General features: G+C 36.3%; 1 protein-coding gene across 1 annotated transcript; it reads left to right on the forward strand.

Annotated features, from left to right (window-relative positions):
• Positions 16,203-53,730, forward strand: LOC109825892. Its single transcript, XM_020392808.1, has 5 exons — positions 16,203-16,306; positions 20,386-20,524; positions 34,219-34,312; positions 53,169-53,249; positions 53,339-53,730. Exons 1-5 carry the CDS (start codon positions 16,273-16,275, stop codon positions 53,474-53,476), a joined length of 486 nt encoding a protein of 161 aa, XP_020248397.1. The 5' UTR covers positions 16,203-16,272; the 3' UTR covers positions 53,477-53,730.

Consider the following 68,202-nt stretch of genomic DNA (forward strand, 5'->3'; position numbering starts at 1 on the left):
CCTTGCGGAGCGTTTTACGCAACCCCTAAACCTTGCCTTAGACACCAACTAATCTGAGAAAACTTAAACTGATTCATTTAAGGATTTCTTGTTCCTTATTAAGCTCGAATCCTTAGGGGCCAACATCTAATGAGTTTTATTTGGCTTGGGTGGTGTAGTGAGGAATTCGTGATTTTTGGGCTAAGGAAAGGGTGATGAAATCCCTCACCTTATCTTGATTATGGGGTTTTACCCTTAAAAATATTTTTAAGTGTGTGTCAAAACAAGATGCTCAAATCACTTGGTGAATTCTTACACTATATGAAATGCAACCCTATGAATTAAAAGCAACTAAAAAGGATGGGAAAAAAAATCTTTTTTTTTAATTAGGGTTAACAATCAAACAAATGAGAAGGAGGGATTTGTTTGAATTTATTATCTTGTTAGTAAATGTCAAAGTGGAGGATAAATTTTATTATGGTCAACAAAAAATAAAATCTCTTTTTTTTAAGTCCTAATTGTCTCTAATTGTGAAGAAGTAGCTAAATGGTGGAATTAAAAACTAGAAAAAGGACTTACCTGAAAGCAAATCTTTAAATCCTAGCTCTCCAATCCGCGATCTTCAAGCTCCAAGCGTTTCCTTCACAAAAAACACACAAGTTAAAGAACCAAAATAATTAAAACCTACTTAAGCACCTTCCCCGACAACGGCGCCAAAAACTTGATGCGGCATAAATATGTACCAAAAAGGTTGCAAGTGCACAACCGTGTCAAGTTATAGTATTTAAGATATCGATCCCACGAGGAAGGTGTTTTGTAGGAGAAAATATGAAATTGGTTCTTATTTTGTGTGCGTGACAAAAAGGAGTGATGAGTAAATGTTATTGTGGAGAGATAATGAGAGTGAAAGTGATAGTGTGTGAAACGGCGCAAAATTTAAGTGAGAGTGGATGTGACAAAGAATGAGTGTGATTAAGAAGGCAAGAAGAAAAAAAATGAATAAAATCAAGAAACAAATGAAAAATCAAGAATAAAGAACAAAATTCTAGAATAAAAGAAAATGGAAGAAATTAAATATGGTGGATTCAATTATAGATATGGATAATCTAAAATTGAACCCACTTCTTAGAAAATGATGATTCCCTAGAGGGTTCTAGCCTAAAGGCGAATCAAACAAAAAAAAACAAAAAAAAAAACTAAACCCAAGAGGGTTCTAGCCTCAATGTGAATAGTATAAGAAATTAAAATCTAACTACAAAATAAATTACAAAATCTAAACTATAAAATAAAATTGCAAGAATTAAATGCAAGAAAATAAATCTATTCTATAAGCATGAAATAAATCTAAGGCAAGAGGGTTCTAGCCTCTTGGCTATTTAACAAGAAAATAAAATCTAAACTACAAGCATAGAAATAAAGCTACACTAATAAGCAATAAAAGAGAAAAAGAAAAGAAATGCAAACCTTCAAATAATTCTCCATCTTCATCTTCATCTTCATCATCCAATAAAGAGAAGAAGAGAAAAATTTAAAGTGGTGAAAAAATTATTATTATTAATTGCAACTAAAGTTACAATTTTTGGAAGGCCTTCTTAATTAAGAGTAGCCCTCCTCTCCAAAAGGAGTTTACAAAATTTTCACACCTCTAACCCCTCACTCTCTACCCCTATTTATAGTAAACATCAGTGAATGAGAGCCATTGGATTGAAATCTTATCCAAAACAACAAATTTCAGCCTTAGATTCGTAACAGACTGCCCAGCGTATCGATGCAGGCATCGATACAGGCATCGATGCAGGCATCGATGTCGGTATCGATGCGGGCATCGATGCGGGCATCGATGCCGCCATCGATGCCTGCCCTTCTCCTTTTGCTGTCCGCAGCTTCTTGTTGTTGTTTGCTTTTGGGCTTTGGACATTGGGCTTTTCTTGGACTCTTGGGCTTGGGCTTTGATTTATTTCTTCATTAAATACTTGAAAGAATTCATTGGGCTTCATGGCTTCATTTCTTCATTAAATTATGGGCTTTTTGTTGAGAGATGAAGGTTTTGAGATTTATTCTTCATTAACCTGCAATTAAAGATAAAAACAATTATTAGTAGTATATTTATTCATATAAAATAGATAATGAGGGTATAAAATTGTAATAAAATGTGATTATCAGTGACGGAGTTCTTGCATAGTCGCCGTCGCGTATTTTTACTAGTATGGACTCCACAGTGGTCTTATGTTTCCATTTAGTCATTTGAGTTTTTACTCATATTGTTAAGGCAGTATTCCTTAGTACGATTTCTAGTCGATTCATGTTGAGACATATCATGTTATTTTAGACTCCATATGTATATCAGATGTATTCCAGTTTAATTTATTTGGGACATGATTTCATTTATGAGATATATCTTTCCGTATCATGGCTATAGTATTTATTTCCCTTATTTGCCTGTTTTGTACCTTCATTTATATTGGTTTCCACTAGAGGATATTACTGTGATTGGTGAAACATGTTGTTGCACAGTGGAGGTGCATGACAGGTTTGACATCTCTGGTCATACATACTGTGGACTATTCATAAATACCGTACTGTTCATACGTACGACACTATTCATAAGTACTACTACTATTTATGCATACTAGGGGTACTATTCATACGTACTGTTATTGTTCATACATACGACACTATTCATAAGTACTGACACTATTCATATGTATGGGTACTATTTATACATACTGTTACTATTCATGCATACGGTACTATTCATATGTACTGTTACTATTCATGAGTACGGATACTAGTCGTAAAGTACTGTTGCTATTAGTAAGTACTGATACTATTCACAATTAGTTAATACAGCAGATAGTCGGGGTTGGTAATCCTGATCATTTACTGGACAGTTTGGCCTAGTTTTATTTTCTGGAGTTTGTTTGCGTCGTTTTGTGACGCGATCGCGGAGTTTGAGCCGATCGATGTTATACTTACAGTCATGAATATGACAAAATACGCATTTGAGTATCCCACGGGGATTATGACGAATCTAGATCTATTTACTTGTGAGTTAGTACACCGCAAATGAGACTGCGATGATACCTATTTGTCGATCCGCACGGTGATGCGATGATACATATTTGTCGATCCGCACTATGATGCGATGATACATATTTGTCGATCCGCACGGTGATGCGATGATACCTATTTGTCGATCCGCACTATAATGCGATGATACTTTTTTATTGATCCGTACTATGATGCGATGATACCTATTTGTCGATCCGCGCGATGATGCGATGAGTTGGAAGAAGTTCAGAATGATAATATTATAAACTATTTACATGAGTATTTGGCGGATGCCAAAAGTGTTTCTACTCATTGTTGAGATACTTTGCTATATGAGTACACGAGATACATATGCTGATGTCTATTATGATGCTTTACTTTCCAGTTATATTTTGATTGCTTAGTTCAGGGTTAATATTTAGTTATTTACTATTTGAGACATACGGTATATACATGAGGGTTTCCTTGTTTGGATTATTTCGCTCGACGTACTATGTCTCAAGTTGTAAGTTTCTAAATATTAATTCCATTAGATATAGGGAAAATGACCTAGGTAGACTATGCTTGATAGATAGAGCCTCCACTTCATCATCTAGCAGCCCTTCCCCTGGGGCGGATGGAGGTGATCTTGCTGTAGCGTTCTGACGCTCTTGTTGTTGTTCTTTTTCCTTTATTTTATTTCTCATTCCAGGCAGCTCAGAGCATCGGAGAGTCACAGGGTGACGGAGTTCTTGCATAGTCGTCATCGCGTATTTTTACTAGTATGGACTCCACAGTGATCTTATGTTTCCATTTAGTCATTTGAGTTTGTACTCATATTGTTAAGGCAATATGCCTTAGTACGATTCTAATCGATTCATGTTAAGACATATCATGTTATTTTAGACTCCAGATGTATATCGGTTGTATTCCAGTTTAGTTTATTTGGGACATGATTTCATTTATGAGATATATCTTTCCGTATCATGTCTATAGTATTTATTTCCCTTATTTGTCTGTTTTGTACCTTCATTTATATTAGTTTTCACTAGAGGATATTACTGTGATTGGTGAAACATGTTGTTACACAGTGGAGGTGCATGACAGGTTTGACATCTCTGGGTTCACCTTGGGCTGCAGCCAAGTGTGAAAACAGGGGCGTCACAATTATACTGAGAAAAAGTTTTATTTTGGAAGAGAGAATATTAAAATGAATAATTAAAGAATTATTTAAAAGAGTTATTTTAGAATAAGGGATTATTATGAATTGTTATAATAATAAATAACTAAAAAGGAGTTATTTTGAAAAGGGGTTTATATTGAATTAGTATATGAGAAAATAATTTAAAGGAAATTATTTTGAAAAAAGGTTATTTTCTGAATTACATAGATGTTGTTCATAATTTTATGACTCTTAATTTTGATTATTTGTGATATGCCATGACATTAGTGCTCATGATCAGTTGTATTTATTTCTTGTTGTGATTGAGAACCATTAGTAGTTCCATGACTTTAGTGGCCTTGCGTGTCATGTACAAGACCTAGAGACATGTGTATGTTGACTTTTAGTAGTTCCATGACTTTAGTGGCCTTGCGTGTCATGTACAAGACCTAGAGACATGTGTATGTTGACTTAGAAAAATAAGAAGAGTTGGGGTGGGTTGCGTGTCATGTACAAGACCTAGAGACATGTGTATGTTGACTTAGAAAAATAAGAAGAGTTGGGGTGGGAAAGTCTTGATTCATGTGATTGGATGTGGCTATTGATGTATCTTCCAAGCTCGCACCAGTGAATTCGAGTAGTCACTGGGGTTGGTTTGTTGGGCTAAAGTGAATTCGTATAGTCACTTTGCTCAGTGAATTTGTGTAGTCACCCGAGTTTTGCTTGAGTTCGGACCAGGCCAAAATCGGATTGTGTGTAGTCCTCTAACAGATTCGTGTAGTGGTATTAGATGTACGTAGAGGATTTGTGAACAATCAGTTATCCGATAATATGAACATTGACTCTATGTGAGATATGGACCAATAACTTGTTATAGGATGGTTAGTTACATGACCTCGTTACTTAGATGATTATGGATTCTTATGAGATACAGACCAATTATATTCTTTTCATACATAGATCGGGATTAATATTTAATTATCTACAATTTGAGACATATAGTATATACATGAGGGTTTCCTTGTTTGGATTATTTTGCTCGACGTACTACGTCTCGTATTATAGATTTTTAAGTATTAATTCATTCTAGTTGTATGACCTTATTATTTGGATGAACCAGTGATCTATTATAGGATGGCTAGTTGCATGACTTTGTTACTTGGTTGATTTTTGGATTCTTTTGATTATTATATACTATTAGTGGATTTCATCTAGTTTTTAGTATTCCAGCTACATGTTTCTATTTATTGTTACTGTTCTTGCATTGGTCATTCGACTGTTTCTTTTCTCCCTTGTGGGATCTTGCCATGTATCATGCACGCTGACGTACCCCTGTTCTCTCGGGTTGTACGTCATATTTAGAGGACGGACATATCCAGCTTGGAAATATGCCAGAGCCAGAGTATCCTCAGTAGGAGTGCTTTGCAGACACAGCTGAAGAAGCCAAACCTTAGTTATCTCTTAGTCAGTTGATGGATTTAGTTTATTTTTACAGTACTCCCTTTCTATTTCTGTTGGATTATGTATTTTCATATTTCTTTAGTTGAATTGTTTTTAATAAGGGCGTGTTTGACCCGGATTTTTGTGACTTGAATGATATTTATTTGTAATATGGATCATTTCTGTTCTGATTTATTTATTATATTCTTGCTAATTTTGATCGGGGACTTGTGACTTCGTAATTTATTTTTGCTTAGCGTATTAGATTGAGTAGAAAGGGTTTAGTATTTATTTCTCTTCAATCTAATACGTCGTGGGCTTGTTCGCATCCCGGATCCCTAGTATTTGGGGAAGCGGTGCGTGACAACTTTTTTGGTGGCCCATGCAGGTCGCGGTTCCGCATTCCTACCAGTGAAAATATAATAGAAAATTTAGACGCATATCATATTTTATCCGTAAGACTATACTTAGCCCTTATCTTAGTATCTTGACAAATTATGTCTTAGCCCCTACCTTATTACTTTTAATTCGTAACTTCCCACTGTTTCTTATCTTGTCACTTCCTGACTACACTCTCTTTCTATAACTTCTCTTTCCTCGTACCGGTTATTAACTTATGTGTTATTATTTTTACAACTATGTTTTCTTTGATTTGACTTATATATCATTTGATTGTATTGATTTTTGCATTATTTATTATATTATGTTATGTATCACACACGGTGTTATATTCTATGTTTTTCATTAAAAATATATTAGTAACATAGTCTAAGGAAAATCATTACTTATATATTTTCAATGGTTCAAATCATGTCATTAAGTGTTTCGCATTGCTCCAGACTTCACATATACATCACATAGCATATCTGATATTCAGATTATTTTCTTGTATTTAAATATATTTTCACATATCTAAATTGTGTATATGTGCATTTTTTTGGCATACCATCTATTATTTACTTATGTTTTAGATTATTATATATTGTTCATATTTTTAGTGGTATACATTAATAAGTTTATGATTTTAATATTCTACATATGCATTACATTCTTACTCTTTATTTATTCAACTCACAATATTTTCAGTATACATATGCATTACATTCTTACTCTTTATTTATTCAACTCACAATATTTTCAGTACATAGTTTTCTTATTAGTCAGTTTTGTCTTGTTTAGGTTATTATTTATTCAACTCACAATATTTTCAGTACATAGTTTTCTTATTAGTCAGTTTTGTCTTGTTTAGGTTATTTTAGTATGTTCACATTGGTTTCGTTATTTCTAAGAGCAATGTATTTCTATTGATATTCAGGCATTTATTCATATTGTTAGGTTTGGAGTTGAGTTACTAATTATATAGTTATTTTGTTACATTAGTTATTATTCTTTTATAACTAATATAAAAGATATTTCTAAATAACATTTATGGGTATGCATGATATTTACTCATGGGTTGTTTATAGTGCATTTGCATAATCGTTGTTTGTTTACTTCATTTTCGACATGTATATTGCCCCAAATGACAAAATAATACATGGGCAATATACATTGTATACGCATGTTGTTTTTCAGTGTTTATTTTATGGTATTTTTAGATTTTTATGTCCTTTTATTGTGTCATTGTTTGTTGTTCATTCTCTATTCATTATTTTTGTTTACTTGTTGTGTTTTACTTTTCATTCTTTTTATACTTACTAATCTCTTTTCATTATAGTGTATTCACGTAGATTATTATGTTTACGATGTATACTTTTTATTGATTTATAGTCATTCATCATGTCTAGTATCAACTGTATCTAATCGTGTTCTGTTTCATGTATTATCAGTGTTTATGTTCACATGTTCATCAATCATTCATGGTATGTTTATCTACAACATATCAGTGTTTTTATTATACGAATTTATGCTCTTTTTATATTTTCATTTATTTATATATCTATTTTATCTTTCATAGTTTATATTTTATGTATTATACATCTTTATTTAAGTATATTTATGCTGACTGTATTTATGTGATTTTGACTATTATGTTATATATTGCCATATTTGAATTAATTTTATACAGTAATAATTACTATTGTTATATCTTGTTTATATTTATTATTTCACCTTATGAATATAACTAATATTTCTGATTTATTATATTATTTGTCGAATACATATATAATTATGTCCTTATTATGTTTTATATAATATGACTATTTTGAATTGCTTGTTTACTCTTACGTCTATTTTTATCATATAATATTTTGTGACTATTTTCATCATAATTTATCTTGTTAGCATGATTAGTACTATGACTATTCAGACTTTTATATGCTTATTATTTTATATATGTTTTCATTTTAACGCTTATTATACATGATGATTATATTTGCTATAAACATCATATGTTTCTGAATCTGTTTACCTATTTTGCTTTGATACCTTTTGTTTTTATGCTTTGATTCTATTTGTGTTTCTTTAAATCTGTCTATGATTTTTTGCATTATTTACTTTGTGTTATATAACTGTTTGTATGCTAACAATTATTGTGTATCGTTTCATTCTACTATTGATTATTACTATGATTTACCTCTGTTTGTTTGTTTATATGTATTGATATGTTTCTATCCATGTTTATTCCTTTACTTAATGCTATTTTCAATTGTGATTATGTATGTTCTGTATACCTTATTATAATCCTTATTGTCCTTCTGCCTGATTTGTTAAGCGTTCTTGTCTTATATCTTATACTTTTCTAGTAATATTGCGTGCTTTATTTGTTTATAAATCTTTGAATATTGATATTTATTTATTTGTATATCTGTATTTTATACTTTCGCTGTTTATTATCATTATGTTCTATCCTTATTATTTGCTATTTTTGATTATTATATTTATGCTTCTTTATGTGTGTTTATGTTTTTGATTGCTTTAAACATATGTTGCCATAATACTATATTTCAACCTTTTTAACATAATTACAAATTTTTATTTTTTGAAATTTGTGTCTTATATGTCTTATTTGGTTGAATGTGATTTGCTGATTACATTCATATGTTTGTTTGTAATTATACTTTTGTATATCTTGAATGTCTATTCTACTAACTGATTGTATGATATTCTATTATGATTTAATTTTTACTATTTTCATGTCTTTTTATGTTGTCTATTATGTTTGTCTGAAATATATGTATGTTTGATTCTTTGCTATTTTGTTTTGCTTACATACTCTTCAAATGTTTCTTTTGCTTTTGCTTATATATAATTCATCTGTTATTTGTATTGTGTTTTTATGTTTTGTGTTGTATCATGTTTATCATTTGCTTATGTATGAGTGATTTATATATTGTTGAGATCTTTTTATCTTTTATCTTCTTTATGTTCTTCTTTTAATTATTTATATTGTTGAGTTGATATATTTTATCATATGTTCTAATGATTGATAATTGTTTGAATTACGTATTTATATTTTATATTATATTTTTGTATGTTATATGTTTGTTATATTTTGCTAATTCTGTGTTATAGATTATATTTTAACACTGTGATGTGTTTTTTATGATACTATATCAATAATATCATGTTGATATTATATTTTTCTATAATTGTTCGCTATTGACTTCTTTGTAATTAAACTATGTTGACCGATACTTATATTTTTGCATATGCCTAGATGTTGTGTTATTTTATAATATGATGCGTATCAACTATTTTATTTACAATATACATACTTCTTTATGCCTGTGCAATCTCTTTCAAATATATGTTCACTCTCTTTATGTTTTACTTACCTCATTCTTATTATTTATACTCATTACCTGTCTCAATGATATCTTTTGAAAATGATTGATCAAGTATATTTTCTGATTCTGTGTATTTGTATTCATACATGCCCTTTCAATTATCTGTACTTCCATTAATTTTGATTGCATATTAAACTTTTTGATTAATTATGTGATGTTTTATTATACTGCGTGTGATTTGCATATTGTGTGATTTGTTTGTGTTAAGATTATATTTTGTTTATATGTTATGATTAACACTTATGTATATTTATTAACCTTTTGATGAATTAGTTTAATGATTAGTGTTGGTTTCATTTTGTTGTGGTTAATTTAGTGTGTAGAGTATGCTTTGTAGTATTGTATTTGGCTACCTTTGTTATTTGTATGCTGAATCTTAGCCGTCACATCTTATATCTTACCTTGTATAGTTCTTGTATTACTTTCCCTTGCTTATGGATATGCAGTTTATTTTGAATTTTCTTTATATGAGTTGAATTAAGTCTTTCATTTTATATTTTGTCCTTGTTTTCTTTGTACATCACCCTTATTTTAATTACAAGGACAGAATTTATTTTAAGGGGGTAGAATGTAATAACCATGAATTTTCGATACTAGTTAAAATAATTTTTTTTGGTATTTTAAAATATTAAATTATTATTTTTAAAAGAGTATTTGTATTTTCTTGATTTTCTAAAATTTTTCTACGATTTAAAAATCCAATTTTATATATATTTAATAATTTTGATAATTATAAATTAACTTGTTATAGTGAAAACTTTTAAATTAATATTTGTTTTATTATTGTTATTGTTATTATAAGTATTGCATTAATTATAATAATTTTCCCTAATTATTTCTTATCTAATTCTTAATTATTTAACCCTAACCCTAAACCTATATATACCCTCCCTCTCCCTCTCTCTCTCTCTCTCTCTCTCTCTCGTCTCTGCTCTTTCTCTCGTTGTTCCGATCCTCGTCTCTCTCTACCCTCCTCTCGTAGTCACACCAACCCTATCTCCTCTCGTTCTTACCTCTCCACTCCGCCCACAGCTCCCACTCCCGAGCAGCCGCCACACCAGCTCTCTTTCCCCGGCGAACCCTTCCTCCGGGCTCTGCCGCGCGTCGCCAGGCTTCGGCCACTTAAGCCCTTGCCTCTCGCTTTCCAGCCACATCCGCAGCCCACAATGCTGGCTAGCCTCGTCAGCTTCCTCCACGCGCGAAGTCCCGGCTCCTCTTCGTTGGCGCTCGGCTCTACGAACCCCTGAGCGCTGCGTCGCTGAGCTCTCTCCCTCAGGTTCACCGTCGCGCTTCACTCGACAACCCTACTTCAGCCCCCACCGACCTCGCCTCGCCCCCGCGCTGCCTTCTGCTTATATCTCTCTATCGTTCTCTCTCTCCTCCGTCCACAATTGCCACTGCCGCCGCTGTCGCCTTTCGCCAACCAGCGCCCGCTCCTCTGGTTCCGGCAGACGCCGGCCGCTCCGGCCTTCTTTCTTTTTACCCGTCATTACTACCTTGCAGCTCCCCCACCAACACTTCTTCCCCGACCACTAGATCGGACGAACTGCATCATTGGCTACCAAATAGCTGGTACGCTGCACACGCGGTTCGCACCACTTCAGGCAGCGTAGGCTCGCACGTCAATGTCAATCCGTTCGATGAAAACCCCGAGGCAAGATCCCATCTCTTCACTCGTCATTTCATATTTATATCTTTCATTAAATTAGTTGCATAGATTAAACTATGATTAGTTATTATCTGCGTGGATTGGTTGATGATAGATGAGAATAACTAATATGGTAAGGATAAAAATTATTTTCAGAGAAAAAAATTATTTGAATTAATAGATTATTATATTTAAAGATTATTTTTAGAATTATTATAATGAGAAAAGAATTTATTTTGGAAGAGAGAATATTAAAATGAATAGTTAAAGAATTATTTAAAAGAGTTATTTTGGAATAAGGGATTATTTTGAATTGTTATAATAATAAATAACTAAAAAGGAGTTATTTTGAAAAAGGGTTTATGTTGAATTAGTCTATGAGAAAATAATTTAGAGGAAATTATTTTGGAAAAAGGTTATTTTATGAATTACATAGATGCTGTTCATAATTTTATGACTCTTAATTTTGATTATTTGTGATATGCCATGACATTAGTTCTCACGATCAGTTGCATTTATTCCTTGTTGTGATTGAGAACCGTTAGTAGTTCCATGACTTTAGTGGCCTTGCGTGTCATGTACAAGACCTAGAGACATGTGTATGTTGACTTTTAGTAGTTCCATGACTTTAGTGGCCTTGCGTGTCATGTACAAGACCTAGAGACATGTGTATGTTGACTTAGAAAAATAAGAAGAGTTGGGGTGGGTTGCGTGTCATGTACAAGACCTAGAGACATGTGTATGTTGACTTAGAAAAATAAGAAGAGTTGGGGTGGAAAAGTTTTGATTCATGTGATCGGATGTGGCTGTTGATGTATCTTCCAAGCTCGCACCAGTGAATTCGAGTAGTCACTGGGGTTGGTTTGTTGGGCTAAAGTGAATTCGTATAGTCACTTTGGTTAGTGAATTTGTGTAGTCACCCGAGTTTTGCTTGAGTTCGGACCAGGCCAAAATCAGATTGTGTGTAGTCCTCTGATAGATTCGTGTAGTGGTATTAGATGCACGTAGAGGATTTGTGAACAATCAGTTATCCGATAATATGAACGTTGACTCTATGTGAGATATGGACCAATAACCTGTTATAGGATGGTTAGTTACATGACCTCGTTACTTATATGATTATGGATTCTTATGAGATACGGACCAGTTATATTCTTTTCATATATAGATCGGGATTAATATTTAATTATCTACAACTTAAGACATATGGTATATACATGAGGATTTCCTTATTTGCATTATTTCGCCCGACGTACTATGTCTCGTATTGTAGATTTTTAAGTACTAATTTCATCTAGTTGTATGATCTTGTTATTTGGATGAACCAGTGATCTATTATAGGATGACTAGTTGCATGACTTTGTTACTTGGTTGATTTTTGGATTCTTTTGATTATTATATACTATTGGTGGATTTCATCTAGTTTTTAGTATTCCAGTTGCATGCTTCTATTTATTATTATTGTTCTTGCATTGGTCATTCGACCGTTTCTTTTCTCCCTTATGGGATCTTGTTGTGTGCCATGCACGCTGACGTACCCCTGTTCTCTCAGGTTGTACGTAAGATTTAGAGAACGGATAGGTCCAGCTTAGAAATACGCCAGAGCCAGAGTATCCTCAGCAGGAGTGTTTTGCAGACAGAGCTAAAGAAGCCAAAGCTTAGTTATCTCTTAGTCAGTTGATGGATTTAGTTTATTTTTACAGTACTTCCTTTCTATTTCTGTTGGATTATGTATTTTCATATTTCTTTAGGTGGATTGTTTTGTAATAAGGGCGTGTTTTTACAGTAATTCATATTTTGGTTGGTGGCATTATCTTTCTGAATACTTTAGACTACTAACCATTGCATGTCTACGTTTGCAGAGATGCTAACTTCTGTGATTTCTTTTGTGACAGTTTGACATGCCTCATAACAGATTTAAATGAGGCTTATTTTTGCTGTTGATGATGGTATGTAATATAAGTATTAGAAATGGTGGATGCTCTAGATGTGGCATACTTAAATGTTGAACTCATGTGCATATGAGCCAATTGATATCTGTTGGACTCATTTGAATGATATTTATGTTGCTGTATATTATTAGATTTACATGATAATTATATTAATGTTGCTCTATATCACAGTTTGGTTGATACTCAATGGTATTTATATATGTGGCTTATTTCTTGCATGCTTGTGCTTTTTACAACCAATTTATGTTGTAAGTGAGGGCTCTTACAAGAGACAGTTGTATTGTGCTCATTTTTGGTAAGATTGATGAACCTATACTTAAGATAGCAACCTACATTCTTTGGTATGTATTGGTTGGGCTATCTTAATAGAGAATGCTCCTTATTTGAGCATGTATATGTTGTTATTCTAATGATCAATACACATGATAAGTTCATGATTTTCTATTTGAGTTTATTTTTTAATTAGGCTATGATGATGATATTATTCTAAAAAAGCGCTCTAAGATATGCAATCAATGTTTCTTGTTGCACATATATAGGCGAGACAATATTTTGCAGCCTACATTGCTACTAGAGATACTCTGGTGTGGCATACCTTGATGAAATGAAATCAAAGCCCATCTTTATTGATTTCTTACACTTTCTTTTTAAAATCTACTTCAAAAATTTGTGTATTCTTTGATATATGAATTCTATGATGGTTTCCATGATGATAAGTTTACAAACTTGATTTTCATGATATTTTTTATTTTAATTGCTTCAGGTGATATAACTTATAGCTTTCTAAACCTCTTTTTTTAATCTCTTCAAATCTAATGAGCCCATCTTTTTCTCTAATTTTTCATCATTCAAAATCAGTTAACTTACTATGTGATCACAAATTTGTAGAGTTCTAATTCAATTGAAAGTTCTTCATTTGATTTTCAAAATGCAAACTACAAGTGTTGCTATTATGACCACAAAAAAAAAAACGCAAGAAAAATTACAACAAGTTTCATCGTTTCTATTTAGTGATGTGCAAGCTTCAGTTCTTTCTTCAATTGCTTTGATTTGACCAACTTATTTTTGTGAGCGTCTTCATTACCCATGTTGTATCCTGTTTTTGCATTTTGTTCATCTTGAGCCAAGCGGAAATATTTGTATTTTCTATTTGGGAATGTCGCACAACCCTAGAAATATTTTCCCTTACTCTTTCCATTCTTGTAGAGCTTCAATGGAATGAGAGTGTTGCAAGAACATCTAACTGCATATGGTTGAGACCCTTCAGATTTCTATCATCTTTGAACCACTTGAAATTATTAACAATTTCTATATTTTTTGTTGGATCAAGCTAGCATGTTAGCTTCTTATATTGATTCATGACTGCTCTATTGGGAAGGCACTCAGTATATTCATACACATGTTTTATGTTCATTTGCTTATCTCCTTGGCTGATCCATGTTGTACTCCTGGCATTTGAACGTTGGAGCTCTAAAAATGACCGTTGCTTAGTTTTGAAAAGTTATGAGATTGTATGAGGAGTTTTTTGGATGGCAATCTTACCTAGGTGGCTACAAGGTCAGTAAACCCATGTAAGCTACATTTGCTTTCTTCCTCTTCTTCTTTATTTTTTATTTTTTATTTTTTGCATTTAAACTGAGGATTGACATGGAAATCATATCCAACACATTTTATTTGGGTGAAACAAACAAAATAAAGTTTTTCCTCGAAACTCATGGAAAAACATAGAAATGAATTTTTACGAGGAAATTTTCTAAATAAGCCCAATTTAAATTTTATTCTAAAAAAACGACCCTATTCAAACTTTATTACAGAAATCAACCCACTTTCTCGCCACGTCAGCATTATGACCAGAAAGTGGGTCGATTTTTTTTAAACGCGATCCTAATTAGTCGGGGTTAGCAACCCCGACTATTTTGAAGCTCGCGGACAATTTGGCAACCTAATTAGTCAGGGTTCGAAACCCCGACTAATTTAGCACATTTTTAATTTATTGGGGTTAGGAACCCCGACCATTTCGAAATGCCTAATTCGAAATGGTCAGGGTTCCCAACCCCGACCATTTCAAACTCCTTCATCATTCCCGGCGGCAGCCCCTCTAGCAACATACTCTTCCACTCCTCCAAACTAACTAACAAATCCCAACAAAATCATCAAAAAAGGAAAAAAAAAATCCAAAATGTTCACAACATCTAGAGAGGAGCGAATGAATCAGAGAGAGCGAATGAATCAGAGGAGCGAATGAATCAGAGAACGTGAACAAAGGCCGACCATTGGGCCCTACATCGAGAGAGGGATCGTAGGTCGACAGAAGAGGGTCACGTGCAAGCTCGAACTTGTCGTCTATGTCGTCAGCGAAGGGTTTGTCGAAGGCGGAGGAGGAGAGGGGGTCATCGGCGACGGATGTCTTCTCTTTACCCTTTTTGTTGTTGGTGTTGGTGGTGGCAGTGGATTTCTTGCCTTTGGATTTGGCTGTTTTCAAGGCGAAGTGGCGGTTGAGGAGGAGGGGTGAGGAGAGAAGTGGATGGTCGGCGACAACGTGGGCGGTTTTGGGTTTGGGGGTTTTGGTAGGGCTTAGCTAGAGAGAGAAATGGTCGGGGTTGGGAACCCCGACCAAGGTGTTAAATTAGTCAGGGTTTCAAACCCCAACTAATTAGGTTGCCAAATTGTCCGCGAGCTTCAAAATAGTCGGGGTTACCAACCCCAACTAATTAGGTTAAAAAAAATCGATCCACTTTCTGGCTACGATGCTGACGTGGCGAGAAAGTGTGTCGATTTTTGTAATAAAATTTAAATATGGTCGATTTTGGGAATAAAATTTAAATTGGGTTTATTTAGAAAATTTCTTCGAATTTTTACTACTAGATTTATTTTCTTAAAGAGTTGGGATTTGAAACAAACAGGCCCTCATAAGATTTGGCAACTTGACACAACTAATTACTATTTAGCCATTCATTCATTATTCAATTCCTTTGTACTCACGGAAAACCGGACGGCAGAGGCGGTGAAACCCACCAAGTTAAATCGGCATAGTGAGTTAGTTACCCAAGTTAAATCGGCATAAGATTCACCGCAACAAACCAAAGAGCCATCTTACTCCCTAGTTACCCCTGATAGCCGACCTTATTTTCCATCTGTCGTGCCACGAGTTCCAGAGTTAAGCTCAATCCCGAGGGCAAATATGGAACGGGAAGATATATGAGGCCGACGCCGAGCGTCTTAAAATAAAATCGCATTTTTTTTCGCTTCCTTCGGGGTTCATCGATCGTCATGGCCGCCTCTTCTGCTACTCTTTTCGCATCCTGTGAGCTTCTCTCTCAAATTTTTCTTTTTTTGTTCGTCTTAATTTTAGATTAAAGCTGATGCGAAATCAAAGCTCGGGATTCTTCGGTTTAGCGATCGGATTAACCCTAAAATGAACAACTTATCGTTTCGATTCAGTTCCTCAGTCTTTTATTCTGTTTCTTTAAGGATTTCTTCCTCGTTCCATTGGGTTAATTCGTGAATTATCGAAAGTGAAATTTTTTATTATTTCGTTTTTTTAAAATTTAACTGCTTAACTAGTCTAACTCATTGGGATCTGCTGAATTTGTTAGATTAACTTTGAACGCTGGTAACAGTTCAAAAAATGAGAGATTTTTGATTGGGAAAAGAAAACATGACTGCAAAGACTTCCATTTTGATTGCTACTAGGCATTTGGCTTCGTAGCTTGTTTAAGTTACTGACCTAGACGGTAATGATTTTTGAGAATTTTTTCTAGTGTTCGGGGAAATAGTTTGGATACTGTAGTCTAACTATTTGCGAGTTGAAAAATCTAGCTATTTCTCCTTTATCTTGGAATCGTGTGGAGCATTTCATTTTAAGTAGTGTGTTTGGGAGTTTACTAGGGAAAGGGAAGGGAAGGTAAGATTGGGAAGGGGAAGGTAGAGAAGGGGAGGGATAATATAATATCTTGTTTGAGAGTCTAATGAAGGGAATGGAGGGAAATTGTTTTATCATGTTTGGGAATTTTAACTAAGGGAAGCAAAGGGAAAAAATGTATTATAATTAAATCTCAATTGTTGATTCATAGTGATAAACGATCAAACCTTTTATAACTATTTCCCCTCTCATTCCCTCCTCTACAAATAAAATGACCATATTTTTATGTGAATTTTCCCTTCCTTCCTTGTATTACCCCTCTAAAAAAAATCCCAAACAAAGTGAACTTCTAAATTATCTTCCCCTACCCTCGCCTACCCTTCATCCAAACACACTATTAAATTAAATTTGTACTTCTATCTCTTTTCCATGTATCCTTAATTAGTTTTCTTCTCTTTTATATTTTCTACTTTTCAATAGATCTATGCCAAACCATTTTAGTCCTGAAATCTAACATTCTAAGGCTCACAAGTTTTGCTAAAGATTCTTACTGAATAATTTGACAGCAATTATTTGTGCTTATCTAAGGGATTTGAACTAAATAATGGTGAAGTTAAAAGAAGCACCGGTAAGGTTACATAGCGTTGCAAATGGCAAAATGGTTCTATGCAATTGGTAACATTATTAAATTGATATCATCAATGCAGGATATTTCTTACTGAGAAACAAAGTTGGATATATGAAAAATAATTAGTTGAAATCAAATATTTCATTTTTCAAGTTACTAAAATTATACACCAAACTTGAAAACAATCACGTCAAGGGCAAAGCTGATTCAATTTCTTACTAAATTTTGTTATGGAAAATTGGAAATCCAGTCATTTTGAACCATTGAGATTCGACAAGTTAGTTGTAAGGGAGCTTTTTATCAAACTCCCTAGTCCAAACAATAGTTATTATGGTGTGCCATATTTACAAAGTAGCATAAAAAGCACTTCCATGAAACATTCGTCAAAGGAGGTTTATAGAAAGGTGACGTTGATTTGGCATGGCTAAGCTCATTAGAATTTTCGTTCCTACTTGGCTGCCTTATCTTGGTGTTTGCTAGTTACTGATATGGTATCGATCTTGTGAAAATGGACATGCACACACATTTTTATATTTTTCATTTACCATAAGAAGAATGTGTATTTTACTAGATTTTGTAGAGACTGCAAGCATTGCAACAACAACAATTCTTGAGCATGTTTTGCTATTTTGCAAGAATAAGGTAAATTTGTGATGAACAAAAGATTAGGGTGGAGGTTGATTGAATAAGTATCAAATAGTTTGGTATTGTCTAATTGCTTGTTCAAATTCGATTTGCAAGATCTGTACACAAATCAATTACATTCTAGTATTTGTATATTAAATGAATCAAATATCAGCATTCACATATTCGATTTGCTTCCTTATCAAATATTAGTCTAAAGTTTAATCAATTACAATTTATTAAGTACACGTGATATGTTTTTATCTCTTTTACATTTTCTTACGATAGACTCTATTCTTAACTTGAGAGACTTACTTCGATTTTTAAGATCATAAATTGAAAAACAAGGTTAATAGTTACACCATAATTATAAATGATTAATTTTAAATTCTGAATTTTAAAAATCAAAAATTTCATCAGATTTAACTATTTCTTTAACCAAATAAGAATATCTTCTTAATCAAATAATTTATATTCATAAATTATAGTATATTAAATCAAATAGTTATATTAGTATTTGACAAATATTCATGATCAAATTCAAATTCAAAGAAGATTGAAGAATAATATTTGGATTTTAAGACTTTAAGCGAATATATATACGAACACCTTAAAATTTGATTCGATCCATTTCCGGCCTTACAAATATTAGAGACACAACCATGCGGAACAGGAGTGTCTTCATGCTTGGAGTAGTGATAGGAAGAAGAAGACAGCAATGACGATGATTGGCAACTAAGGGGACTATCTCATCGAGGATGTTGGCGGCCGCAGATTGCACGTGAACAATAAAAAGGGTTATTGTTCATGTGGATGAACAATAACAGGTTATTGTTCGCTATTGGACAATAATAGCTTATTTTTTGATAGGTAGTGAACTTGAAGTTAACCAAAGTGAACTCCAATCTGGTTTTGAGCTATGATTTCTACCTCGGGCTCAAGTTCTAACTTTAAGTTTTGCTCGGGATCTACCTCTTGCTCTATTTCTAGTTCGGGCTTCAGTTTAGGCTGTATGACTTGATTTTCTTCTGCGTTTGGCTCAAGTTCCGTCTCACATGACATTTCTTAATGGGAGTTTTCTTCGTAGCCAAACTATTTAAAATTTTATTTATCTCATCAAGTTTAAACAAGATTTTCTTGAGTGGTGATTGGAAGAAGACAACAATGAGGATTTATGGCACCATAGGCGAACAAGTCAATGAGAGTGTTGGCGGTCGCATATGGCACATGAAGAATTAAAAAGGTCACTCTTGTGTGGATGAACAGTAACGGGTTATCGATCACACCCTAGTTAAATCACATACCTAATGGCTTCACCTGTAGCAACTTACATGCTTTAAGGGGAGGTTTTCTCAAAACTCAAATTTTCTTTCTTGTGTGGATGAACAGTAACAGGTTATCGATCACACCCTAGTTAAATCACATACCTAATGGCTTCACCTATAGCAACTTACATGCTTTAAGGGGAGGTTTTCTCGAAACTCAAATTTTCATTAATCAATGTCTGTTCTCAGAAAGTAATAATTACACTTATTTGTAAAGAAACTTAATTTCAAAAGATAGAAACAATTCCTCCTTAGCTAAAATCTTAAAAAAACTTCATAATGAAAAATCAAACCTAAAATATCAACTACATTATCCTAACTAGAAAAAAGCTAAAACAAAGTATCCTAACTAGTTATGCGAATTGAATCAAATCATATCTTAGAGGTTGTCATATTGCATCACATGGAAAGGTAAGATTCTTAGATTTCATAAATAATTTAAAAAAAGAAAATACTTGGATAGCAGAAATGATAGGTAGGTTTTATTATATGTTGTTGTTACCATTAACTCTATTTATGGAGAATATCACAAAATTCAGAATCAACTGAAAAATTCTAGAAACTTGTAGAAAACTACACATGAAATTATAACATGAACTTTTATTTTTGTTTTACAAAACTACCATGAATTTTCAAATAAAGTCACTAAACTATCATGAAACTTGTTTTATTATCGTAGATAATTGCTACCATGGATTTTCAAGTATTATCTTGAAACTACCATATAACTTTTGGATAGTGGTATTTTCTGATGATTTGGAAGTTTGTGGTATTTTTTCTAGTAAAAATATTTTATGGTTGTATACATAACCTCTATTGTTCACGGTAGTTTTCTGAAATTTGCCCTAAAATTATATCTTTGTGCATCCAATCATATTCATAGTGTTCTCACACATTGTCTCATTTGATGTGGATGACATTTATATTATTTCCTCTCTTGTTAGGTGGAACTCAACTTCAGATTTCTAGCCTCCAATATGAGAAACTCAAAGCGTTTGGTGGTAATCCGTGTCGATTGGGAGTGCATCAAAATTCAAAGAAGTTGAATCGCTGTCAAAAATTGTCTGTCACTGCTAAGTACAGGTATTCTAATGTTATTTATGACTTAAAACAGATATTGTTATTCAGGATAACTAGATATTTTTTTAGAATAGTCAACAACTAGTTAAATAATGTGTGTAATATTAGTAGAGTCTGCCCTGTGTGAAATTGGAAAAGAGAGTGGCTCTTAATATTATGTGTTGGAAAAATGCCTGAAGTCTGAATAAAAAAGCTTTTATTATCAACTTGGCTAAATGGTACAAAATGGAAAAGATGAACCTAGAATTGACGGTAGTCTGAAACTTTACCAAAAAATATTGGATGAACAGCTAGTGAACAGTAACCTCGGGAGAGCAGTACTCCTCCCGTTTTTATTGAATAAAAAACAAAAGAAATGTAAAAGATCGATATAATTGGGCTAGATTTTAGTTAAGCCAATTTCACACACAGATGCTTAACACAATGGCTTCATGCCTTAGAAAAATCACGCACTTCAATCTATCTTTTATTTATTTTGATTTTCATGGTCTCTACAGTGAAAATAATAACCCATTTATAGGTTAGAATCTCATCTCTAATCTAATTTTAAATACAAATATACTTCTAACCAATGTTGAAAATTGCCATAACGTAGAATGTAAAACTCTACCTCATGTTAATAGAAAAAACGATAAAAACGTAATGTATAACTTAGGTTATCTGGTTTATTAATTATTTAAATACATTATAAATACAAACAATTAACAATGACTTTAATAAATAGAATTATCCAGTATTTTCAAACACAAAATCACAATTATTGTTACGCCCCCTTCAAGTCATATCGAGGCGGGACCCAGGAGATACCCAGGAGATACATAAAAATTGGGCATGACTTGATCATAATAAGGAGAGTCAACCTACTCAATTTTTATATAGACTCCTATATATATACAATAATACCGAAGAGTGGAAATAAAGCAGCAGAAATACATATACAACACTAAAAATCACATGGTTGATAACAGAGTTCACAGAATACTAGAGTAGCAAAAAAAGCTAAAGGGAACGATAATACATCACTAGTCTGATAACACCTCCAATACATATTAGTACATGTCCACAACTCAAAAGTACTATAGAAGTAAATACAATTTAACTCCTATGATTTCTAACCGGGGCTAATCTTCTATGTCGGGGTCTGTGATCCCCTTGCCCCTTCGACTGTACGACCTGCGAATAGTTGCAGAAACAATAGGGGTGAGCCTAAGGCTCAATAGACAACCATAAGAATCTCGGGTACAATCATAAGGCGATAAAAGAAAGGAATATACATAGACATTTGGAACTGAACAAATAGATCTTAGCAATAAGCTGCCAATACTCATATCCTGATCATTGATCGAAATGAAATAATAGATGTTAGTATGATAGATCAAGCTCTAATATTTAGGATTCCGAACTTTCTCAATCATGGGATATATCAATAAACACCACATGCTTTTGTTTATACACCCAACGATGAGCGTCCTCACACAGGGCATGTCCCCACTGGGACTCGCTTTAATTCACCGTTCACCTGTGAAACTTCACACAGGGCATAATCAATGAATGTAGAGTATGACTAGATTATCAAATGAAAGAATACTATCACTAGATTATCAAATGAAAGAATACTATCATTCTTAATAATGAAGTCTTCAAAGCAAGTCGAATTAGCACAATATAATCATTCATGGAATCTCAATGATATAATACTGAAATGAATAAACAATACTATAGCAATAGTTAAAGCCTACGTTTGGATACTATGGTGTTTTATTTGTTTCCATGGTGTTTTTGCCAAAAACAAAACACCATGCGTTTGGAAACCATGGTGTTTTTTGAACTAAATCATCCTCAAACCAAAAACACAACACTTATTTCAAAGCACCTTTTAGGTGTTTTAAGTTTGGTGTTTTGGTTTTTAGTTTGAGAATGTGTTAATATAATATCTACCATAACATATTAAATGTAATTAATATAGAGTTATTATCAACATGCTTATTATATTATACTATACTATATTATAGTTAATTTAATATTAATAATATTTATTAAATAATATAAAAATATAATAAATAAAATATCTTATATAACAATATAATAACATATTAAATACCAATATTTAATATGTTAATAATGTATTATATAATAAATAAATAGTAATAAAATATAAATAAACTAATAAAAAATAATAAAGTTAATTATAATAAATAATAATATAATAATAATATAATAATAATACTATACATAGTATAATCCGTATAATATTATTAACTTTTATAAATAAAATAATATATAAATATTATATAATAGTAACATATTTAATAATAACATAACAATATAATAATATTATTTAATAACATATTGTATAGTAATGCAATTATAATATATACAATATTAATATATTAATAAGAAAATAATTTTAATAATAAATAATTTGTTGCTAACAAAGTTTAACGTAAAATAATATATTCATAATATATAATATTTATTATATCATAAATACTAATATATTAATTAAAGTACTATTAATAAACTCTTAACATATTAAAACTATAATATATTATAAAATATTAAAATATTTATAATATATTAATTTATTAATAACATACTAGTAATACATAATATTAAAATTATTAATAATATTATATTATATGAATAGATAGTATAATATTATATTATATTATATTAATAATAGTATAATATTATATTAATAATAAAACAATATTATTATAAAAATATTAATATAATATACAATAATAACAAATTGATATACCAAAATAGTTAAATATATAATTATTTAAAAATAATATGTAATGACTATAATATAATAATAATTATAATATAATATAACTCATTAAAGTACAATATAATATTATAATACATTATACAATATTATATTGCATTACATTTAATACTTATAATACTATAATAATGTAAACTAAATATTATAATATTTTATATAAAATATATTTTATGATAATTAATATATAATATATATTAATAATATGTTTAATATTAATGTTATAATGGGTCAAACTAGTGTTGACCAAAAATACTTAATATGATGTTTTAAAAATATGTTAAGGTAAAAACGCAACACCATGGTTTTTTTTACAAAAACATAATAAGGAAAACACCATGGTATCCATACGAAGCAAGCAATTAACAAATAGCCCACACATGAAGTGATTCGAATAGGAATATTTATAAACCAATAAGATAAACAACAGAGCATTGGATATCAACTCATAGGAATTTCAAAAAAGTAATCAATTGAATTTTCAAAGAATTGAGATGGAATAATGAAAGGTTACCTATACATAATATTTACAAGGAAAGAAACAACCGGTCCTCAAGAAATAGAGAGAGAGTAAAGAAATGTTAAGTTGCATAGAAAAAAGATCCAGTAGTATGAGAAAACAAGGGAATGATTACCTACCGTTCGTGTCGGGTTCCTCGGTATCGACGAACGAATTTAAAGGTCTTGCTTCTATATACACATACATGTATACCCATATAAGATTCTAATCAGCTAGGTCTTGATTATTTTCCTAGCTTATAACTACATGTTATGCTTGAGAAAGTAATACTGAACACTTATGATAGGTACAAACAGTGAATGGCAGTGTTCATGTTGCAGATTGAGATGGATGGGGGAGCAACTGATGTCCAAAATTTATGAAACCAGTGTCATATAATTTCTGCATGTGTCTAGTTTTCATGACAATAGGTACTTTGCAAAATTATTACATATAGCTCAAGTTATATTCGGAACATGCATGACATGTACAAACTATAACTGCAGACTATTTTAGCATATTCAAGTGCATGATTGAGGATCCAAAATTAGTGAAACAAAGTTTAAATTATTCCTATACAAGTCTAATTGTAGAAACAAGAAGAATTTTCTGCATGCAAGCTTCTTAGAGGGAGTTATACTCTTTACAATGCAAAGGGTCAGGATTTCGGACTTGTGCCAGTGCAGAAAACACCTATAATTCTATCTGATTCTTTCAGGTGCCAACCATTATCAATTTATACCCATAATTATGCTGTAGGTTCTTTAATAAACATAGTTTCAAATTATAAAATTTTCTTTACTCAGTCACGAACAAAATTTGAGATACATCAAAACATCGAAGAATGGCAGACTGCATATCCTGTGCACATATATTGAATTAAATCACAGTTCGAACCAGTCATTAATCTTATAAGTGGATAAAATTAGACTCAAATGAAAGATATGTGAGTCTAATTTCTAAGACAGGAAGAATTACTGGAATTGGACTTCTGTAGTGAGTTATGGTAAAAATGCCAATAGGGTGTCCTGCAGTATGTTTTCTGCACGAGATTAGAGTTCAAACATCAACATGCGAGACATGTATACATGCAAGGATACTTTTCTAACCACAAATAGAGTCAAAAACCATCTTTCCTACAATTTGGAATCAACATTCATGCAAGATCATGTTTTTTATTGAAAGTCAAGAACAAAGGATGAAACATTAGCACTCATACTGGCATGCAAGCATAAATTCACCATGCAAGTACTACATGCAAGTACTGCATGCAAATATATTTTTCGAAGAATTGATGTTTGTATGACCAGTCTAGCACTAAACTTTGATATTTTCAGATGTGAGCTCAAGATACTTATCATGACAAGAAAACAAATGAGAATTATACCTAAATAGAGCTCAAAGGCCCTCTCTTTACTTCCAAGATCACTCCGTGATGGATCCTAGACTCCTTCCATCTAGCTTGAGAATGAGAACTTTAGAGAAAGATTAATGATGGAAATTTGAAGGGTTTGAGGTTGTTTGTTGACGACGATCAAAAGAAGAAGAAGGGGGGGGGGGGGGGGAGTGTTAAAGGGTTTTCTTGGAGCAAGAATAAAAAAAAAATGAGAGGGTTGAGTGTTTATATAGCCATAACTCATGTGTTCGAGAATCTAGAAATAGAGAAAATTTGATGTTAAAATGCAAAAGTTCCCCTTTCTGACATGGCAGCCCAAAAAAATTACAAATGGAATATACTATGGTTTAAAATAAATTATGAAAATTTTTAGAATAGAATTTAACTAGGGTTTGACCACAATTGACTTAGGGTTCATATCGAATTAATATGCATCCTATAACTTGATTAACTCCACTATTAATGAGAAATTATCTAAGCTAGTATCTCGTGCTATAAGATGGTGCGAGGCAAAATAAAATAAATTGTTGATTCATAGATTGGTATCGGTTATCAAGAAGAAAAAGATTTGATATATTACAATTATCAAGTATAGAAATATAGTATCACAATTTCTTAACAAAAGTTATTCATATAACTAATAACTATTCCATAAAGCATCATCACATGATGAAATATCAAATATATCAAGGTTAACGCAATCTAACAGGTCTTCACGAAATCAAACACATCCAAGTCTCAAGCTTTGATAAATCCTACAAAATAAAGTCATCATCCTCTAGATCCATATCTCAAAAAACGACCAAGTCATCCTCGTCTAGAATATAGTTTGCATCCTTGGGATTCACTTCATCTTAAATGGTGATCCTTTTTCCTTTCTGCGTTGAGGATGCTGCAAAAATAATTTCAATCAAAAAGTCACATATTCATTCAAGTAAACGTAATTTTGAGAGATAATAAGAAAACTTACAAGAACTGTCAACTCTTTTTTTATTTACCGTTGGAGCATCTTCCTTATCTTCTTTCACAGTAGCTATATTGTTAATTGCAGCAACATCAAGATACTCTTTGTCTCTGCCATCACCATCTAGCCAACTCGGATCGTTTGGCTCCTCCTCGACTATCCACTCATCATTGGGAGATACCTCATCCAACAAAATCAGATCCATCTTTCTCATCATTCTTTGCATGTTTCTTTCTCTTAGCTTGATATTGTACATGACATAAACGAGACAAACGACATCTCTTTTTCAAGTGGGCCTTCATGAGAGGATAATTAACTTTTAAGCTTTTGAGATATTACGCTGCATTTTTGAAAAGAGATTTTCTATACATGCTCAAAAGTGTTCCAGCTACACTCAAATCCGGATGCACTAGTAGGTAGGGAGAGGACAAGAATTGCAAATCATTTAGTGTAGGAGCCTTATTGCCAAATCTCTCTGAGCAAGAAGCTATGCATTCAAACATCGAAATCAACATAGTAAACCGCCATTATAAATGAATGAAAATTGATGAAACTGTTAAATTAATACTTGGACTACAATGAGTAATAGTCTTTTGAGCCATCGATGTCCCAAATTCTCCTCTTTTTCTTGTAAACATCCAGCTCACAATCAACTATTGCTCTCACATTCGTCAAGGATTATGCGAGTCATGCACATGCGAAGTTCTTTCTTCATCTCTAAATCATTGTAATATATCCCTGTAGAAATATTTCTAATTAAGGTAGTAAGTAGCGATGGATTATACGGGATGGATAGCTATTGCTCTCTCATCTTCGTCAAGGATTATGCGGGATGGATAGGTTGACGCAACATATTTGTTCATCTAGAATCAATAAGCTTCTAATAAGGCATTTAGACCCTCTTCTTTCCACTACATGCATTGGCGATCTTCTCTTTTGCACTGTCCATTATGTCATACAAAAAAGGCATAGAAGGTCTCACATTAGAATCCACTTCTCGAGGACATGAACTAGCGGAAGTGTAGCTGTGAAGCAGAAAAGGACTTTCCCCAAAATGTTATTGTGTAAAGAATCTTCTCCTTTGCCTTCACTCCTTTCAACTTTTTCGCATAGGTGCTCCTCTGGAACTCCTCAAAAGAGAACTTGTTCTTCAAATGATCTTTTAAAGAGTACAACCTTTATAGTTTTAAGAAGGATGTGGGAAAGCGAGTGATGGCGGGCCTTAATAACTCCTTCCCACCCGTGTACTCTCTCATCAAACTCAAAACCCAACAATGGTTGTAAATAAATTGTATTATTCCCTTTGCATCATCAAGAGTCTCCTGGTGGATCTTTATTTTCCCAATGTCCTCCAACAAGAGGTCAATGCAATGTGCCGCACAAGGTGACCAATAAAGTGACCTTTTTTCCATAGGCTTCTTTCCAGCAAGCTCATAAGAGGAATGGTTATATGTGATGACTTGGAGGACATCATTCTGCCTAATCTCCTCCACCATTTGATCAAAGGCACTGAAAAAGATATTCCCCGTCCTTAATAGCCGCTGATGCATCAATGAACTTGTGGAAAAAAGTCCCCTCCAATGAGTTCATGAGGAAGTAAATCAAACTTCTACTCTTCTTGTCCGATCATCCATCAGACATAAGAGTGTACCTACATTTTTCCTAAGCCTTCTTATGTGTTGTTTTTATGGCATCTATATTTTCCACTTCATTTTTCAGCACATGTGTCCTAATCTCATAAGGAGTAGGAAGCTTCAACCTGGGCCTGAACTTCCCAATTGACTCCGCCCGCTCTCTCCAATACAAACTATTCAAGATGTTGAATGACAACCCATTAACAAAGATGTATCAGCCGATCTTCTGTACCATCGCGTCCCTTACTTCTTTCTTGACTCAGCTCTCTATTGTTGTTTAACGGCCTTGGATATTAACAAATTGTTCTAATGGACCAAATGTTCTGAACTACTGGATCAAGTTATTGCCACCATGTCTGCTTTGTGCCTCTAAACTATCAATCTCTTGTTAGATTGAATCTTCTTCCATCATTGCAATTAATTTGATCAATGCTGCATTTCTTTCTCTTCCGGATTCCATTCTTTTGAGAAGTTCCACACATTGCTTTTTCACTTCTTCTAGAACTTTGTCACATTTCTTCACCCCTTTCTTAGTACGGGCTAAGTGATATTTCAGTCGTGTTACTAATGAGGATAAGAAATGGTAATATTTGATTAGTTGATATATTTTTTAATTTTGAATTTTGAAATTTAAAATTTAAAATTTAAAATTTGAAATTTGAATTTTGAAATTTGAAATTTGAAATTTAGTTTAATTGTATTTGAGTGATTTGAGGGATTATTGTTTGTTTCTATTTTTATTGCACGTTGTGTGTACGTAGTTTTTTTTATAAATAAGGTTGTATGAGACTATTGAAAATCAATGAATTATTGATTGAAAATTAAGTTCTTCTCAAATGAGAATTTCTTTGTATTTGGTGTGTGAAACCCAAATGCCAGTTCTAGGTGTGTGAAACCCTAGTTACTTATCCCCAAATCCATCTATCCCTCCATTCCCCAAACAGATCCATCTCCACCACTCATTACAAAAAGAAAAAAAACCCTAGATCTAGTTCCCCCCTCCCAGTCGTCAACCCCCATTAACTCTCATGAGTTTCTCTTCCTTAAACAACCGCAGCCTCTCCCCCGCTCTCTTCTCCTTCGAGCAACGCCGCCGACGTCCTGTTCTCCTCCACTTCCGAACAGTTTCGTCGCCCGCGTCGTCCCGCCGCCTCGTCGATATCAGATCTTCTTTCGTCGACGACCATCACTGTCCTTCGTCCTCGAATGTCGCTCGCGCCTCTCGTCGTCGTCAGATTTCACGCTCTTTCGTCGTTCTTCGTCGTCGAACAGACCCGTCGCTCGTTTCGCCTTTCTCCACCTAATTTCAGATCGAAGAACTCATAGACAAAGGAGACTTTGGATCGGGTTTGTCTTCGGATCTGGTTATTTGATCAGACTTGATTCCAACTCAGTTGGATCTGATGGTATCAATTTCTCTTTATATTTTTCTGTTAATCTTAATTTATTAGTTAATTGCATGAATAATACATCTCTAAACTCTTATCTTATATTCACTGCTTGATTAAATTGGTGAGTCGAGAGTAACTGAACATGTGACTGTTAATCTTGATATTGATTGTAGAACTTGCACAACGATAATTAATACTGTAATTAAATTGATCGAGATTGGAATTGTTTATGACTATTGAGGCAAATCTTATTAAAATCCATCTGTCACATTAATTATTTTTAAATTAATTTCCTACCGAATATTATGAATTTTGGCGAAACGGTGCGTTGTTTAAATTAGATCGCTGATTCCGATAGACCCCTTCCCCCGTTTCACATTATTTTTGGTATCAGAGCATGGTTTTAGGGTAGGAAATTTTTATTTTTATTTTTTAGATTAGTCGAGTCTTTTATTTAAAAAAATATCTCATTCATCTCATCTAGTGTTAGTGCATGCCCACTCGCACGAGCCTACCTAATCGATTAGGTGAGTCTAGTAAAATGTCTACTAGTCCAACATGTCAATTGAAATCCTTAAGAAATTAAGTGAACTAAGAAGACAAATAGATAACGTAGCTTAAGAGAGCAGAGCCACCAGCGAAATACTTACTAGGCTTGAAAGAGCGCATGTTGCAAACCCGCCTCTGCAAGGTCAAGGTCATGGGCACATCATTCATCAACCCCCACCTCAACCTGTGCCTGATCCACCAACCTTTGATGGTAAGCTCAGTCCACAAACTTTCTTGAATTGGCTGAAGAACATGGATCGATACTTTGACTGGTATGTCATGACGGAACCAAGAAAAATTAAGTTTGCGGTAATGAAACTCACTGGACCAGCCTGCCAATATTGGTCCAAATTCGAAATATTAAGGTATATGAGTGGTGAGTTACCAATTTTAACTTGGTAAGAAATGACTGATGAACTTAAAAGGGAATACCTTCCACCAGTTAAAATTAATAAGCCGCATATGACAGAATCAAAATCTATTATTGAGAAAACCGATAATCAGGCCGTAGATTTGATAGAAATTAACTCTGCGAAGAATTCCAGGATAGTAAAATTAAAAATCCATGCACTTTCGTCTCTTCTGAAACTACCCCTGCAATTGTGGAGGTAATTAAAATTTCATGCAATGACAAAACTCCGGTTCTTTCCCAAGCTACCTCTTTGATCACGGAGTCCACTGATGTTATCCCTGAAGTTGTTCTTGAAATTAAAATTCTAACTCTTTCTGAACCAACTTTAGTGATTGAAAACAGTTATCCCTGAAGTTGTTCTTGAAATTAAAATTCTAACTCTTTCTGAACCAACTTTAGTGATTGAAAACATTGTTGATATTCCCCACGAAATCCTTCCGGACAAACATGACACCCAACACGTTCCTGATTTGGCTCTTGAATCGATTCACTCAAACATCTGTATGGAAGTCGAATACCAAACTAAGCATAGTGAAATAACTACCATACTAGATATCCCACCAAGTCGAATACCAAACTAAGCATAGTGAAATAACTACCATACTAGATATCCCACCACCATGCATTGTCCAAACAATCACTCACACATACACTGATCCATTTTAGGAAATTATAATGATTAGGGATACGAGCTTAAGCACGAGTGTTTTCATTTCTTTTTTCTCACATATTAAGCGCACAAAAAGACTCCGTCATACATTTGCTTGCATGTTCCTCACTATCATTGTTAGGACAAGAAAATTTTTATGTATTTTAACAAAGGGGCACCTAATTATTCCATTTGATAGAGGACGTCATGCATGTTAGATACCTCGTTGAGTTACATCTGCCATTGACCGTATTTTTCAAGTCTGCATTTCATACATAGTCATTCGAGTTGATTGCATCATTTTGTTTTGATTTGCATTGATCATATATTGGGGAATCAGTGATCTAACTTGAATAAATACATTGTTAACTGAAATGAATGATATGGAGTCAGAACCTAATTTAAAACCGTTGATGCTGATATTTTAGATGGTTTGGACTTGTCCAATACAGTTCTTTATTGCTGTTTAAGATTTGACATGATATTTATGAACTTTTCCAACTCTTGAAATGATTAATGGCAACATTTATTAATTTGGTCATAGTTCTATTTTCAATATTGAGTGATTAAACAGTCACAATGTTATTGACAGTCCACTAATATAAGCCTGACCCTGGCCTATTATTTCTAAGAGTTCTTTCACCTTATCCCCACTTCTATATATTCACCCAAGCTGCAGTGAATTTTGATAATATTTTAAATAGTGAATTTACAATGTAATTTAACTAATGATTTGAGATGCAGAAAAAATAACTGACGGCAGATTAAGATGCAGACAGAGTATATTGAAGATGACAAGTTTCTGCAGCTAACTCGACGGAGTCGAGTTTTCTCCCTCCCGGGGAGAATAATGAGGACAGGAAATGGCAATATTTGATTAGTTTATATATTTTTAAAATTTGAAATTTGAAATTTGAAATTTGAAATTTGAAATTTAGTTTAATTGTATTTGAGTGATTTGAGGGATTATTGTTTGTTTCTATTTTTATTGCATGTTGTGTGTACGTAGTTTTTCTTTATAAATAAGGTTGTATGAGTCTATTGAAAATCAATGAATTATTGATTGAAAATTAAGTTCTTCTCAAATGAGAATTTTTTTGTATTTGGTGTGTGAAACCCAAATGCCAGTTCTAGGTGTGTGAAACCCTAGTTACTTATCCCCAAATCCATCTATCCCTCCATTCCCCTAACAGATCCATCTCCACCACTCATTACAAAAAGAAAAAAAACCCTAGATCTAGTTCCCCCTCCCAGCCGTCAACCCCCATTAACTCTCATGAGTTTCTCTTCCTTAAACAACCGCAGCCTCTCCCCCGCTCTCTTCTCCTTCGAGCAACGCCGCCGACGTCCTGTTCTCCTCCACTTCCGAACAGTTTCGTCGCCCGCGTCGTCCCGCCGCCTCGTCGATATCAGATCTTCTTTCGTCGACGACCATCACCGTCCTTCGTCCTCGAATGTCGCTCGCGCCTCTCTTCGTCGTCGAACAGACCCGCAGCTCGTTTCGCCTTTCTCCACCTAATTTCAGATCGAAGAACTCATAGACAAAGGAGACTTTGGATCGGGTTTGTCTTCGGATCTGGTTATTTGATCAGACTCGATTCTAACTCAGTTGGATCTGATGGTATCAATTTCTCTTTATATTTTTCTGTTAATCTCAATTTATTAGTTAATTGCATGAATAATACATCTCTAAACTCTTATCTTATATTCACTGCTTGATTAAATTGGTGAGTCGAGAGTAACTGAACATGTGACTGTTAATCTTGATATTGATTGTAGAACTTGCACAACGATAATTAATACTGCAATTAAATTGATCGAGATTGGAATTGTTTATGACTATTGAGGCAAATCTTGTTAAAATCCATCTGTCGCATTAATTGTTTTTAAATTAATTTCCTACCGAATATTATGAATTTTGGCGAAACGGTGCGTTGTTTAAATTAGATCGCTGATTCCGATAGACTCCTCCGCCGTTTCGCATCAAACATACTTATAGAGGGAAAATCCGGTCTACTTTATTATTTCATCATCCATCTCCATTTTTTTTAGTTCAACTACTTTCATTTCCTTCCAATAGCGATTCAACAATTATGCAGGTGAAGTAGAAATGAGTCTTTTTAGACCTTTAGTGAAACTTCATTTGGTTGGGAATTGTTGCATCTTGGATATTGTATTTGTCAAACCGGTCTTTTTTGCCTTATTTATTGTAACTGAGATTTTTTCTGATTAGCTGCTGAACTAGTGCAATTTATTCTCTTCCTGTCATGCAACTGTCTGCTACGTAGAATGGGTACTAATACTGAAATCGGGTACTAATACTGAAATCGGATGTTCCTCGTGCTAAAAAAAAGATCACAGACTGATAGACATGACTTTGACATACAAACTTGACGCACATGCATACATATGAACATACACATATAAAACAGAGATATTTGCAATCTTTATGTAACATCTGAAATATATAAGAAATCTACTTTTTATTTGTCTCAATCATGGCACTTTATGTGAAGGAACTTAGATGTTTAAGGGATTATCATATATCATTTCGTATTTGAAAGGAACAATTATTTATATATGTGTTAGGTGAGAGTAACATGACCAAGTTTAGATCTTTATAGAATTACTAAAAATAAATAAGTATTTAGCCTTCTTAATGCCAACCTGGAACCTTTATGAAGTAACCTGATAGCCTGCTTAAGTTTGAACACAATAAATTGTTTTATTTTTACTTTTTCTTGATCTGGGATATTAACATATAAAACCAAAATCCTATATGAAATATCTACAAATAATCTACTAAGTTTAATCATATTGTTTTATTTTGACTTTTGCTTGATTTGGGAAGTTTAGGCATATACCTGAGATGCTACTTTTGAGGAATGTTGTATCAAGGCTTAGTTTTATGCCCATGGGAGAAATGCATTTACCGTGAAAATTATTGTCATTGTTTCTCTATTCCCGACTCTTGCTTACATGGAAAATTTAGAGAACTTCTTGGATGAACTTAAACTTCATGACCCATCTCTCAATCCGCTAAGTGACTTCCATTTCACTACATTATTCATTTCTTGCCATATAAGATTTCCTATTTTCACTGCATTATTATTGTCTTGCCATAGTTTCTTTATCTCAAGATTTTGCACCAAAAGGCAAAGGGTGACAACATTTTGTACAGAATAGGTCAAGAGTAAACTGTTGTGATTGGAAAAAATTTTAGTGTGTTTTGTGTATTTGTTGCATAATTTCAATTGTTAGATCTCGGAGGCACTTAGAATTAATTTTCTGAAAAGTCTGTGGTTGTTAAAGAGGAGTACCAAAATGATGTGGTCCAGCTTGTAATTTTTACATTTACCAAAAAAAACCTTTATTTGCTCAATATCTCTAAATCTTTTCAAAATTACAACTGCAGTGAAGATTCTAGTAGTGGAGGTGGTGACTTTCTTGTTGGTTTCCTTTTGGGAGGAGCAGTATTCGGCACACTAGCTTATGTCTTTGCTCCCCAGGTGATTCTTCCATACCCATATGGAAACCCTTGTCAATTCTGTTTATCAAAAAGATAAAGCAAATGAAATGATTCACTAGCATTTGACATAAAAAGTACGGACTAGTCCATGCGAGCACATATTCTTTCATATTTAGTATGATATATTGTTATATTTGCTATGTTTTAATTTACATGCACATATCATAATCCTCCATAATTCAATCATGCATTTTAACTTGATAAATTGGTGTATATAGATAACAAGTGGAGCCATTCAAAACATTATGGCCGGTATAAATGCCAAATGTCTAGGTCACTACAGTATAATTAACATCAACAGGAGTTCCAAATAAACTTTTTCAAGTACTCTATTCATCGGAAAGAAATAGTAGACAACTGTTTTGGAGCGTGTTCCGAATGGGCCAAGCTTAGATAATGACCATAAATTAAGTTAGTTGAATGGTTGTTCACTTGTATACATCGAATTCTTTTACATTTCTTAAATTATCCGACATGTCTAGGTATTTATCAATTACCGCCAATTATGTTCAGATCCTAAATTCTACAGTGACAATTGCTATTAAGGAATGAAAATAGAATATTCCTATGTTTTTTTGCTACGGAAATTATTTTTTAAATATGATTAAGCTCTCCTTTCTCCTTCCTTTCCCATTCTAGCATTCACTCTTTCGTTCTTTCTGTTAGACCCTAGAGGTGGGTGATTAGGGTCTTATGCTAATCTAATCCGATTATATGTCAATTAAAATTAATTAACAAGATATCCTAGTAAGTATGAAATACAACAATATATATGAACTAGGATAAGCAATATGAACAACAAGATATATCCTAACAAAGAGATATAGGCAATGTATGTGCAAGGATATATAAACTAACACAAAGGTGATATAATTAAACTACAAATGTGATAGTGTAAAATAAACAATGCAAACACACAATATGATCACGGAGTTCGGACCTTCCCTCTTACGTCTTCGCTCCCCACTCTCGGGGAGAAATCCACTATCACAACCGGGTTTTCTACGTTCACCCGAATAACGTTTACACCTCACACTCGGTTTTCTAGCTAACCAAAAACGTTACAATCACCACTCCTGCAATCCCACTCTACACCCTCTCAAGTGTTGAGCTAGACGTGTCTCCCTCAAGTGCTCGGTTACAACCTCTTCCTAGGTTCGTCAACCGACTCTCGTCACACACTTCTCTCGGTGTACAAGTGTATTACAAAGTGAATCTCATAATAAGGTTCAGTACAATAAATGTTTGTTATCTACTATGGATGAGAACACAATGAAAGCTCATACTCAATTGTTACAACTCTCACCAACCCAAAATATATTATGAATGTAAATACAATAAGCTCAAGTGGTTGTGTGTAACAATGAGATAAAATCAAATCTAACTCAAATAGCAAACTAGCAACAATAAGAATATGAAAATAAATAATAAAATTGTTAGAGAAAAGAGTTAGAAAACTTCTCAATAGATCAAGAGGTAGAAGGAGAATAGTTGGATGTCCAAACACCAATAGATGATCTCCTCAAGCTCTTGTGAAATTGATTTCTCAAACTCAAACTTTCAAATACTTAAAAGCTTCTTAAAACACTTAAATCAAACTAAAACCCTTGTTAAAACTCTTTTAAACTTGGTTAAAAACTCTCTTAGATGATAGAAAATAGTTATGGCAAAGGGGTATATATAGGCTTGAAGAAACCAACCCCAAAAACCCAAAAAAAACATTTTGCAACGGCTCTAAAAAGAGCCGTTGGAACTACAACGGTCAACCGAGGAAAATCGCGGTCCACCGCGAGCAAGGTCAGAAACAGATTTGTTTTCCAGAGAGTTCGTCGGTCGACTGCACTGTAGCGCGGTCGATTGATAGTACTGTAGCACTATATATGCAGCTCTGTAAAATCAATTAAAAATAGTAAATCAACTCCAAAAATTATGAAATTTTGAGGGAATGTTCTAGACATGTATAAGAACATGTTAGAGAAATAATTTCTGAAAAATCATTTCCCAGTTGAGAGAAATAAATGTTTGAACACAGAAATACAGTTTCTGAAAATCTGCTGTGATACATGATTTTGTAAAATCAATTCGGCATAGTAAATCAACTCCAAAAATAGTAAAATTTTAAGGAAAGTTTCTAAACATGTAGATAAACATGTCAAAGAAAGAATTTCTTGAATACCTCTTCCCATTTATGAAAACTCATCTGTTTTGTAAAACATGCACGAACATGTGCACGAACAAAAACATGATTTTGTAAATTCCATTAAACATAACATATCAATTCCAAACTTGATGAAACTTTGTAAAATGTTTATAAACATGAAAACAAACATGTTACAAAAATAAATTTTCAATTTTTATTTCTCAATTGTGAAAACTCATTATTTTGTAAAAACATGCATGAATATGAATTTGTTAAGAACATGTTTTTGATAAAAAGAGTTTAAACGTATATTGAAACTTTATGAAATATCTTCATAAATATTATAACACATGAATATAAAGTAAGCATGGTCAATAAAATAATATCACAAAGTTTTCTCAAAATAACTCATTTTGTGAGAAAATCCAATATTGTGTGTGTATATGATATTGAGCTTAGAGTATTAAACACACATAATATAAACCTATACTAAATATACCCAAGTTTGATGAAGGTCTTCAATGAGCATGACTTGGTAAACTTTACGGAAGAAGCTTGAACTTGATCTTTAACTTTGAATTGCATAAGCTTCACTCCACAATTCCGCCAACCTCCATTTGATATCGTCGTTGAAGTGCTATTCCATCCATCCTCCAACAACGTTGTTTGTCTATAATATATAGGAACACAAATACTAAACAAACAATATTAGTGGTAAATTGTTTGTTAAACATCATCAAAATAAGAAGACCAACACTTTCTTAGGGAACTGGACTAGACGTATGTTTGCGGATCCCCAGAGAGGGAGATTCTCCTCTCTCTCCCCCCTCCCCCCCATCCTGATCCAAACCCGAGTTTGGTCTAAATCCCTGCAAAGAGAGGACTGAAATAAAGAGGGGAATATTGAGGAGTCATGTTTGTTGGAGGAAGAAGAGGGAAGAAATTTTTATGGGGTTTTTGAAGGAGAAAGAAGACCAAGAACATTGGTGAAGTAAAAGAGAGTAGAATAGGAATTCTATTAGATTTCTAACAGAAGGTAACTAGAGGGGTAATAATTTGGAGCTTGAAGGCAGATTTAGAGGTAAATTAGTAAATGTGTACATATTTGGGGTAACTTTAAAAGTAACCAATATTATAGATTTATAAGAGAGAACCTTAATTAAGCAATACCATTGAGCACACTAGTATTGCTTAGGAGTGAGATCTAACTTGGCCCTTTTGGCTCCTATATTGTGGTTGCTACATGAATGCAGGTTATAGCAAATCTTCTCTTCCCCGTCGGTCTAGGACTTGTCATCATTATCCAGATTTTGATCCTTTGTCGCCCAAGTTTAAATCATAGGGAAACAAGGAATATCATTGGACTTTATAAGGAGCTCCTCTCTTGTTTCTAGTTCAAATTTGATAATACAAAGGTTGGCAGAAAATTCTAAAAATTTGTTAGTTTTAGTAAATTTATTCATGTAGCTCGTGCTCGCCAACCCAAATATTTGGACAAAGGTTGAATGATTAGTCCCAGTGTTATCAATGCGGGGTGCAATGTGGGGCACATAGTCCCTTTACGTGCACATGCCCAAGGGGCAATGCGATGCGCACACCTGAGTGAAGCGAGGCGAGACACACTCCGCATATATAATTCAATTAATCATAAATTATTCTTAGAATCACAATTTTATGCTACTGTATTACATCATTATATTACTAATTTCTTTCTCTCTACAGGTTACATTGAGAATTAACTAGTAGCATCAACTAGCAATGAATAAATACGAGCATGAATCAATAAGCTTGAACAAAAGAAGTTTTCTACAAACATATGTTTCAAAAAATTATTGCAATACTCTTTATATCCTAACATGTAGAAGCATATTTAAAGTTAATAATTAATCCTAAATAACTATCTTTTAAGCTAGGTTACCCGAACACTTCATTTAGGCTCCCGTATCCGTGTCCCATGTTCGACACTTCCTGGACACTTCTTTTGAATGTATACATCTATTTATATGTGTACTCAATTATATAACACACTTTAATTCAAAAAAATCGTGATACACTTCTCAAACATATATTGCACACTTCACCTCAAATTTATGCAACTCATTAAACTCGAGACAGGTTTGTTTTAGCACATACCTAGTTTATAAGTATGATTTTAAAGGGTTGCTTGGGTACTAGTTCAAAAATAAGCGAATTTTTAATTTATAATCTATTCGATGAAAGAAACATAAAAATGATATAAGGATTTTAATTTTCATAACACATGAATGAAAAACAATATCAACCTCATATAGATTATTAATTTTAATATGTATGTATATAGCCGTATCCTCGTATCCTAATTTTATAATTTTTTTGTGTCCCGTGTCTGCATCTGTGTTCGTGTCCGCGCACCTATATCCGTGCAACATAGCTTTTAACTGAATATGGTTTAGCTAATTATACAATGTAAAAAACAAATGGCTATGCAAACTCCCCAAGTACAAATTTATTCTTAGAATTATAGTTTTATGCTTCTGTATTACATCATTATATTACTGATTTCCTTCTATCTACAGTTTACATAGAGAATTAACTAGTAGCATCAGCTAGCAAGGATAAATACGAGCATGAATCAGTAAGCTTGAACAAAAGAAGTTTTCAGACAAACATATGTTTCAAGAAATTATTGCAATACTCTTTAAATCATAACATGTACTAGCTTATTTAAAGTTGATAATTAATCCTAAATAACTTTGATAATTAATCCTAAGTAAGTACCTTTTAACTGAAAATGGTTGAGCTAGTTATACAGTGCAAAAAACAAATGGCTATGCAAACTCTATTCAACTTTGGCAATGGTGTATTGACCCCACAAGTACAAATTTATAAACCAATTCTTAGTACACAATGTAAAATTAATTCCAGTATCTCTAGAAAAAGGGAAAAAAGAAAAGCGGAGTCCTAAAACAAAAGACAATAATAATAAAAAGAAAATTCTTAAAATCTAATAAATATTATACAGATGCAAAATTAATTTCAGTGTTGTTAAGAAAAGAATAAAAAGAAAAACTGAACCTTAAAACAAAAGATTACATTAAAAAAGAATATTTGTAGAGAAGGGCGACATTGAAAAATATCATTAGGGGTAAAGATTAATAGAAAAACAAACAGTAGCAGAAAGCAGATAGACAAAGGGAAAATGAAAAGAGGATAAAAAAAGAAAGCAAAAATGAGAGGGGAGGAGAGAACGTACCTGATGGGAGGTCGCTCGAGCTTGCCGCTCACCAATGTTACAGAAGGCACTATGCGGACTAGGCATTTGAGCCAACGCCTAGGCGACGCCTAGTTTTTAAAATTATTTAATTAAAATAATTAATAAAAATATGTATTAAAGTCATATAAATTTATAAAAAAAAATAACCTTAGATCCATAATAAACTATACATAGTTAAATATTAAATAGCCAAAATTATAACTAACAATGTTATAGAAAGCGCTAGGAGGCATAAGTATTGGTCTCGATGCCTAAAGTCTAGGAGGTTTTCTTTTTTATTTTTAATTATAATAATATTATAGAAGGCTTAGGTGCCCGACTGATGTCGGGACGAATTTTTCTTCATTTAAGTTGCGGTCGAAGGGGTTTTGCTGAAGGTCGGAGGAGATAGTGGAGGTGTTCATATTTGAATGTTAAAGGTGTTTGGAGGAGGTTGGAGGATGTGAAGGTTGCAACACAGAAAATCATGATCAAGACCTAAAAGGTACAATCCACGTAAGCAAACAATGCTCTTCTAAACAATCCCAAAGCCTAGGTGGGCAGCCTAGGTTCTTTTAGACGATAGGCGCTAGCTAGGTGGCCTAGGTACCGCCTAGGCTTAGGCGTACGCCTACGCGAACTAGGTAGAGGCTTTTTAAAATAGTGCCGCTCACTGATCATCGCGGGACAATCACAAGCCGTCGCTACCGCTCACTATCGAAGAGAGAATGAAGCCTTAGACCGATGCCCTAATTTGGATCCAGACTTTTTTGGCATATTTTAAGTTTGGGTTTAAGTGAGAATTATAGCTGATAACCCACAAAACCCTTTTCATTTTCTTAAGGAAACGCCCCCATCAAAAGCATGATGTGCTTGTGAGGCGCACGCAAGCAGAGCACCCCGCATCCGACGTGGGGCACTCCACCACTACGTCGAAGCGTCTTGTGCCAGAGGCTCGCACGAGCGGCCTTAATAACATTAATAAGTCATTTAGGTTCATATTTCAGAGTCCATCTTTAAGTAGTTAGTTTATCTTTATTTATATCTCCCTTTTATAGTTACATGCGTACATGTATAGGTACGAGCACAAGAGTGCATACAGGTGCACGACACGAAAATTTATGAAGGGTAGGGTACAGGGACATGGCTTTACATACATCTATATATAATAATAATTTATATGAGATCAATATTATTTTTCATTACGTCCTAGGAAATAAATTTCTTATAACTTTTTTATCTTGATACCCAAAGGACCCTTTATAATCATAGTTTTGAAGTGGGTACAAGCTGAAACAGCCCCAACTTATGTCTCAAAGAATTATTTGATGACCATTTTAAATTCAAGCATGTATAATATAATTGAGTATATATTTGAATTAGTATATATAAATATCCAAGGAGTGTGCGTTGAAGTTTCGGTCTTCGGTATGGGTTAAACATGGGTTCAACTCCTAATAGAAGTATTCATGCAACATAGGTTGTTACTTACATAATATTAGTTGATGAGGTTACTGAAGGGATTATTTCTAAGGTGAAGCTCTCAAATCTAAAGTATTTAGATTTAGTATAACAAAAATAGAAAATGTAGATATAATTTTAGTAAACACGTAAAAAAATGTGCGTGTAGTCGACATTGATGGTGAAGAAATACATAGTAGCAACCATTTTTAGTTATTTAGGATTAGTTAATCATCAAGATGGTGAGACTGAGTATGATGGGGTTAATCATATATAATCCTGTGGTTGAAATGAAGTTCTTCTAGAGTCCTATTTTTAGCTATTTAGGATTACTTAATCATCAAGATGGTGAGACCGAGTATGATGGGGTAAATCGAATAAAATCCTGTTGAAATGAAGCTCTTCTAGAATCCTATGTGATCTAGAATACGTATGAAATGACTTAAGAGATGCCTATAAGACCAACAATGCTTTATGATTATGAATGTTAGACAATCAAGAAACATGTGTAAAAATGATATAGTAGTAAAATGTTACAAAGGACAAGAGGTTAAAATATAATAAATAAATTAATGTGCATTCATATGAAGTTAGAGATTGCTCCTATCGAGGATAAAAATACGAGAGAATCAAAGTGAGATAGGATTGCTATGTACAATGGAGACCACTAAATGCACCAATTACATGTGATTATAATTAATGAAGAAAGAAGTACAGTGAGGTCTTAAATAACTTGGTTAAAAAGCAGTTAACAAGGATATGAAGCCCCAAACAGAACTGAATGGAAGAATACGATTCATGTAACCGATCCCTAAGATTTTGGATAAAGTGTGTCCCGTTTTTATTGTTGATTTTCAAGACTCTTCTCCAAAATGGTAACTGCAGACAGGATACACAAATATGTTATTCCTTCCAAATAAGAGACAAATATATTATTTCTCATCTTCCGTATACTGGTCCATACAGATTCTTGGTGGCATATTTCAGTGGTTGAGAGCATATTTGAGCTTTAGTCGTCGCTAATCTTTGTGCAATCAAGAAAATAAAATAAGATAAGCTCCCGAGTTATCAAACTTAAGGATGTTATGGTATAATCTAGAGTCTTTTAAGATTTGTCATTGAGGATAACTTCTTGATCCACCTGACGTATAGGATGGAACAAAGAGAAGGTAGGAGAGAATTACAACTGCAAGAAACCAAAGACAAAGTCAAATTTTTGGTGGAGCGAGCAATTCTCTACTCCTAAGATCTTGTATTGCTTCTTAACTAACTTGATTTACAGATTACAATTCATCTCTTTAAATAGAGATCTCAAATCTGAATATCACTCTAATTAGAGTTACTATATGAATAGGACTTGCTATTTAAATAGAATTCTCTTACAGATTTTCTATTTAAACAACATCCAATATGAATAGGACTCCTAATAAGTTAGGACTCTTTCTAAATCTGGAATTACAAACTCCTAACTACAATAAGACTTGTACTCCTAATAATATCCAAAATTAGCTTCATGGAAAATCCCCACTCAAATCCCCAACTCCCTGACCCAAACACCTTTGCTCAAAACACCATTATACCCATAGTTTTAGCCTCTTCTACCTCATCAAAAAACCCTAATCATAAATCAGCCATAGCTCCCCCTCAAACAGTAATTCACTCTAATCTACGCTGTAAGCCATCTCCCTCTTCCTATTCCCACTCTATCCAACCTATCTCGGCAGGCCATCATTCTAATGGTGCTATATCCTCTCAAGGCGTTACAGCTAATCAGGGCCACTCCTTGAATCAACATGTTGAGGCTTTAGGAGATCAAGCTGCTCCACTCAACTCACCTCACAACTCTCGTTTTCCCTCTGAGTAGCGGACTTATGCTCAGATAGCTTGTGGCCCTTGAGGCCCTGGTTTTGTGCAAACTCATGCTAATTCAGTTGAGGCCTTTGCGAGAATCACATGAACTGGAGCTAACATTATTCATGGTACACTGGTACCCACTACCCATGATGGTATGCCATTCTTCTCCTTTGTGAATTCAGAGCTCCCATGATATAATGAATTGTTTGCAAATGCACTGGTGATGAGATTTCATTGTGGTCGTCCCCCACTGGAAATTAGTTAAGTAGAGATCCAATCATGGGGCGTGGTACACCCTTTCTCCATTAGCCCTCTGAATAATCGTGCTTTTTTACTAAAATTCCTAGACAACTCTGATCTATTGAAAGTTCTCACTAGGCCAATATCATCGATCAATAGGCCAATATCATCGATCAAGACATTTTCTTATAAGATATTTCGATGGCATAACTTTTACCACATCAAGGATGATTCATGTCATGCTCCAGTTTGGGTCTCCTTACTTTGGCTGCCACTTTAGTGTTTCGTCCCTGAATATATGGAAGCATTTGCCAACAAAATTGGCCGTTTTCCGTGTTTTGACAAGCCTTCTGCACTCTGGCATGTCCTAGTGCAGCGTGTATGTATGTGGAGATTGATCCCAAGAAGTCCCCTCCTACGAGCATTTGGGTGGGCTTATTTGATGGGTTTAAATAGGATGTGTTGTATGAAAGGCTTACAAAATATTGCAACAATTGTTATGCACAAGGCCATAGTAGCTCTGAATGTTTGCGTAAGAACATGGCCAAGCCTTCTCACATGGCTGAAGAGCGCGTGCCAACTATTCTAATCCGCACACCAGGTGTTCGTCAATTGGTCAATGAGAAGTCAATTGAGACATTGATAGAGTAGTTCGACACTCAGCCTGACTGTCCTCCCAATTCTATCCATCTTGGTCCCTCAGTAGCATTCTTACCAAGAGTTCAACCTCATGCAGCCATGAACCAACAAGTGGATTCCAACATTCCTCATGCAGTCATGAACCACAAGTGGATTCCAACATTCCTCCCCCACCCCCTCTTGTTCCCTCTGGGGTTCAATCTGTTCCCCCTCCTCCGTCATTGGTTGTGGCTATAGCCCCTTATCCCACTACTCTATACAAAGTAAGACCTAAACCTCATGGCAAATCGCTTATGTTTGTTGCCAGCCCCACTATGCGCAAGAAGAAAAAGCCTGCTATGCAAACCAATCTTGAGGCATATCAAGCGTTCTTGATGCAATTCACCAATAGGTTGCTAGGATGGATTTTGACAAGTCTAGAGGCAGGAAGGTCAACGACATAAGCATTGTCGCTAATCTTCTTCAGTATTTTGCATGGGTCATATTTTTTATTCTTCAGTTTGTTATAGGTGCACAGTGCAAAACGCTCTTTCCGCAAAAACTCCATCACCATGTCTCCCGCCTCAAACACCTTCCTCTTGTGTCGATCAGCATCCGCCTTATATTTAGCATTAGACTTCTCTATCTTCTCCTTCACTTCCTGTTGGATAGCATGTATCTTCTTGGCCATATAATCTGCAGGAATATTCTGTCCTGAAAGCTTAGGTAGTGAAACTAGATCAAGATAATAGTTAGAAAGCCTTCCATATACAATCACAAAAGGAGCCCTGCCTGTAGTTTGATTCTCCATACATTTATAAACAAATTCAGCATGTGCCAGAGCAAAATCCCACTACTTCGGACGATTGCTAGAGATGGATCTGAGAAGGTTACCGAGAGCGTGATTTACCGCTTCTGTTTGATCGTCTATTTGATGGTGGTAAGCAGTACTGAATTTAGGTATTGAATCCCTGCCTCAAGGTCCTCTAAAAGTGGGACAAAAACTTAGAATCACGATTAGAGGTGATGGACTTTGACACCCCATGAAGACATACTATCTCCTGGAAGAAAAGGTTAGCAATGTTGTTAGCATCTGCTATTTTCTTATATAGAATAAAATGTGACATCTTTGAAAATCTGTCAACCACAACAAAAACAGAATCCATTACACGTTGGGTTTTAGGGAATCCCAACACAAAATCCATCGAAATATCATACCATGGCGTATCAGGAAGAGGTAAGGGTGTATACGATTTCGTATTTTGGGACTGTCCCTTAGCAACTTGATAAACTGAACAACATTGCACATATTTTTCTGTCTCCTTCAGCTGAGGCTAGTAATATCTTTCTTCAGTTGAAGCAATCGTCTTATCACACCCTAAATGTCCTCTTAACCTGCCAGCATGAAGGTCTCGTATTATCTATTCTCTTAGTAAACTCTGAGGTATGCATAACTGATTTTCATAAAATAAATAACCATCCTGGATATGAAAATGTCTGACTAGCTGATTTTGTTGGCAGTCATTCCAAATCTCCTTGAAGTCTTCGTCTTCTGAATAAAGCTCATTTAGGTATTAAAATCCGGTCACTTCTGCCTGCAAAGTCATCAACAAACCAACTCTCCGACTGAGTGCATCTGTAATCTTATTCTGCTGCCCAGACTTGTGCTTCAAAACAAAGGTTAAACGCTGCAAAAACGGGATCCAACGAGCATACATACGATTAATGGTAGTCTTAACTATTGATGGACTTCAAAGCCTGATGATCAGTGTTAAGCAGAAACTTTCGCAAGATCAAATAGTGCTTCATATGCTTCAAAGCCTGATGATCCGTATTAAGCAGAAACTCTCGTAAGATCAAATAGTGCTCCCAATGCTTCAAAGCCTGATGATCAGTATTAAGCAAAAACTCTCACAAGATCAAATAGTGCTCCCAATGTTTTGAAGATTGGACTATGACATACAACTCTAGTTCATATGTGGTCCACTTCTGTCGAGCTTCGCTGAGTTTCTTGCTATAGAAAGCAACTGGACGCCCTTCTTCGGATAGAACACTATCAATTCCTATGATGGGCGCATACCTTTTGAAAATCTGGAAGTACAAGCACTGGTGCTGTAGATTACTTCTCCTTGATTAGTGCAAAGCTACGGTCCACATCTTCCCCATAATTAAACTTCTCCTTCTTCATGCACTCAGTAATAGGCGTCACAATGCTGTTGAAAATTTTGACAAATCTCCTATAGAAATTCACTAGACTATAAAAGCTACGAACTTCGCTGATAGTATTCGGCATAGGCCAATCTCGAATAGCACGCACCTTTTCGTCATCAACATGGATGCTCTCTGTACTGATGACAAAGCTAAAAAATAATAGGTTATTGGTCATGAAGTTGCACTTCTTTAGATTGATGTACATCTTGTTCTCCTATAAAGTCATTAATACCTCTCTCAAGTGGTCCAGATGCACAGACTCGTTCTGGGTATAAATCAGGATATCATCGACATAAACTACAACGAACTTGTCGATAAATGGTTTTAATACTTGATTCATCAATCACATGAAAGTACTAGGAGCATTGGAAAGACCAAAAGACATGACCAACTATTCATACAAGCCTTCTTTTGTCTTTAAGGTAGTCTTCCACTCATCTCCTTCTCTAATCCGAATTTGATGATAACCATTCTTGAGATCAATTTTGGAGAACACATCAAGACAACATATCTAGTATGTCTTCCAGGAGAGGGATAGGAAATCGATATTTCACGATAATCTTATTGATAGCCTTACTATCCACACACATGCGTCACTCTCCATTCTTCTTTGGGACAAGTAAGGCCGACACAACACAAAGACTTATGCTAGATTGAATAAGGCCTTTCTGGATGAGCTCGTTCACTTGTTTCTACAAGATCTCTCCTTTTGGGCTTATCCGATAATGAGACAGGTTTGGTAAACGTGATCCACGTACGAAATCAATCTGATGGTGGACGTCTCGAAGCATTGATAATTTGGAAGGAGCAAGGTTTAAAATATCGGCCGACATGTCCGATATGTCGGTCGACATATCGTTTTGAGGGCTTGACCGACACTACATGGACGTTTTCAACTCGTATATCAGTTTTCAGGGCCAAATCGGAAATATCAGGGTCATATCGGGCATATCGGTCTATTTTTTAGCTTTAAAAAATTGACCGATATGGTATTTTTTTTTAAGATTTGTTTTTTGTTATCGGGTTTGGGTTTGGTGATAAATACCCAAACCCGTTTGACCCGTTCTCATGTTTAAGAGTTCATTATGAACCCGATAGAAAGAATTTATGAACCCAAATCCATATATTATTTACTTTTTTATATGTTTAGTCTATAGAATTTATAAAAGTATGCTTATATTGAATTTATGAATGCTTAGATTACATTTAGGACATGATATCATACATATGCGCACTATCCGATATGACAATCCAATATTTAGTCAATGTCCCCCGATATATCTCCGATTTTCGTTATCCGATATGGATTTCAGCCATCCGACATAAACCCGACATCCGATATTTAAAACATTGGGAAGGAGTTCATCAGATATAACTGTGTCAAATTGTTGCAAGAGGGTTTGTACTTCAGGTGAAATTTTGGTGGAGATAGAATTTTCATTCCCTGATACAACAAGAGCATAAACCTTGTCAGACTATTTCAAATCTTTTATAAAATATTCATTGTCAACGACCAAAAAGGTCTTCTTTTTAGCAACATTTGTTTTGACTGGACCCTTCTCTGTAAGAGGCATGAGCACAACTCGGCGACGATCCTTCTTAAAGATATAAACATTGTCCTTCTCCTTGTGCATGACATCAACATCAAACTGTCATGGCCTACCTAATAGCATATGATAAGTATCCATCTTAACTACATCACACAATGCTTGATCAACATAATTTCGGCTTATGAAAAAAGACACCCGATACACTTCGTTAACCTGCACATCTTTGCCCTTACGAATCCAACCGATATTGTAGGAAACGGGATGTTTCTCGGTCTTCAAACCTAATTTCTCTACTATCCGTCGAGAGACAATATTCTCGCTACTACCACTATCAATGATAACATCACAAGTCTTCTATTTCACGGTGCACCTCATGCGGAAGATATTATGTCTCTGTGGTGGTTCGTTTATCTTCGGAGCCAATAGTAGTTGTCGCACAACACATGAGAGTTGATCCTCATCATCAGGATCCACCTTATCACCTCCATAGTCATCAGAATCATATTGGTCTATATCATTCTCTTCATGATTCACCATATTCACGACACTTCTTTCATGATTGACCATATTCACAACACTTCTTTAGGGCAGTGATTGGATCGCTGACCAAGTTGACCACATTTGTAGCACTTAATTGGATCGAGTTTGGCACATGGGTTCGGTGGTGTAGCCTTCTTTGCTGCTGTTGTTGGTCCTGTATTTTTTCAGCTGTAGCATATTGACCAGAAGCAATTTAAGACTATTCCCACCACGATTAAAGCTCGTGCGTGACCCGTCGGAAGCTGTCCATGATCCTCTATTATTCCGTCGAAGTAGTTGCTCCATCTTTACGGCTAAGCTAATTGTTTCTGTCAAAATATATGTCTGCTGCAAAGGTACACGATCCTGAATTGCTATCCTTAATCCCCCGATATATCAAGACATCAGTTGGGCCTCATTCTCATTTAAATTGTTGCAAGATGTCAGCCGATAAAACCCCTGCGTGTACTCATTAACTGTTCGTCCACCTTATTTGCAATTCTGGTATTGTCCAAACAAGACTTGTTCATAATCACCTAGCAAGAAACGAGCTTTTAGTAATTTCTTCATCCTCCCCAAGGTTTTAAATATCGGATGTCGGGTTCATGTCGGACGGCTGAAATCCATATCGGATAGCGGAAATCGGGGATATATCGGGGGACATGGACTAAATATCGGATTGCCATATCGGGTGGTGCACATATGTATAGTATCATGTCCTAAAAGTAATCAACTGCTTAGAAATCGCACAAGGGATGATAATTTCACTTCTCAATTGCTTGGGAGTTTCTAATTTCAATTTAATTTCAGCAACAACTTGGTAGAATTCAAGAGAGGAGGGAACAGACATTAAGGAGTGTCAACTGTTAAGTATCTCACTCTCTCCTATGCATTAGCATTTAAATTTGTTGCATTTCAATTTTATAATTCAATTACTAACTTGAAACTAATTTTATTTGACAGGGCAAAACTGAAATGAAGGGGAAAATTAAAAAGATTCAAGGGGAAAACTGAAAAGAAGGTGAAAATTAAAAAGATTCAAGGGGAAAACTGAAAAGAAGGTGAAAATTAAAAAGATTCAAGGGGAAAACTGAAAAGCTCACCTAATTTTATTCAGCACGAACTCAAACTGCAAGGAAAAAAAAGTTAAAAAGTATCGAGAAGAGAGAGAGAGAGAGAGAGATACCTGACAGCTGAAGCCTCAGGAAGCAAGAGGCGTCGATGACAATCGAAGGCGTCGAAGGCGGCTGAAGGCGGTCGAAGGTAGTCGAAGGCGGTCGAAGGCAGTCGAAGGCGGCTGAAGGCGGTCGAAGTTGGAAGGCCGTCGAAGGCATCGAAGGCTGTCGAAGGCGGTCGAGTCGAGTGAGAAACGAAGAAGATGAAGCCGGATGTTCTCTTCCCAGTCTAGCCCTAGCTTCGTTTTTTTTCTTTATATGAACTCGTTTTCTGGGTTTGGGTTCGTAAAAAGTCCCTCAAGTTCAACGCATAGTCAAATGGGTTTGGGTTTTCATCACAAAACCCAAACCCAATAAGTCAAAAAAGCTGTAAACCGATATTTGGAGAAATCGGCCGATTTTTCTAAGGTTAAAAAGCGACCGACATGACCGATATTTCCCCGACATCTCCGATTTCCTCCTGAATTCCGATATACGACTCAAAATAGGCCGATTCGTGTCGCTTGGCCTTCAATCCGCTATGTCGGCCGACATGTCCGACATGTCGGTCGACATTTAGAACACTGATCCTCCCACTTATTGACTTTCGGCTTTTCTTGTCAGGATCGATTCATGCATACTGATTCCCACCAAGCTGATGCTCCACCTTTAAGTCAGTAGGCCACCAACTTAACCTTACGTTCATCTGGGATCTTCATATACTCGAAGAACCTCTCCACCTCTACAACTCAATCAAGAACTTCTTCGATATGAAGCTGCCTGTTAAAAGAAATTTATAGTTGTCGTCGTCGCTGTTGAATTCATCATGTGGATTCAGATCGCGTCACTGGCGACCATCAATGTGATTTCAAACTCCTATCGTGTTCAGACGCTCCATTGCGGCCGCAAGTCGCTCTATGACAATCTCCATATGATTAACATCGGTCTTTAACTCATCGAACTTAATTCGAAAAATAGGGGCTTCATCGCCTGCCATCGGATCGGAAAAATAAGGTTTTGATATCAATTTAACGCAGTGCGGAAGTGATAACTTCGGAATCCACCAATGAGTGTTCTCTGAATCCATAAAGAACGATCTTCGAATCCACGAAAAAAATATTAAAAGAGAAATTTTATTGATAAAAATGTAAGCCATTAGGGCTTACAATACTCTGCTTAAATAGCAAAATAAACAACTCCTATGACTCAAGCTTTATCAAAAAATAACAATAACAAAAACCTTCCTCCCTAGGATTAGGGAAGTAAATCGGTCAAATTTAGAATCAAACGGGATTTGCTTTCTAATCAAAACAGACTCTTAAAATATTATCTAAAATAGTAAAAAACTGACAAAAACGCTGATATCTCTCAATCTAGAGGGAATTTGGCGAAACAGATGGTGGCAAACCGAACAACGGTGTGTTTGGTTGACTCCGTCTCGAAAAAATACGCGATTTATATATATAATTCGTCCAATTCCGACTTATGGTTTGAGAGATTTGACCCGTTCTTCGTTGCAAGTTATTTTCCTCTACCAGGTCCGCGTTTGGGCCTGTATCGGTCCCGCCTCTCCATAAATATGTTCATAGTGTGTTCTACATCACCTGTTGACCTCCATTCAGCAGCTCATCAAGTCTGATAAACAAGGAACTAGGTATAGAATAGGGCTTAATGTCGGGTGAGGCCAGGCTTGTTGGTTTTTCCCCTATTTGTGATGTATATGTGGGCCTCTTATGCTTGTTGTTTTGCCCTGGTACCTGTTTTTCTAGTGCAATTTGCTCCTGATGCATGTAAGTGCGCATCAGAGTCTTTTGGTGTACATAACTCTTTAATATTAATAATTTGATGCCCTAGGAAGGGCCCCTTAAATCAGGAGGATACTTTTGGAAAAAAAAACTTGTACTCCTAACACAAATAAGACTTGTACTCCTATTACGAATAGGACCCATACTCCTAACTGTGACAGGAACTCCATGTTGTAATAGGATTCATACTCCTAATTGTAATAGGACTCTACAAGGTGTTGTAATTTCGGTTTCCTTGCTGGAATAGACTATAAGGTACTGTAATTTTAGTCTTCTTGCTAGAATAGAAAGATCCTCCCGGATCACTTACTACTAGACTTGACTAATTTGTATTTAGTTATTTTGCATTGGTGATGTCGTTAGGTGTTCCTGACTGTTCTGTATTCCTAGGCTTTAAAAATCAGTAATATGGTTACTATTATGCAAGGTTTTAAATGTCAGCCGACAATATGTCGGTTTGAGGGCTTAAGCGACACGACATGGGCGTTTTCAACCCGTATGTCGGTTTTTAGGGCCAAATCGAAAATATTGGGGCCAAATCGGGCATATTGGCTGATTTTTAGCCTTGAAAAATCAGCCGATATGGCCCTTTTTTAGATCTGTTTTTTGTTATCGGGTTTGGGTTTAGTGATAAAAATCCAAACCCGTTTGACCCATTCTCATGTTTAAGGGTTTTTTATGAACCCGATAGAAAGAAAAGAGAAAAATTAGGGTTACAGCGGAATTGGAAAACGATCACTCCTTTCATGAACGACAACGTCCTTCCCCCATCTCCATCTTGGCCACCTGTCATCCATCTCCAGTTGCGCCTCGAAATCCGAACCCCAATTGAACCCGAGGGCGGCAGAGTATGCCGTCGTCGGGATAAAGGGAAGAGGGTGGTCGGTGACTCATCCGAAGGACCCCGAGCAGACGAAGACAAAGAAGAAGAGCCCCGATACTGCCTCCCTGCGACATCGGAATCCACCCATCACTGGCGCCGCCTCTAGAATTTATAAAGTATGTTTATATTGAATTTAGGAATGCTTAGATTACATTTAGGACATGATATTATACATATGCACACCACTCGATATGGTAATCCGATATTTAGTCCATGTCCCCCCGATATATTCCCGATTTTCGCTATCCGACATGGATTTCAGCTGTCCGTTCAGCTATCTGACATGAACCTGACATTCGACATTTAAAACCTTGCTATTATGCCTTTTCAACAAAATAGACATCAGACATCGAGCATTTCAGCAAGATGCCAAGAAGAGGAAGCTTTACCGAGGATTAGGCCAAGTTTTTTCCAACTGATGGTCAATTCTATGTCGACACTACTGGTTGATGCCAAATTCAATACAACGCCATAACCTTGATTGCATATTGGCACGCAGATTTCCACGATGTCCTGCAAGTTACAATAAGCTCATGCAGCCATGAAGAAAATTTTGAAATTCCCAAAGACCAGAGAAATTTCTTGATGAAGAGATTAAAAGATGTGATTTTACATGGATGACTACATTCATCTCTAGAGCACACTTAGAATGAATTAAAGAGGGGAGGAAGGGGGAGAAATGCTAGAGAAATCATGGGACAGTAGAACCATCAGATGACGATGAGGAGAATGCAGTGGTTGTAATGGTGGTGCAGCAGCATTGCTCCGTGTCTCAAATGTCCAATGGAATGACTCGTAGATAGCTAGAGAAATCATGGGCCAGTAAGAACCACCGGATGACAATGAGGAGGATGCAATGGTTGTAATGGTGGTGCAGCAGTAGTGCTCTGTGTCTAAAATGTCCAATGGAATGACTCAATAGGGAATGACTCATTGATATAAAATAAAACAGATTGAATCTCCTTGCCAAGGAATGACTCATCGATATAAAATGCACTATGAAGACAAATTAGAGATCTCTGCATAATTGGTTTAGAAGTTATGTTCTGTAGCATATGGAATTGTCTTTGCGGCTCCATTGAATCAACATTTAAGTTATTGTATACTTAGCCTATCTATATATAGTTAAGCTATGTTGACTGACAAAGTTTGAACTGTTTCTTGTTCAGATCAGGAGAACAATACTGAACGAAGATGAATATGGATTCCGCAAGGCGAAGCGTCCTGTCTACTATGATGAAGGTTTAGAGGTGAGAAACATAGGCTTTAGTATTCAAGCATTGTTATGGAATCATCATGTTTCTTATGTCTTCCTTTCTTTGTGAATTTGGAAAAGCAGAAGACTCGTCAGACTCTGAATGCGAAGATAAGCCAGCTTAATTCTGCTATTGACAATGTTTCTTCGCGATTAAGAGGAGGGAACAAAGCGGTGCCAGAACCTGTTGAAGCTGATTTGGAAGTTGAGGCCACTATGTAGAATAATTGCCTCCTACTCCTGCAAGGAAGTTAATTTGGCATCCCATCAATCTAGTGCTGAATCCTTTATTTCCAAATTTGGTTCTCAGTCAGTTCTGTATCTGCTTCTCACTCTTTATCATTTTCTGGGTTGAGAGTTCTAATCTGGATTGGATTTCTAAACAACTGCATTTTGTTTCCCTGTGCTGGTTTTCTTTGATGCTGTGAAAAAAGATTATAGCTTTTGAGTCTATATAGGTTCAATTATTTGTGACTTGTTAAGAGAGGTATCATATTATTCTTCTTTATCTGCTGCGGAAACGTAAGGTAGTAGTCATTGCCGGTGATTCAAGATGTCTAAACTTATCATTGACAGGTCACCAACGTTTATGGTGGTTTCTGGTGTGGCCTCTCTATGCAAAAAATTGCTGCTGTTCTATATGCCAGCTTACCTTTTTTGTATGTACGTAAACGCAAGCCAATTCATTCTACCTCACTATCAGAGGATAATGGTTTCCGGTGTGCCATCAACTGAACTGGAAGGATCAAATATATCAAATAAAATGAGCAAAATTGACCGTGTGATGATGTGAGATTAGTGTGTGATGACGTGGGATTAGTGTGAAAGAAGCCAAAAATAATAGTCTAGATGAAGAATAATTCGAGACTTAGTTGGAGAGAATCATTAACTGGGCTAACTATCCTTTTTGTTTAATTTTGACATCAGGTTATTAAATATTAGTACACGTCAAGTAAAATGAGGCGCACGATTTTGCGGCATTAGCGTATAAGAAAAAAAAAAGAATGGTTGAAGTAATTGGTTTTAGAATTAAGAGGAGAGGAAAGAAATTTCATTAAATATAAATCTTGAAATTTATTTTGATTTATGCGTCTCTCATCCGCTTAGCTTGTTATCAATGGGGTAGTGTTTTTTCCTTAAGGGCCCGTTTGGATAATGGAAGTATTGAAAATAAGAAATAGGTTACAGAAGTAACTTTCAAAACTATAAAATAGGAAGTAGTGAAAATAATATTTTTTTATTTGTTTCATATATTTTAGAAGTAATGGAAGTAGAACTTCTTCCTCTTCATTTATTTTTTTTGTTTGGATAATATTTAGAAATATTACTAGGAAGTAATTAATTCATGTTACTTTTATTTTATTTTTGTTTGGATTGTCATTGAAATAGAAATGTAAATGGAAGTATTATAACACACCACATGCCTCGAGGATTGCTGTGCTTAAAAGTTAGAAAGCTTACATCAAGAGTAAAACAACATCAATAATTCAAAAGCAGGACAATGTAGAAGAAACACGAGGACTGAACATATTTGTTTATATCTAACTACACAAGCAAGGATTTGACTAACAATGGCAATCAATGTGTCCAAATCGTTAAAAAGTTCTGATTTGAAAGTATTCGTTTATATATTTGAGGCAAGCACTGAACATTAAATGTTTTAGTAAATATAGAGACACCAGGACTGAACATTAAAGATCACGCGGGTTATACTCCGTTGTGAGGGAGTCAGTTATGAAAAAAATCATTTCCTAATTATATATTTGAGAATCTTTTTTTCCTCGTGGACCCCACTTTACATCAACTTCCGCCGTATTTCAGTGCATTCGAAGAAGGAAAAATATCAAGGAAATAGAGGTGCCACGTAGATGCCACATCATCATTTAAGGAAGTAGCGGAAGTAGTTTTTACAGAGAAAACAAACATATATTTTTGCCAAGAAGTAGCAGAAGTAGCCTCTGCTTCCTCTACTTCTGCTATTTCACAGTTACTTCCGTACAAACAAACAGGCCCTAAGCAGAAATCGTTGAAGTGACTATACGAAAAAAATATTGACCTACAATAAAGCATTGGGAAGAAGATTTGAGTGTTTACACATGATGATACGTAAGTTAATTAGGATGAATGATCGGTTGGCCGGTTCATTGTTAGTTTACTTTTGAGGCCTAGAATAGATAGAATTGGGGGTGGGATAAATATTGTGTTTCCATAAAGAAATTTTTAAAATGAACTCATTCCTAATTTTAATCTCAAAAATCAACCGACTCTAAACTTTTTTTTTACAAAAATCGATCCTTTTTCTCTCCACGTCAGCTTCGTGGCCAAAAAGTGGGTCGTTTAAAAAAAAAATCGCGATCCTAATTAGTCGGGATTGCCAACCCCGACTAATTAGGACCTCACCCATAGCCCTTTGGTAATTTGGCAGCTAAACAAGTCGAGGTTCGAAACCTTGACTAATTTAGCGATTACACAAAATAATCAGGGTTCCCAACCCCGACCACTTAGTAGAGACTCCCCCAACCCGAAAATGGGGAAGTTGCTAAGTAATGGAATAGTCGGGGTTGCCAACCCAGCTACTTGTGTTGGGTCCCAACCTCCTATATATACTGACCGAAACCTTCTCCCCCAAAACCCCGATTTCTCTCCTCTCCAACTCCGGTATTTCTCGCGTTCAGCCGCCAACCCATCTCTCCCAGCCCCATTTTGCGGTTGAAATTCGTCGTAAAAATTTGCTTAAGATCTCTAGAGTAATTTCTTTACATTCTCTCCTCTTTTAACATGTAAAAAATCTAGGGTTTTCTATCAAAAACGAATTTCTAGGGTTTGAAATTTTTTATCAACCACTCTATTTGTGGTGGTTCGATTGCTTTGTGTGTTGATTGTTGTAATTGAAATAAAACTTCTAGGGCATAGAATGATCAATTCTAGGGTTTAGGATTTTAAATTTAGGGTTTAGAGTTTTTGATCAAAATTATATGAGATTATTTGCATCTTGGGTTTTCCTCTCTTATTCGATGCCCTGATAATATTTTTTAAATTTTTTGTATTTAAATGATATAATCTTCTATTACATAGGTTGAACAATATGATTTTTATTGCTTGCTCTTGTAGTGTGAAAATTAATTATGGAATGAATAATATGTCAATGTACATAGGAGGGGTAACAGCGTCGTTAATGATCTCGGAATCATATAGTTACCATGACTTGGTTAAGGAATTACACCGAGTTATGAAAATTGACCTACGAGAATACCGACTAAAAATAATATGTAATTGGCCCATAACTTTTGATAGAACGTCCGCAGTTAAGATCTCAAACGATCATGATATGAGTATTATGTTGAATTTGAGCAAGTCACAACTAACGATAGAATTGTTTATTAAAAAGTTGCCATATAGTTCGTGCCAAATATTCAAACCTCCAGGAGAATTCTCACGCATGTTAGATTTGGGAGTTGAGTCTAATGGTTTTCTTTCTTCTTCGAGTGAAATGGAGCAGACTCAATTTTAATATCCAAGTGCACATTCATTCGGGGGAACGTCAAATGTCATGAACAATGAAGTCCCTTATGAAAATATGAGGCCGTTAAGAGGGGAAACAATTGAAGAGGATGAAAGAAGCAATGACTCTGAAGGTGAAGAGCAAGATAGTGCACCAATTGATAGCATGCAATTTGTGACTAAAGATGTTGAAGAAAATCCGGATTGGCCTGATGAGGCTTATATTACTAATGAATATGTTGGGTATGAAGAACCACCCCCTAACAAGTTTGAAGATGATGAGCGGATTCGTTCTTCCATAGTACAAGATATGTGCATTGGCCAAAGTTCAACCCATAGAAGAGATGATGACGTCCCTTTCAGAGTTGGAGATTTATTCGAGACTAAGGACCAATTGGTTGATGCTATTCGTGATTACTCAATAAAAAATAATGTCAAATTCAAGCAAGTTAAAAGCAATCGCACAAGTTATGATGCAATCTGTTTTATGAATACACAAAGGAAGGTCGGGCCAAGGGAAATGTAGCTGAGTACGCATGTCCTTGGAAGTTATATGCATTTGTCGGAAAGAAACATAATGGGTATTTTAGGATAATATAATACTGTGGTGTTCACACATGTAGCATATGATATTAGAGCAAGATCACAGTGATGCATCTACCTCTTACATAGCGCAATTGATTATGTCAAAATTAAAGAAGAAGCTTGAACTAACTCCCGATAATATAACTGAGAGAGTGCTAAATATGAAGTTCATTAAAATATCGTATAGTAAAGCATGGAATGCAAGGAGAATTGCGAGGACAAAAATATTTGGTGATTGGAAGAAGTCTTACGCGACACTACCTCAATATCTTGATGCGATCAAAAGAAGCAATCCTGGATCTAAATACCAACTCATAACCAAAGAGATCAATTCGGGAGTTCATCAATTCACCTCTGTATTTTGGGTATTTGGTCCTTCGATCGAGGGATTTGGTCCTTCGATCGAGGAATTTAAATTTTGTCGACCGGTTCTTAGCATTGATGACACACACTTATATGGTAAATATAAGGAAGGGTGTATTGCTTGTTGTTACAGGAATAGATGCGGATGGTGGCTTATTTCCTTTGGCCTTCGCAGTTGTGGAGGTCGAGAATAGTGAAAATTTGGAGTGGTTTTTTCTTACATTCAATTATATATTTTTAATGTGTTGCCTCCTAAAAAAATTACTTTTATATCCGATAGGATGAAAGGTAGTCCTAAAGCATTGTACATGAGATTTGGCTCTCATCAACATCACCGCTATTACTTAAGACACATTAGAGCTAATTTTAAAAAGAGCTTTGGCCAGATACATTTACAAAACCTTCTTTGGCAAGCGGGTTGTACACCCAAAACATGTGTGTATGATCGGATACGTGATCAAATCAAGGTGTGACGCCCCTAGTTTCACACAACGCTGCAGTCCAATGTGAACCCAAGAATGTCAAACTTGCCATGCACCCAACACTGTGCAACAACATGTTTCACTATCACAGTAATATCTCTAGTGAAATTAAACAATGATCATGTGTAGGTACAAAGCAGATAAAGTAAAGGTAATATTGCAAGAAACACAAGATAAAGAAAGATCCAATAATAAATATAAGTGTGTTCCATAAAAGAAAAGAAGTACATTTGATAAACTGAAATAAAACTATGAATCTCTAACATGTAGGAGTCAACTCAAAAGTACATAAACACTCAGCCTCCAAATAAAATACAACTCTAGAAATCAACTAAACAACTACTAAGCTAATGTAGAGCAATAACTGACTATCACACAACGACGACGACTATACAGGAACTCCATCAAACTGCTGCTCTCCGGAACTCTGATCCGCTGCCTAAAAAGAGGGGAAAACAACCGCATAAGAGCGCTAGCAAGAACATCTCCATCCGCCCCCATGGGAAGAGCTACTACATATGATGGAGGCTCTACCTAAAATATGCATAGTCTACCTAATTCATTTACCCTGTACTAAATGGGGTTAATATTTAGAAATCCACAACACACGACTGGTACGTCGAACGAAATAATCAAAACAAGGAAACTCTCATATATATATATATATCATGTGTCTCAAATTGTGAATCGCTAAATATCAACTCCAGACTAAGAATAAATAATAAAGAATACATTACAAAAATACCACCCTAAACAGTGTCATAAATGTCAAACCAAATACCTCGCGCTACCCTTGGGTAGATAATATGGATACCAGTACATAATCCGGTATAACCCACACTACAATATTCCCAGTTGCCATATAACTCAATGATGAACCATGTCCATAACTAACTCCCGCCTAAGCCCTAAGCTGTCAAAAGTTTCACGGTACTATCTCTTACAAAGTTCTATAGCTCATTGCATCATTTTGAGGAACGGACTACCTATTCAGGCATCCTAAGAAAATACGACTCACTAGCCTCATCGTATCACCATGCAGAATGGACTACCTCCTCGGGCATCCTACAAGTACGATTCATTAGCCTCATCGCATCACCATGCAGAACGGACTACCTCCTTGGGCATCTTACAAGTACGGCTCATTAGCCTCATCGCATCACCATGCGGAACGGACTACCCATTTCGGTATCCTATAAATGCGGCTCACTAGTCTCCTTCAACGGTATACCGACACACTACCCTAAGCAATTCTGAGCTGTGCTTATCAACGGTATCCATACATACACATATACTATTCTAACTAACCGTCTCCTAGTCGTGGTCAAAACAAAACATGAAATTATCCTCTCTCGGAGATCTGTGTGTGCGCTAAACCTCCATACGTATATGTCCATGGTCGCGCGTGTGTACGTACGGCTTGAACCTCATGTTCATAACCAGACAAGCGTGGAAAAAACCTTCATCGGCAATTTAACATGTCGGTCGACTGCCTTGAGCATCGGTCGACCAACGATGAACGTGCACAACGTGTACAACACTACATCCACTTTTGATCGACCAATGATAGGAGTTAGTCGACTGAACAAAAAGAAAGATTTAAACCTGACAGCCTATTGGGCGACTGGCCTCTAAATCACTATCGGTCGACTGATCAACGTGATCGGTCGATCGACGTGCACTGATACGGGATATTTACAGGTTAATGTGTTTTGTAACTTTTCTCAAAATCAAATTAAACTTTCGTAATTACTTAACAATGGATTAGCCTAAATAGGATCAAATTACTTAGGTTCACAATTCTAGGGTTTAAACATCTTAATCATCAAGACTCTCAATTAATTTGATAAATTAGACTTTTAACTATTTGAATTCGTAAATTAACAATTAATCTAAAAACTAGTGATCATGATCATGCATTCTTATTGATTTGTGATTAAATCTACAGATCTTTTCATTGGGTTAAATTCTAATCATCAAATCTATGATTTACTCATCAAAAGGTTAAGATCTAAGCATCGGATTTAAATATTGCACATCATATTTAAATTCTACTTATTAAAGATCTAAAATTTTACAGGGATGGTTGGCCTTTGATTTCGTTTTGATCTCTCTCTATGGAAGAAACACGATCCTCCTTTACCGAACGTCGTAGATCTCACCCTCTTCTTGGTATTTGCTTCACAAAGCTCTCCCAAACTCGTAATCTAGGGTTAGGGTTTAGAGAGAGGATGGCTGCTGCTAGGGTTCAAAGATTTAGATCAAAGGGAGGAAGTTTTTGTGAAAGTTATCTATATATATATACTTATATGCAATTGGGCTCAAATTCAACACGACATGAAACCTGATCTGGGTACACCCGTCGGTCGACTGATCCCCCTTGATCGGTCGACCGGCTAGAAGTAAATTCAGTCGATAGGTTTTTGTGCACATGTGCATGTTTGTACTCATGTATATTCATATACGTACTTAATCGATCTCAAATCGATTACTATCATACCTATTCACCTCAAAATAGTATCATTCATATTAAAACTTATTTATTACTATTTATCATAATATTTTTAAAATTATGGGGTTTTACACAAGGCAACATCTCAAGCTGCACATGACTAGATTGAGAGTAGTTTGAGAAGTGAATATGTCGATCGATGGGCACTAAGTAAAGATGGAGAGAATCGGTTTTGCATGATGACAACTTATTATTCTGAAAGCTTCAACATGGTACTTGTGGGGGCTCGAGCAATGCCCATACAGGCGTTGGCTGCGAGGATATTTTTTAGACTCGATCACTATTTTTTCAAGCATGGAAAAGATGGAGCAAAGTGGGTGACGTTATTGACACCAAAAAAATAAAGAGATTGTAGGGTCTCGTGTCAAGTAGGTGAGATCAACAAAGATTGTTAGATGTGTTGTAGGTGAATGGTAGGTTACAGACAAGCATAGTCATAATTACACCATCAATTTACGAAGGACACAATACACATGCACTTGTAACATACCAAAATTGCAAAAATTTCCATGTTCACATGTTATAGCGGTTACGTCCAAGCAATTTGGGGGTGCAAATATTTCGTATTACACATATGCTTCTGAGTGGTATCAATCAAGCCACTATAGAGATTCATACAAGCAGTGTTTCCATCCCATTGTAGATAGTCGTTACTGGCCACACTATAACGGACAGTGTTTTAAATGTCGGCCGATATGTCGGACATGTTAGATTGAAGGTGCCAATGACACGAGTCGGGGGTTTTTAAGTCAAGTGTCAGTTTTTAGAAGAATGTTGGATATGTCGGTGATATATCAGGCATATCGGTCGATTTTTCAGCTTTGAAAAATTGGCCGATATGTCATATTATCGGTTTAGAGCTATTTTTGCTTATTGGGTTTAGGTTTAGTGATGAAAACCCAACCCATTGACCCGTTCTGATGTTAAGGGTCACCCGATTGAAGAGAAACCAACCCGAACACAAAAAACTAGGGCAAATGCGTTGGGAACCCATCAGCCGTCTTCCTCTTCTTCGTCTCTCACTCTCTTGCTTCCTTGCCATCGCCGACGCTTCCTCCCCGGACATCGAAATCAATCCTCTCCGGCGCTGCCTTCCTCTCTCTTCCCTTTGCCGTCAGAAGCCGAAGCTCCAGCTTTCTTCAGTTCTTCATCCGTCAAGTATGACTGTTTTCCCCCCTGACTGTTCTTCATCTCTCTCTCTCTCTCTCTCTCTCTCTCTCTCTCTCTCTCTCTCTCTCTCTCTCTCTCTCTCTCTCCTCTCTCTCTCTCTCTCTCTCTCTCTCAGTCTCTCTCTTTCGATAGTTGATTTTTTCTTGCTCTCTCTCTCTCTCTCTCTCTCTCTCTCTCTCTCTCTCTCTCTCTCTCTCTCTCTCTCAGTCTCTCTCTTTCGATAGTTGATTTTTTCTTGCACTTTGCGGCGTTTATCCCGACTTTTTTCAGGGGACTATCAACTAGTTAAGATTTGTAAGAATTTAAGAATTTTGATTTCGTGAGTTGATTGTTTTTTTTGCTTCTCCAGCATTCCACTTTTTTTTGTTTACGAAGCTGTTTTTGTCAAAAGTTACCTTTTCCATTGCTTTCAAACCTGTTACAATCGTTTATCGATTACAAGTTCAAACTGAAAGAAAAATTGATCTTTTTATAAGATCTTCTTACAATAAAATTAAAGATTACAACTTTATCAAACAAAACACAGCAGTAGTTTATCTCCTGTTGCTTTGCGTGGGATCTTTGCCTGTGCCGGGGACGCGTTAGTCCGTGGACCACCGCAGATCAAACCCGATAGACATTATAACTATGCTCTTGTTTCACAAATGAAACAATTGCGGAAGCGACAATCACGACCAAGCGAGATTATGGCTCTTCTCGAGATTAAAACCAAGTTTAATCCGGAGGAAAGAAGGGGAAAGAATCACAAACCTTTCAAAGGGCTTTCTTTATGAAAGTGTTCGCCAAGAACTGATGATTCTCCTCTGAAATTCATGGTTAGCTGGACAATTTGACAGCACCTCGCCTTCTCAACTTTAGATCCTCTTTAAAGAAGACCCTAGGCTTCTATTTATAGGCCTTTGGAGATGTCCTTTTGAATAAGAATTTGTGTTTAAACGTCATCTGCGTTCATAACTGTTTAAACGCGTTTAGGGATAACCTCAAAACAGTTGGGGAGGTTCTGAGACGAAAGAATCCTTAAAAATCATCAAAATCCGCGTTTTGGGAGGTTTGAAAGTCAAAAGGAGTCCTGGTGGCTCGGGACTGTGCGAGCCACCATTTGATATTTTGGCGTTTCATTCATCTTTTTGATATTTTGGCGATTCGTGACCCCTCCAGTTCGCTTGTTTTGCGTACGGTTCATCGCTTCGCTGACTTGTACGCTTACTGGTGTTGGATAAATTCTCTTGACTTGAGTAATAACGTTTATCGTCTTCTCGTTGTCTTGAACTGTGCTTGAGGACCTATAGGTAATTTTTAACGCCTACAGATACCCCCTCCAAAGTGTTTCAGTCTCGTTTCTTTTATAGAAGAGCCTGAAATACTTTGGATGTGATAGACCCAACCTTCAATCGGTGTAAAAGGACCTGTAACTGGCTTCAACTCTTAACTCCTTTATTCTTCAATTTATTCAGCGTTTTACCGAATAAATGAAGTTCTCACGGTTCTGCGTTCATCGTCTGACCGCTGTCAAAGTCTCGGGTTGAAACTCGTGTGTTGATTGATCTCATTGAGTTGACGTTGTGTTGACTATCTTTGTCGGGAATTCATTTTTTGACGACGTCTTAACAGGCATTGACCAGAAGCTATGCGTTGGAGCGGAGAGGACCAGTTTATACTCATATATTCTTAGGAGTTTTGGGATTTAGTTTAGCCTCATATACCCATCGGAGGTCGCCGGGTTATCCACGATATTCTCCAGAAACTTCCCGTCGAGGGTGGGAAACAGTTTAAACTCATATACCCATTGGAGTACGAATACATGTGCTATATATGTTAAAAACACTCGAGAATGAGTCAGAATATCCATAAATTAGCCCAATGGCTCGCCACGCATGCGAGTCAGTAAGTGGTGGCTCGCATGCCGTGCGAGCCAGCCAAAACGGTTGGCTCGCGATGCATGTAGCCAGGCTAATGATGTGCTCGCATGCGTACGGGCAGTAAATGGCATCTCGCATACGTGCGGGCCAGTAAACGCTGGCTCGGGTCTTGTTTGGGCGGTTTGGTTCGGTTCAGTCCACTTTGGTTCGGTTCAGGGCTTACAAAATCCGATCTCTTCCTCTTCTTGTCTTTATTTCGACATTTCTTCTTCCGTTCGAAAACTGATTGCTTCCCTCCTCTTTTCTTTTTTTAAACCCCCTAACTTCTCCAAGTTTTCTTCATTCGATTTGGGAGCTAGAGCTTTATCTTGAGTCTTGAGGCTTCAATTCGGGGATTTAGGGTTTTTTTTGTTTGGATCTTGAAGAGCATTCGCAACGTGGGTTCGCCATCCATGTTCTTGATTGGGTCTCAGGTACGCTCCAGTCCTCAGAACTTTAATTTGAGTCCATGTAACAATTGAACTTTGGTTTTAAGACTATAGCTGAAACCCTAGATGCTTTGATATTTTAGTTGTGTGGCCAAAATTAATGCTTGATTTCGGGTTCTTGAATGATGGTCGGAAAATTTATGACTGGTTGAGAGTTGGCCGAAACTTGTTATTGGTTTTATTCTGACTCTCAGACTTGAAGGAATTGTTGTCTGATTGCCTAACTGAACCGCAATTCTTGTTTTTTTTGTTTCTTGACCTTCAGACATATGCCCGAACCTTGCCTTTGTGTTGGTTCTGATCTTCTGGTTCTCATCCTCGAGTTTGCCTTGGTTGAGAATGGGGCTCGGGCTAATCACTCTGCGTTTAAAGCTTGAACCGAACCCTTTACTTGGTTGTTGAAACTCTCCATAACTCGTAGAATATATATATGCCACTTGACTTGTATATTAGAATGTTCGGTTGTGTACACCCTTGGTTGAGATTTGTCATTACGGCCAAACCCTTGTATGCACAAATTTAGGCCGAACTTAGGCTTGCGCTCCTTGGGCTTTTAATCGCGCACGAAAATCAAATTTGTAAGCGCGTCGAGCTATCTTGTTTGACCATGTGTATGAGAGGTTTAGTTTGTGTTGACCCTCTTGGTTTCAACAATTTGGTTTCGAATCTTCAATCGTGCGCGATAACCGAACTTTTCAGTCGTGCGCGATAACCGCCAAATTGGGCTTTTAGCGTACACAGTAACCTGATTTGTAGGCACGTCATACTTTATCGTTGGTCACGTAGATGACTTTGGCCGAAATCCTAAAATTCTGGCTTAATTTGTTGCACGACCTGTCGTGGATTGAAACTGAATGTGCATCGAGCCCACTACTTAAGTTTGATCAAAGCAGAGCACCAATTTTTTATTGCATTAATCCGATACTTGTCAATTTTTTTTTGTCGTAATTAACTTGTTAATTCCCTTTGCAGACATGTCACCCAAGAGATCTCGCGTTGTTTGAGACCGTGTAGAAGGTAAAAAATACCTCTGATAAGCCTACAGGAAATTCGCCCTCAAGAAGTCGCCTGCCTAAGCCGCATGGTCGTCAAACGTGCTCGGTTCCAGATTCGCCTGAATAATCGACTCGCCTGCACGAGTTGAGATCAGTTGGAATAGCGGAAATTCGCCTTTCACGCAACTCGCCGGCCAGAGTCCAAAGTCGAATCCGCCTGCAAATCTCGAGGCCGCCCACACACGTTACCCTACGTGCTAAGATGAGCCTTCCCATCTCTCTCTCTCGACCCAAAGGGAGAGGGCACAGTACCCCAAGACCGTCAAGCGGCCGCTCACAGTACGTACAGTGCGAAGGACTGGACAGGTGTTGAGTCGACCTGAGCATTCATAAATACGACTCACCTCGGCTGTCTGAGTCAGGAGACGGATCCGCTAGCATTCGGCGAACTGTCCAAACCCACTCGAGTGCCAGGAACATGCTTTCCCGCCTCTCTCGGTACTCCAGGCCCGCCGAATAGCCGCCTACAGTACAAGTGAGCAGACAGGTGTCAAAACAGCCTGCGCCCTCATAAATACGGCTCACCTCAGTTGTCCAGGCGAAAGGACAAGAGCCGCCGACGCTCGATGGTTGGTCAGATCCACACAAGCATCTGACAGCCGTTGTCACGCATACGAGGAGGGGCTTTCCCACTCTTACGTAGCGTGATGCAGAGCACAACTCTTCGAATGACCACTGACGGTACGAATGAACAGCAGGACGTCTCCGAACAATGTATGGTCACATCCCGGTACGAATGAACAGCAGGACGTCTCCGAACAATGTATGGTCACATCCCATAATTCAAGGAGTAGTCAAGCTGTCCTTCTTCCATTTAAAAGCCCCTTCCAGCACACTGTGAAAGAGGTCGAAAAACTTGGAGAAAGAGTTGAGACCCAGCTGTTCGCATAATCCTTGCATTACAGCACCGCTGCCTAGTTCCGAGCTCCGATCGCCGGCGAACTAAGCATATTCGAACTCTTTCGACTCGAGCTTCTATTGCGTACTGAAGCTCTCCAGCAACCCCGATCGAACTGTCCAAGGGAAGCAGACTCGACCCGAGCATCGAGCGAAGCGTCCTGTAGCCACCTAAAGTCCCCACACAAAACAAAGAGGGCATTCCCTCTGCTTCTGTTGTAAACATTTGATTTGTTAGTTTGTAATAAGCCTTCTTATTAATACAAACGGACGACCGTGGAGTCCCTGGAAATTGAGTTCGACCAGGCCAAGTACGAAGAGTACTTGTCTTCCTCCTCCTCTGGTGGCAATGCGTCCCGCAAGCGCCACAGAGTCGTGCGCCGAGGCCGACCTCAAACGGTCAAAGCCTCTGCACCTACGGGTTCCACCCAAGTCCTATCGAAAGAACCCACTCCGTTGCAATCGATCAAGGCCAAGCCAGAGATCGAGCGCAAGGGGCAAGGCTCTGCCAAATGGGTCGCCAAGCGATCCCCGCAGACCCCTACCCTAAAGGAAACGCCGGCTCACTCCGGCACAAACTGCACTGCCACTGCCCGCTGTGACGCTCTCCTCGCTGGGAGAGTTAGCCAACAGCGGCGGCAAATGCTCGTCAGACAGGAGGTCTGAACCTCCATTTCTCATAATGGCCTGAATCATTGTACAGGCTCGAGAGACGCTAGACGAGAGGGCAAACTGCCCGACATCGGAAGGCCCTCCAAGTCAGGAGAGCCGACCGAGGAAGGCAAAGCCGCCCGCCCAGGAGGACTTCGCTTCTCAGGTCACATCCCTGATGCGAATAGATCTCCTCGAGCGAGCGAGCCTACCCGAGTAGGCGAATCCTCGAAGGCTGGCGAGCCTCGCCATCTGGCGGATAAACGTAAAGGTAGAGAGGTAGGCGACTCTTCGCGAACCCGCTCTTCCAAACGAAGGGTTGAAACCCGCCTACGTAGCTGGAGCTCGCTCAAACGCGAAGACCGCGCCGTCAAGGCAAGATCGGCCCAACTCCAGCACCAAAAGACATTCTACCAGGTCACCGGAGAGCGCGTCCAAAAATCTCCCGTACACTCACCCGAGTGACTCTTCTGAGGCTGGGGGTTGTCACCAACCGCCCACAGAAGACCTCCGGGAATACTTAACTCACAAACGCACCATACTTGAGGTGAATCCTCAGTGCCATTGCGAGAGGCTCATCCACACGGTCCTCACCGAATGTCAATGCGTTGGAACGGCGAAACCTTCGGTGTTTGAGAGACTTTCTCAATAGTCCTCTCGACCAAGGCCCTCCCGTCGAAGGCGTCGTCACCAAAAGGGACGCGCGGCCGACGACCTAGAGCTCGCATCCGCCACAATTAACATGACGGATAAGGGGAAGGCGGTACTCTCCGACTCGCTAGACTCGGACTCCGTCCTAAGACCTAACACTCGGTTCGCTCGACGCCGGTAGGACGGGATATTCCAGCGAACACGTAATCGTAGGGGGGCAAGCATTGGGTTTGATTACTCTACCCTAGTACCCCCCTCCTGCAGGGAAGATGAGGTTCATTCGGCGGCGGCCACATCTCAGACCTCGCGCTCAAGTCAAGACGCGCAGGCGAGAGTGCACATGACCAAACTCAACACCGAGCAGACAATGGCTCAAAAGCTGGAAGAACAGCAGGCGACCATCGACTCTCTAAGAGAAAAGCATTCCACCCAAGGCGCACCGGAGAGCGCGTCCAAAAATCTCCCGTACACTCACCCGAGTGACTCTTCTGAAGCTGGGGGTTGTCACCAACCACCCACGGAAGACCTCAGAGAATACTTGACTCGCAAACGCACTATACATGAGGCGAATCCTCAGTGCCACTACGAGAGACTCATCCACAAGGTCCTCGCCGACTGCCAATGCGTCGGAACGGCGAAACCCTCGGTGTTCGAGAGGCTTTCTTAACAGTCCTCTCGACCAAGGCCCTCCCGTCGAAGGCGTCGTCACCAAAAGGGACGCGCGGCCGACGACC

Source organism: Asparagus officinalis, chromosome 1, assembly GCF_001876935.1.
Source record: "Asparagus officinalis chromosome 1, Aspof.V1, whole genome shotgun sequence".
In the NCBI taxonomy this organism is placed as follows: Eukaryota; Viridiplantae; Streptophyta; class Magnoliopsida; order Asparagales; family Asparagaceae; genus Asparagus; species Asparagus officinalis.

Excerpts from the sequence above, each read along its gene's own strand:
- LOC109825892 (XM_020392808.1), top strand. The coding sequence starts at position 16,273 with ATGGCCGCCTCTTCTGCTACTCTTTTCGCATCCT. Across the intron at positions 20,525-34,218 it reads TCTGTCACTGCTAAGTACAG|TGAAGATTCTAGTAGTGGAG; the intron begins GTATTCTAATGT and ends TTACAACTGCAG. Across the intron at positions 53,250-53,338 it reads ACTATGATGAAGGTTTAGAG|AAGACTCGTCAGACTCTGAA; the intron begins GTGAGAAACATA and ends TTGGAAAAGCAG.